This window comes from Silene latifolia, chromosome 5 (genome assembly GCF_048544455.1).
Source record: "Silene latifolia isolate original U9 population chromosome 5, ASM4854445v1, whole genome shotgun sequence".
Taxonomy (NCBI): domain Eukaryota; kingdom Viridiplantae; phylum Streptophyta; class Magnoliopsida; order Caryophyllales; family Caryophyllaceae; genus Silene; species Silene latifolia.
Genome location: NC_133530.1, coordinates 86,443,944 through 86,516,032, shown reverse-complemented (window position 1 = coordinate 86,516,032; position 72,089 = coordinate 86,443,944). Strand labels below are relative to the sequence as shown.

Genomic DNA, 72,089 nt, shown 5'->3' with positions numbered 1-72,089 from the left:
TGGGTACAGGGGGTGGTTCTGGTGGAGTGGCAGAGGAAGAAGGGGGAGTTTGAGCATATTTCGGAATTGGTTTAATTATATTGTGGGATAGCCGGGTACCGTGGCGAGATGGAGGAGGCGGGGGTGGTGGAGTAGGCTGGTTAGGGGAGGCAGTGGAAGGCGTGGTGGTGGTAGTTGTAGGGGAGGAGACGGGTGTGTGGTGTTGAGGTGTGGAGGGTGGAGAGTCGTGTGACGGGGAGGAGGCAGGGGAGCTATTTGGTGCATCTGACGGGGTGGGAGCAGAGGTGGACAGAACAAAGAGGAGGAAGGAGGTCCACTGGGCAGTGGAGGGTGGCGAGGGTGGCGGGGATTTGAGGATAGTATTATAGGGGAAGGTAGTGTCGACGAAGCGAACATGTCGGGACGTGTATACACGAGAGGTGAGGGGATCAAGGCAAAAGTATGCTGACTGTGTGTTTGAGTAACCAAGAAAAACGCAGGAAGTGGAACGGGGTTCGAGTTTGTGCGCGGTATAAGGACGCAACCAGGGAAAACAGAGACAGCCAAAGCTATGTAGCTTTTGGTAATTTGGGTGTTGATTAAATAAGCGGAAATATGGAGATTCATTAGCTAGTGTGGGTGTAGGTAACCGGTTGATCAAGTAAGCGGCAGTGGTTAGTGCATAGGACCAAAATTTCGTGGGTAGTTGTGCTTGAGTAAGAAGGGCAAGACCCGTTTCAACAATGTGAAGATGACGTCTTTCCGCAAACCCATTGTGTTCGGGTGTATGCGGAGGAGAGGTAATATGGGTAACCCCAGTGTCGAGAAGGGACGGTGTGAGTGCAACGAATTCTCCACCATTGTCGGAGTAAAATTGCTTCATGGGGCGATTGAAAAAATTTTCTACGATTGCCCTAAAACGTTTAAAGATAATGGCAGTGTCGGATTTCTTTTTAATCGGATAAACCCAAATGTAATGTGTAAAGTGGTCGACGAATAAGACATAATATTTGTGTAATTCGTTTGAGTGAATAGGAGCGGTCCAAACGTCGGAAAAAATTAAATCAAGCGGAGCATGAGAAATAAGAGTAGAAGTTTTAAACGGAAGTTTATGACTTTTATTGATAAGGCACGGAGTACAATGCGAGTAATCGTAAATATTAAATTTAAAACGAGAATTTAAAAGCTTGAGTGTTGCGGATGACGGGTGTCCTAAGCGGTGGTGCCAGGTTGAAGATGAGACGGATGCGGTGTTAGCACTTGAGGGTGTCGGATTCCACTCATATGCTCCGTTGTTAAGAGGACCTTGAAGTAGAATTTGTCCCGTTGTGCGTGCCTTTATAAGAAAAGAAGTTTGTGAGAAAATAGCTATAGCATCATTATCACGACAAAACTGATTTACGGAAAAGAGATTTTTCGAAATTTGTGGAACACAAAGAACATTATTAAAGATTAAAGGAGAGGAAGTATTGGAAAGAGTGAAATAACCTATATGTGTTATCGGAAGAGATGAGCCATCCCCAATCACTAAATCATCGGGGCCTTCATACGGGTTATGGAGTGCGAGTGTGTTCAGGTCGTGGATAATGTGATGTGACGCTCCGGTGTCGACAGTCCAGGTATGCGGTTCGGATGTGGAAGCATGGTTGGCAGTATGAGCATGAGGTGTAGGTTGGCGGTACTGGCGGGTAGGGAAAGTTACCATTGGGAAGTCTGCTTTTAATTTTCGACAGTCAGAGGCAACATGTCCTTTGATGTCACAGTAGTGGCATCGACCCTTATAAGGAGCCGGTTTGTAGTCGGGATTGGGTGATGAATATGTGGTTTTGGGTGGATAGGTGGTGGGACGGGGTGTGTAATTAGGACGGGGTGTGTAGGTAGGACGGTTTTGGGCTACTTGAGCCGAGGGAGTGAAGGTTGTGGGACTGATGGTTTTGTTGCGAACGGTAAGTTCATGTTAAATTAGTTTTTCGTGGAGGTCTTCGAAAGAAATCGGGGTGTCTCGGGCTTTGACAGATTCAATAACGGGGCCATAGAGGTCATAGTTGAGGCCATCAAAGATAACCGTTAGAATATCTTCGATGTCCATAGGTCGATCAAGTTGGGCTATGTCATCCGTGCAAGACTTTACAGCTTGCATGAATTCGGTGATGGTTCCGTCACCAAGTTTGAGTGTTTGGAGACGGGCTTTTAGTTGGAGTTTTCTACCACGAGATTTGTTGGCGAAAGTACGGGATAGGGTGGTCCATGCCTCATGAGAGGTGGTGGCATGGACAATGAGAGGAGCCACGGTGGAGGAGAGAGTGCCTGTTAGAGCACCCAAAATAAATTGGTCTTGGCGATACCAAGTCGTATAGGCCGGGTTTGGTTTGGTTTCGGGTTTGTCAGTCTCCTTGAGAGGAGCCGTGGTGATAGTTTGAGCGGGTGCTGGTAAGGAACCATCGAGGTAAGGGAACAAGCAGTGGCCGTTCATGGTGGCGCGGATTTGGAAACTCCACTGTTTGTAGGTTAGGGTATCGGTAAGTTGGATGCAGTTTTGGAAGTTGATGACGGAAATCGGCTTTGTCGGTTCATCAGGGTTAGGGATTTGGATGTTATTGGAAGTCATGGTTTTTCAAATTAAGAGAACGGATGGGACGATGTTTAGAAAGGACTCTATTGATACCATGTAAGATTATGTTTGAATATGTGTTTTTATTGCAAAGAATACATCGGTTTATATACTAATACAAGATACGAGATATTATTGACAAAGTAGGCCACTGAGACCCAAAAGAACCTGTTTATTGGTAGGGACAAATTGTGCTCTTTGATTGTTTTTTGCCAGGAATTTTAATACTCCCTCCGTTTTTTTATATATATGATGTTCTGCATTTTCGAGACAATCCTTTAACTTTAATATTTACAAAAATATATTTGTTTAAAAATTATAAAAATGTTACCAATAAATTCTTTAAGGAAAGCTTTTTCATATGAGTATACATATCATAATATTTAGTCTTATATTTTAAGGGAGATTGAAGAAAAAAAAACAGAGGGAGTAGCAACCTTTATCTCCTTTGAACTTACTTTATTTCCTTCCCACTTCAACTTAACCCTATGTTTATTTTCCGCTAAGTTTTAAATTTTTGGGTCCAAAATGTTTGTGTCGTGTGGCGTCGAATCATCTAGTGTTGGGCACACTAGCAAAGTGGAGTGTTGCATAGACTTAACTTGTATATAACCCGATCTACCATCCAAACCCCATCCTTAACCCTACAGACCCTGCCTACCTAATTGTACATTTGCCATGAAACTTGTCTACTTTTTTGATTGTTTATTTTAAGGTAAATTCCCATGGTACCACCGACTTGATTAAGGCATAACAATTTATTTAAAAAGATAAAAAGTTTATGAAACTATTTAGTTTTATAACTTCTCAAGTACTGTATAAAATTCGACTAAAAACCAAAATAGTTTTTTAAACTTTGGGAAATTTTAAGCATTTGTACAATCAGAATGGTTTTTTCTAGTTAGGGCCTAGGGCTAGACTATCTATTTTCAATTTAATCCTGACGAACATATCGGGTCGTGTCAGGTCGTGTCGGATGTAAACAGGTCATGAACCCTTCAACCCAAACTCGTGTCGACCTACTTTCGTAAATGGGTCATCAAGCCCTAACCCTAATCCGTTAATTCCGTTTAGGATTCGTGTCGTGTCAATATTTGGAAATTGGAAGTATATTTATGTGATGGAGGATTAAAAATATAGAATTAATTTAGTAAATAGGTCATTCATGTAGGGTTTGTGTTTATAGAGCTCAACACGAACTTAACCCAATTGAATCCAATTAAATTCGTGTCGTGTTCGTGTCCCACTTACATAAAAATAGGTCATTAAGCTTCAAAGTTCAACCCAAACACTTTAATTTCGTGTCGAGTTCGTGTCATTTTTTGGGTCGTGTCATTGTTTGCCGCCTCAAATATAATCCCGATGGTACACTTAAGCAACATAAGGCACGCCTAGTTGCAAAAAGTGTTCATCAAAGACCTGGAATTGACTACACTGAAATATTTAGTCTTGTCGTAAAACCAACCACCGTTCGTCTCATCTTATCTCTAGCTGTCACGCAGTCATGGTCTTTGCGCCAATTAGACGTGAACAATGCATTTCTTCAGGGAAAATTAACTGACGATGTTTTTATGATACAACCACCCGGCTTTGTTGACCAAGCAAAGTCTGATTATGTTTGTAAATTACACAAAGCGATATATGGCCTAAAACAAGCTCCTCGAGCTTGGTACACTGAACTGACATCTTATCTGGTTACATACGGATTCAAACAGTCCGTTTCCGACTCATCTTTATTTATTTTACATATTCCCACCGCTTGCATATATATGCTTATTTATGTCGACGATATAATCATCACTGGACCACATCCCTTGCACCTGCAACGATTTATTGACAAACTATCCCAACGCTTCTCGCTCAAAGACCTCGGACCATTATCATATTTTCTCGCAATAGAAGTTACTCCAACTGCACTCGGTTTACATTTAAACCAATCGAAATATATTCATGACCTTCTCACCAAATATAAAATGATTGATGCTAAACCCAACTCCACTCCCATGGCTACATCTCCACCACTCACTCGAGAAGACCATCTACCTGTGCATGATCATTCTACTTATCGTGCCATTGTTGGAAGCCTCCAATACCTCTCCCTAACGAGGCCTGACATCGCCTTTGCCATAAACCGTCTGGCCCAATTCCTACACCATCCTACTCATACGCATTGGACCGCTCTGAAACGTCTACTTCACTACTTGCAAGGAACTCAAACCATTGGCTTACAGCTATATCGTGACTCACCTTCTCGTCTTCATGCCTTTTGTGATGCAGACCACGCAGGAGATAAAGATTCTTACGTCTCTACAACGGGCTATATCGTCTACCTTGGTCGCAATGCTATTTCCTGGTCGTCCAAGAAGCAACAAGGACTTGCTCTATCAACAACTGAAGCTGAATTTCGCGCCATTGCCTCCGTCACAACCGAAACTATCTGGCTTCGAAACCTCCTCACCGAGCTCCACATTACTATCACCACACCTCCGGCAATTTTCTGTGACAACATTTCTGCAACACTCTACGCCAAAAACCCCGTCTTCCACTCTCGCATGAAGCACATGGTTCTCTCATTTCACTTCGTCAAATAACAGTTGCTTCATGGCCAAGTTCGCATTCAACATGTCGCAAGCAAGGATCAACTCGCTGACATCCTAACTAAACCACTGCATAAAACGTGTTATCTCGAGTTACGAAACAAGATTGGACTTACTTATCGGACGTCCATCTTGCGGGGGCGTATTAATCAAATAAAATCAATATCAAAACCATATTATTCTCATATAACTTAGAATTATTTGATTGTTTGAATATTGTACAATTAGGAAACTATTCTTGTAATTACCTTATTTCCTCTACCTTGTACACCTATAAATACATGTACTCCTTCTCATAAATATATACAATTCATTCTTACATAAACCCTATTCTTATACTTAATCACACTCCCCTTTCATGGAGGGCACGAGAATTAAGAGAGGAGAGTATTATATGGTAAAGTATTGTAGTGGGGTAGGAGATTGGAGAGAGGGAAGGTATTGTGTGATTAAAATAAGTATTATTGTGGGGTAAGGTGATTAAAATAAGATAAAGTATGAGTATTATGGGGTATTTTTGTGGGGTGGGTGATTAAAATAAGTATAAAAGTTTGCCAAATAAGGAAATAGGGAGAGTATTGTGAATAGACGAAAAAAGAAATAGAGAGAGTTATTTAGAATAGAAGGGAGTACTATTCAAGGGAAACTAGAACCTGGAAATTACTACCATGCTTATTAGGTTTAACCGTTTAACCATGCTTATGCTCGTTAGAAAAGAGTCTTTATTTCTGTTTATTTATTACTCCCTCCATCTCAGACTCCCAGTCATTTGTTGTCCTATTTTATTTTGGGTGTGTCAGTCAATTGTTGTCCTTTCTATTTTAGGAATACATTTGATGAACAATTTGGTCATTCACACTCAATTTGGTCATTCACACTCAATTTGGTCCACATGTCATTTAGTAATTGGCTTTCTCCTCTATCCTTGGTTTTCGTGTCAAAACCAAAGGACAACAAACGATCGGGGCGAAGGGAGTAGTATGGTTTCAGATCATTTTGTTTTTTTGTAGTTGCTAGATATCCTTGTTTGTTTCCTCAAATGTCAACTAATGAGATACAACAGTTTTTGTTGTAACTGCTAGCAACCTTGACGTATTTTGGCTTTTTGTAACTGTGGCTTCTATGCGATGCTTAAAGAATCACTTGTGTCGGAAATTTGTGTGCAAGTATTGACTATCCAGGGTTTGAGAGTTATTTGCTCTATGCTAGATACAACATACACCTGTGATATATTGAAGTTTGATTATGAAAGTATACGCTACATGTCCTATAAAATTTACTTGTTGATAAAGTTAAGAGAATGCACTAACAATCTCTAAGAAGGAATTGTCCCATTTCAAGGAGTTTAATAGTTGTAGACGATACGGGACTTTTGCTGCTAAACTATGTTCATGGACAATCAATTTTGGTGCAATCATCGTAAACGAGTGGTATACTTAGCTATATGGTCTTTTGGGCAGGGGCAAGGGCATTGGCTCCCAACACTATGCAAATGCATGCATGCGTGGTGTCGGAGCAGAAAATTCCACTTCTACGGCTCTTTGCCAGGTACAACTATGTGTACTGATTTTTACTTATGATTCCGTGTAGACAACTAGTTGTGGTGCTAGTTTACCCCCTTTATCTGTACATTTTATCCAACCCACCCAAACTTGTCATAGAATTTCTTCCTTATTGACCACTATGTCAGAAAGCAGCAGGTTTGGTCCCTTGATGAGGCAGTCAACCTGGCATTGAGAATTGAAAAAATGGGAAAGGCTAAGGTTACTGCTTCCAAACCCATTACCAGACCTACTTTCAAACCTTTTTCTGGGGTTAGGATTGGAGAGAACCCAAAGCCATCAACCCAACCAACACCAGACAAGGGAAAGAGTCATATGAATCCTAAAACCAACCCACCTGTGACTGATGGGAAAATTAAATGCTTCCAGTGCCAAGGATATGGCCATTTTAGAAAGGACTATCCTTCTAAGAGAACCCTGGCAGCAATGGAGATAGAACAATGGGATAGGGAAGGTTTGAATCAGTATAAGGAAGATGAGACCCTGATGTTGGAGGAAGGGGAGACTGAGGAGGAACCAGAACAGGAGAAAGTTGTGGCCCACTCTGACACAGGTCACAGCTTGGTCTTATGGAGAGTCATGCATTCCCAACATACACCTTTGGAAGCTGATCAAAGGTCCCTGATATTCAGAACCACATGCACAGTTCAGGGAAGGGTTTGTAACCTGATCATAGATGGGGGAAGTTGTACAAATGTGGCATCAAATGCCATGGTTAGTGATGTGAAACCCTCAAGAATCGAAATTTGACCGAAACTGACTCGATTTGGACAGTGTTTTGGACTGTTTAATCGTGATAAAAATGACTAAAAACTCAACAGAAACTCTGAGGACTGCAATCGAACAGTCGACAGAACTGTTTAAACCACGGTTCCAGAACTCTACAATCGAATAGAGTAAAGGATGTGAATGGGATATGACTTAACCCAAGCACAAAGCCACTAGATTAAGCCTAAGGATAATTTCAAGCACACAGCAAAGAAATACTCGACTCCTGCTCATAAATATATACAATTCATTCTTACATAAACCCTATTCTTATATGGTATCCAAGGGCCTTCGATCTGCCACCAATCTTCGACCTCGCCGCAACACCTTCAAACGACAACCAACCTCCCTTTCATCCTTCACAATGTCGGCCAACACCACCCAAGACACCGTGGTTCCCAACCCCCACGACAACACCAAACCACTAACCTCCTTGAATCTTAACCATTGTGTGAAATTGAATGTGCTAAACTATACGGCTTTGCGTTTCCAACTAACAAACATACTATTCGGCCTTAGCCTTCTCAGTTTCATTGATGGAACCGAGACACCACCATCACCAACCATCTCTGATGAGACTAAAACCGACAAACCCAACCCGGCTTATTTGAGTTGGCTCAAACAAGACGGATTAATTCTTGGTGCTCTCATGGGCACTCTCACCGCGGCCCTACAACCAATGATAGTACGGGCCAAATCTGCGAAAGAAGCATGGGATATCCTTGCTCACACCTACGCAAACCCATCCCGAGCACATATTATGCAATTAAAAGAACGATTTGATTCCATCGTAAAAACCACGGATCAAACCATCTCCGACTACATGAACTCAATCAAAGTTTGTGTCGATCAACTAGCCCTTATGGGCAAAATAGTCGACCTCGAGGACGTCATAGCTCAAGTTCTCAAAGCCCTTGACTATGAAACCTACAAACCCGTCATCACCACCGTTCGGGCTCGAGATACACCCATAACCTTTGAGGCTCTCCATGAGAAGTTGTTTCAACATGACCTCCTCATGAAACATGACACCACCACGAATCACTTTGCTCCTTCGACCAATGTTGCCTACCGTCACAATCACCAATACCGTGGCAATTCCAGACCAAACAACACCCCTGCCTACCCTCAAAACCCACTGCCAAACACTGCTGCTCCTCGGCCTTTCAAAGGCCGCTGCCAATGGTGTAGGGAAACCGGGCATGTCATTGCTAATTGCCCTCTTTTCAGGAAGCTTTACCCAAACATAGTCTTCCCTGCACCTGTCTATCAACAACAACAAGGAAACCCGCAAGCCAATCTCGCTAATTATGGCAACCCGCAACCAAACACCAACTTTCTCCTCGACAGTGGTGCATCGCATCACTTGACCCACGATTTGGACACCCTTGCATATCACTCCCCTTATGACGGTCTCGATGATTTAATTATCGGTGATGGTTCCGGCCTCCCTTTCGCTAATACAGGTTCCTTCACTAAACATAATCTTCATTTTACTAATGTACTTCATGTCCCCAAAATTTCTCGTAATATTATCTCGATTTCACAATTATGCCGTGATAATAATGTATATGTAATTTTCTCAGGTGACTCGTTTTTTGTTAAGGATATACGAACGGGGAACAACCTACTCCAGGGCCGAGCAACCAAGGGGATTTTCGAATGGACGCCACCTAAACCTATTTCACTCGCAGCCGTCAAAGAAAAAGGAACCACGTCGATCTCGTGGCACCACAAATTAGGACATCCGACGTATGATGTACTAAAAATTATCAATAAAAGTTTAGCTTATTCTATTAAAGACTATGAAAATTGTCATGCCTGTTGTGTGTCTAAAAGCAAAAAACTTCCATTTTCCGCATCATCGTTTGAATCTCACGCACCACTCGACCTTCTATTCTCTGACTTATGGACCAGTCCGGTTCCATCTCGTGACCATTACAAGTATTATGTTATTTTTGTAGACCATTTCAGTAAATATATATGGCTATATCCGCTAAAACGCAAGTCCGAAACAATACAAGTATTTACGCAATTTAAAGCATTAGTTGAAAAATATTTTAACAAACCAATACGTCGCTTCTTTTCTGATAATGGTGGCGAATATATTAAATTAAATCAATATCTTCTCACCGATGGAATTTCACACTTCACCACCCCACCACACACTCCGGAACAAAATGGATACGCCGAAAGCAGACACCGTCACATTGTAGAAACCGGCCTAGCCTTACTTACCCATGCCGGCATGCCAACCTCTTTTTGGCCATTTGCATTTAGCACGGCAACCTATCTAATAAATCGACTACCTACAAAAACATTACACAATGAATCGCCATTTTCTATACTTCATAAAACACAACCCAACTCACTAAATTACATAATTTCGGGTGCCTTTGTTATCCATGGCTTAGACCTTATACAAAGCACAAATTAGAAGATCGTTCCATTGCTTGCGTTTTCATAGGCTATTCAAATACGCAAAGTGCCTATCACTGTTTAGACCTGAAACCCCTTAAAATATACACATCTCGACACGTGAAATTTGTCGAGAATGAATACCCATTTCGACGAAATGCATCGATTAATTCAGCTCCCTCATCTCCCGATGATTGGTGTTCCTTAAGCATTAACCTACTTCCTCATCTCACCACTCCCACGCCTTCTCCAACAACCGTCCCTAACACCTCCCCTGCTCCTCGTCCACCCAAGCCTATCACCATTGTCTACTCTCGATGCTGCCCCGCATCGACTGACCCACCAACCACGGCTGTCTCTACACCCTCTGTCGACTCCACTCCTTCCAACAGTATCCCTTCTGCTGCGGCACATCCTGAACGCACCCCCTCTTCCACTGACTCACCAAACCCGGACCATATCACGCGTCCCAATCGCACCAAAACCATTGTACCACCTCCAAATAAAACTGTCACTACCCGTCTCGACAATAAGATTAGAAAATCCAATCCTCGTTATGCCAATAATCTCGCCCATGTCTCTCCAACCAACGACAACTTACCAAATACCGTCAAACAAGCTCTCATTATTCCACACTGGCCCAATGCTATGCAAGAAGAATTCCAAGCACTAGAACGAAACCACACATGGTCTCTCGTACCTCGATCGTCCTCTCAAAACATTATCGGCTGCAAATGGGTTTTTAGAAACAAATATAATCCTGATGGTACACTTAAGCAACATAAGGCACGCCTAGTTGCAAAAGGTGTTCATCAAAGACCTGGAATTGACTACACTGAAACATTTAGTCTTGTCATAAAACCAACCACCGTTTGTCTCATCTTATCTCTAGCTGTCACGCAGTCATGGTCTTTGCGCCAATTAGACGTGAACAATGCATTTCTTCAGGGAAAATTAACTGACGATGTTTTTATGATACAACCACCCGACTTTGTTGACCAAGCAAAGTCTGATTATGTTTGTAAATTACACAAAGCGATATATGGCCTAAAACAAGCTCCTCGAGCTTGGTACACTGAACTGACATCTTATCTGGTTACATACGGATTCAAACAGTCCGTTTCTGACTCATCTTTATTTATTTTACATATTCCCACCGCTTGCATATATATGCTTATTTATGTCGACAATATAATCATCACTGGACCACATCCCTTGCACCTGCAACGATTTATTGACAAACTATCCCAACGCTTCTCGCTCAAAGACCTCGTACCATTATCATATTTTCTCGCAATAGAAGTTACTCCAACTGCACTCGGTTTACATTTAAACCAATCGAAATATATTCATGACCTTCTCACCAAATATAAAATGATTGATGCTAAACCCAACTCCACTCCCATGGCTACATCTCCACCACTCACTCGAGAAGACCATCTACCTGTGCATGATCATTCTACTTATCGTGCCATTGTTGGAAGCCTCCAATACCTCTCCCTGACGAGGCCTAACATCGCCTTTGCCATAAACCGTCTGGCCCAATTCCTACACCATCCTACTCATACGCATTGGACCGCTCTGAAACGTCTACTTCACTACTTGCAAGGAACTCAAACCATTGGCTTACAGCTATATCGTGACTCACCTTCTCGTCTTCATGCCTTTTGTGATGCAGACCACGCAGGAGATAAAGATTCTTACGTCTCTATAACGGGCTATATCGTCTACCTTGGTCGCAATGCTATTTCCTGGTCGTCCAAGAAGCAACAAGGACTTGCTCTATCAACAACTGAAGCTGAATTTCGCGCCATTGTCTCCGTCACAACCGAAACTATCTGGCTTCGAAACCTCCTCACCGAGCTCCACATTACTATCACCACACCTCCGGCAATTTTCTGTGACAACATTTCTGCAACACTCTACGCCAAAAACCCCGTCTTCCACTCTCGCATGAAGCACATGGCTCTCTCATTTCACTTCGTCAAATAACAGTTGCTTCATGGCCAAGTTCGCATTCAACATGTCGCAAGCAAGGATCAACTCGCTGACATCCTCACTAAACCACTGCATAAAACGTGTTATCTCGAGTTAAGAAACAAGATTGGACTTACTTATCGGACGTCCATCTTGCGGGGGCGTATTAATCAAATAAACTCAATATCAAAACCATATTATTCTCATATAACTTAGAATTATTTGATTGTTTGAATATTGTACAATTAGGAAACTATTCTTGTAATTACCTTATTTCCTCTACCTTGTACACCTATAAATACATGTACTCCTTCTCATAAATATATACAATTCATTCTTACATAAACCCTATTCTTATACTTAATCACACTCCCCTTTCATGGAGGGCACGAGAATTAAGAGAGGAGAGTATTATATGGTAAAGTATTGTAGTGGGGTAGGAGATTGGAGAGAGGGAAGGTATTGTGTGATTAAAATAAGTATTATTGTGGGGTAAGGTGATTAAAATAAGATAAAGTATGAGTATTATGGGGTATTTTTGTGGGGTGGGTGATTAAAATAAGTATAAAAGTTTGCCAAATAAGGAAATAGGGAGAGTATTGTGAATAGACGAAAAAAGAAATAGGGAGAGTTATTTAGAATAGAAGGGAGTACTATTCAAGGGAAACTAGAACCTGGAAATTACTACCATGCTTATTAGGTTTAACCGTTTAACCATGCTTATGCTCGTTAGAAAAGAGTCTTTATTTCTGTTTATTTATTACTCCCTCCATCTCAGACTCCCAGTCATTTGTTGTCCTATTCTATTTTGGGTGTGTCAGTCAATTGTTGTCCTTTCTATTTTAGGAATACATTTGATGGACAATTTGGTCATTCACACTCAATTTGGTCCACATGTCATTTAGTAATTGGCTTTCTCCTCTATCCTTGGTTTTCGTGTCAAAACCAAAGGACAACAAACGATCGGGGCGAAGGGAGTAGTATGGTTTCAGATCATTTTGTTTTTTTTGTAGTTGCTAGATATCCTTGTTTGTTTCCTCAAATGTCAACTAATGAGATACAACAGTTTTTGTTGTAACTGCTAGCAACCTTGACGTATTTTGGCTTTTTTGTAACTGTGGCTTCTATGCGATGCTTAAAGAATCACTTGTGTCGGAAATTTGTGTGCAAGTATTGACTATCCAGGGTTTGAGAGTTATTTGCTCTATGCTAGATACAACATACACCTGTGATATATTGAAGTTTGATTATGAAAGTATACGCTACATGTCCTATAAAATTTACTTGTTGATAAAGTTAAGAGAATGCACTAACAATCTCTAAGAAGGAATTGTCCCATTTCAAGGAGTTTAATAGTTGTAGACGATACGGGACTTTTGCTGCTAAACTATGTTCATGGACAATCAATTTTGGAGCAATCATCGTAAACGAGTGGTATACTTAGCTATATGGTCTTTTGGGCAGGGGCAAGGGCATTGGCTCCCAACACTATGCAAATGCATGCATGCGTGGTGTCGGAGCAGAAAATTCCACTTCTACAGCTCTTTGCCAGGTACAACTATGTGTACTGATTTTTACTTATGATTCTGTGTAGACAACTGGTTGTGGTGCTAGTTTACCCCCTTTATCTGTACATTTTATCCAGCCCACCCAAACTTGTCATAGAATTTCTTCCTTATTGACCACTATGTCAGAAAGCAGCAGGTTTGGTCCCTTGATGAGGCAGTCAACCTGGCATTGAGAATTGAAAAAATGGGAAAGGCTAAGGTTACTGCTTCCAAACCCATTACCAGACCTACTTTCAAACCTTTTTCTGGGGTTAGGATTGGAGAGAACCCAAAGCCATCAACCCAACCAACACCAGACAAGGGAAAGAGTCATATGAATCCTAAAACCAACCCACCTGTGACTGATGGGAAAATTAAATGCTTCCAGTGCCAAGGATATGGCCATTTTAGGAAGGACTATCCTTCTAAGAGAACCCTGGCAGCAATGGAGATAGAACAATGGGATAGGGAAGGTTTGAATCAGTATAAGGAAGATGAGACCCTGATGTTGGAGGAAGGGGAGGCGAGGAGGAACCGAACGGGGAGAAAGTTGTGGCCCACTCGACACAGTCACGACTTGGTCTTATGGAGAGTCATGCATTCCCAACATACACCTTTGGAAGCTGATCAAAGGTCCCACGATATTCGAACCACATGCACAGTTCAGGGAAGGGTTTGTAACCTGATCATAGATGGGGGAAGTTGTACAAATGTGGCATCAAATGCCATGGTTAGTGATGTGAAACCCTCAAGACTCGAAATTTGACCAAAACTGACTCAATTTGGACAGTGTTTTGGACTGTTTAATCGTGATAAAAATGACTAAAAACTCAACAGAAACTCTGAGGACTGCAATCGAACAAATGGCTTAATCGTTTAAACCACGGTTCCAGAACTCTACAATCGAATAGAGTAAAGGATGTGAATGGGATATGACTTAACCCAAGCACAAAGCCACTAGATTAAGCCTAAGGATAATTTCAAGCACACAGCAAAGAAAATACCCGACTCTAAGTACTAAGCCAAAGAGGATTTCCCAGCACTAAGCAAAGGAGATTAGTAGAAATCAATGTTTCTAACTTGTGTTTGTTCATTCATCAAATTCTGATTTTTACACTAAGGAATGCCTTGCTTTTATAGGCCAAGCAAAACAATCCTATCCATACATCCAACCTAGCAATCTAACGGTCCAAAAGACCCTAGGAAACCGGTTTCAAAAGGTGGCCCTAAGCCTTACACAATTTCTTACACAAGTTAAAAATCTTAAAGGAAAAACAAGAAAAGTAAACTAATGAGGACAATGATAATTAGGACTCCTTGGAGGCTTCAAAAGGTCCGGCCATTTAAGGATATAAGAGCTAGAACATGTAAGAGAGGCTTAAGAGGGTTGTCTTTGACGAAATGGGAAACTTGAAAGCGACCCTTATCCTTGGTGTTGCAAACCGTGTAAAAGGGACCACCCGGTTTGTTCCTTAGCCTTGCTCTATGACAACCACCTTCCCAAGACACCAATCCTTAGACAAAAATGCTCTTGACTCTTCATAGAAGACTTCTAAGCCGAAAAAGCTCCATTATTCTTAGACGGATTTCTTATTTGGACCCTATTTCGGTCAAGGGACCAAAACCGGGTACAAACATGTCTAATGTGATTTGTTTTGCTTCAGTTAGCAAGCTCAACTTGACAACCCAAGAGCACCCAAATCCTTACAAGTTGAGATGGTTGAACAAGGGAGCAGAAGTGAGGGTGGACAAACAATGTTTGGTTCCATTTTCTATTGGGAAGGTGTATAGAGATAAAGTTTTGTGTGACATTGTCCTAATGGATGCCTGCCACTTGCTCTTAGGGAGACCATGGGAGTATGACAGGAACACCACTCACCATGGGAAGGATAACATCTATAGTTTCAGACATGAAGGCAAGAAGGTCACGTTGACCCCATTGCCACCTAACCAGAGGAACTATGGAAGTCCAAGTATGCCAGAGGTGTAACACCCCCATACTCCAAGTGCCTTACCAGGACCACTCGGGTATGAAGATATCACCATCTCGATCGCTTGAGGTATGATAATCAAATAGACAAAACAGAAACAACGTTTATTATAAATAGTTTAATGAATAAATACAATCCTCGAAACCAAACTGAAAGTACGATACATTATTCCAAACTGTCTATTCTAACTGAAATGTAAATAAACTAAGGCTACAGCGGAAGACTCCTATCATCTGTCGTGGCTCCCCAGCTATCCCAATACTCATCTCAATACCGCTCAATATCCGCTCACCATCCCCGAATGGATCACCGCAGTTTACAAAACAACACCGGGTCGTACTAATCACACAATCAATATAGATAACAATAATAAAGTAAAATGACAAACCTGAACCGCCACACACACACGCACACACACACCACCAACTCCCATCATCTCAATACCGATCGTCCACTGGACCGCCCGATGGGGGACCGCACTGCCGTTCCCACCTAAGCCCCGCTCATCGTACGAGCGATAACCCTGTCCATTAATGTGCACATCCCCTTCCGTGGCGGGTTCCACGAAGGGCGAAACTAGGGCGTGAAGTCACTCCCGCAAGTGACCCCACTCAGCCGAGAACGCATCTCGAGAAGCACAGACAACCAATCACAATCACAATCACAATCACAATCATCATATCAAACAACTAACTACAGCACATCACCAATATCCCATTATGGGACTAATACCGAGTAGAAATCCTACCCGGAAAGCACAACAAGCGAGACGGTATCTACAAATTTGTATCAAAACGCCTCTTCTACGAATCCTCCTCCTATCATATAGCACATAAAGACTATACATCACAAACTACTCATAAAAACCCCCAAACCCTAAATTAGGGTTTAATCAAACTTAGCAAAACATTATAAAAATTGTATTAAAAGCTTACCCTCGACGCAAGGAACTCAACGATACGAACTATGACATGAACTGACCGTCTGAACTCCGGGAATTGCTAAGGATGCGATTAGGAAGGTGAACTGACTGCTTTCTCTCTTAAACAGGTTTTAGGTTTTGGTAAAAGTGTTTTAAAACAACGACGATTATGTTTAAATACCTTAATCGCATAATTAACAAAACCCGAGAAAAACTCCCCGTAAACCGGACACTCGATCGAGTACCCAAGGTACTCGATCGAGTACCCCAGCTACTCGATCGAGTACCCAACAGGTCAGAAACTATTTTATTTCGCCACTTGCCCTTACTCGACAGAGTAAGGGCTACTCGATAGAGTACCCCAAGACATATAAATACGGAGTATTACAGTCTTCCCTCCTTAAAAGGAACTTCATCCCCGAAGTTCAAACCACCACTAAACAAAGGTACTCCCATAAGCCTCCCGACTCGAAGGTCAAACAAAACACACCGTAAAGCATGATACTAACCCAACTTATCCCGACAAACATACCGACACAACATATAAAAGGTGTATAAAACTCTTAAAAACTCTCGCGATCATCTCCTACCCCCCTAAAAGAAACAAGGTTACGTCCCCGTAACCATATATATCTGATCAAAAAGGAAAGGGTAACGCTCTTTCATGATATCCTCTGCCTCCCATGTAGCTTCCTCAGTCTCGTGGTTAGACCAAAGGATCTTAAGCAAAACTGTCTCACCACTCCTGGTCTTTCTAACCTTTCGGTCTAGGATCTGCTTAGGCACCTCAAGATATGATAAAGACTCATCCAGCTCTAAGCTCTCTGCCTCCAACACATGTGACGGGTCACTCACATACTTCCGCAGCTGCGATACATGAAACACATTATGCACTCTCTCTAACGCAGCTGGTAAAGCCAGACGATAAGCAACTTCTCCAACTCGCTCTAAGATCTCATAAGGCCCTATAAACTTCTGACTTAACTTGCCTTTCTTCCCAAATCTCATAACTCCACGCATCGGAGACACTTTCAGAAGAACCTTGTCCCCAATCTGAAACTCTATGTCCCGACGATGTAGATCTGCATAACTCTTTTGTCGATCCTGGGCTGCTCTCATCCGTTCCCTGATCATCTTAATCTGTTCCACCATCTCATGCACCATCTCTCGGTCCTAAAACCCCGCCTCGGCACTATCGTCCCAACAGATTGGACTCCCGCATCTCCTCCCATACAAAGCCTCAAACGGTGCCATACCAATACCGGTGTGATAGCTGTTGTTGTAAGAAAACTCTATCAAGTCCAACCTCTCGCTCCCGGCCTACCACCAAAATCCATCACACAAGCTCGCAACATATCCTCAAGGGTCTTGATTGTTCTCTCGATCCGCCCATCCGTCGCAGGATGAAATGTCTGTACTCATCTTCAAAGTTGTTCCCAACGATTCCTGCAACTCCTTCCAAAACCTCGATATAAACCTCGCATCTCTGTCAGACACTATGTCCTTAGGGACTCCATGTAACTTAAGCACGTTCTTTCGATAGGCCATAGCCAGTTGTGCCTTAGTCCATGTATCTTTCATTGGAACAAAGTGAGCCGACTTGGTCGGGACGATCCACTATCACCCAAATCATGTTGTTACCTTGTTGACTCTTAGGCAAACCCACAATGAAATCCATGGAAATGGATTCCCACTTCCACTCGGGCACCTCTAAGGACTGAATCTTACCTTGTGGTCTTCTCTGTTCCCCTTTTACTCTTTTTGCCTGTCAAACAACGGGACACAAACTCAGCTGTCTCTTTCTTCATCCCAGGCCACCAAAACGTTTTCTTCAAATCCTTGTATAGCTTATCTCCACCTGGATGAACTGAATATGGTGCGTAATGCGCCTCTGTCATGATTGTCTTTTTCAACTCCTCATCATTAGGAACACACCACCTACCATCAAACCTCAAACTACCATCTGTATGAATAGAAAACCGGGACACTGTCCCTTTCTCTACTCCAGCTCTCCACTCCACTATCTTAGGATCCAAAGCCTGCTTATCCCGAAGGTCATCATAAAACTCCATATGTACTGTCATATCACCCATGGCATCTCCTTTCTGCATCATATGTATCCCAAAGCTCGCTACCTCATCCCTCAGCCTCATTAAAGATAGAGCTGTACACAGAGAATGTACACTCTTTCTGCTCAAAGCGTCAGCAACTACATTGGCCTTCCCTTCATGGTAGATGATTTCCATGTCATAATCGCCAATCAACTCCATCCACCTCCTCTGTCTCATGTTCAACTCCTTCTGCGTGAAGATGTACTTGAGACTCTTGTGATCATAAAATACCTTAAAGATTGCTCCATAAAGGTAATGTCTCCAAATCTTGAGAGCAAACACCACTGCACCCAACTCCAGATCATGAGTAGGGTAGTTCTCCTCATAAGGCTTCAACTGCCTAGAAACATAGGCAATCACTTTACCATTCTGCATCAACACACATCCCAACCCATTCTTCGAGGCATCTGTATAAACCTCGAAATTCTCGCTCCCTTCAGGCAATGCGAGGACAGGAGCTGTGGTCAAACGCTCCTTTAATGTCTAGAACGCCGTCTCACAGCCCTCATCCCAACGAAACCTGTTCTCTTTCCTCATCAACGCTGTCATCGGTCTAGCTATCTTGGAGAAATCTTTCACGAACCGTCTGTAGTACCCAGCTAGACCCAAGAAACTCCTAACCTCAGCAACATTCTTTGGTGCTTCCCACTTTGTCACTGCCTCAATCTTCGCCGGATCCACAGCTACCCCATCCTTAGAGATTACATGCCCCAGAAAGGCAACTTTCTCTAACCAGAACTCACACTTGGACATCTTAGCATACAACTCATGATCCCTCAAAGTCTGCAACACGATCCTCAGATGCTCCTCATGCTCCTCCTTAGTCTTAGGGTAGACTAAGATATCATCGATAAACACTACTACAAACTGATCCAAGAACTGTCTGAAGATTCTATTCATCAAATCCATAAACACTGCCGGCGCATTAGACAACCCAAACGGCATCACCACATACTCATAATGGCCATACCTCGACGTGAAAGCTGTCTTCGGTATGTCCACCTCTCTAATCTTCACCTGATGGTACCCCGACCTCAAATCAATCTTAGAAAAGACTGTTGCACCGCTCAGCTGATCAAACAGGTCGTCTATCCTTGGCAAAGGATACTTGTTCTTTATCGTCACACGGTTCAGCTCCCTGTAATCTATGCACAGCCTCAAACTCCCATCTTTCTTCTTCACGAAAAGAACTGGTGCTCCCCAAGGCGATACACTTGGTCTAATGTATCCCTTCTCTATCAAATCATCCAACTGCTTCCTAAGTTCCTCCATCTCCTTAGGACCCATACGGTACGGTGCCTTAGAGATTGGCCCCGTCCCTGGCTTCAAATCTACGGTGAAATCTATCTCCCTCTTCGGTGGCAACCCCGGAATCTCCTCTGGAAAAACATCTGCAAACTCTCCCACCACTGGTATCTCATCAACTGCCGAGTTCTCTAACCGGTCATCTCTCACATGGCACAAAATCAGAGGACATCCCTTCCTCAGATACGACTTCAAGGTGACAGCTGCAATCAACTTAACTTTGGGTTTGACTAGAAACCCACGATAAGATACACTAACTCCCTTAGGACCTCTTAAAGACACTTTCTTTTGATGACAGTCTATCTTAGCTTTATACTTTCCTAACCAATCCATCCCAACTATCATCTCAAAACCGTTAAAAGGAAACTCTAGCAAGTCTACAGGGAAATCAACTTGCCCAACTATCAAAGATACATCTCTAAACAACCTCCCACACGATACAGACTCACTCGAAGGTATGAAACTTGCTCCCTAACAGACTCATATAATCTCAAACCCAACTGTTTTGCATGACTCGAAGACGCAAACGACTGAGAAGCCCCCGAATCAAACAAAACAAACGTAGGAATACCATTAACAAGGAATGTACCGGTGATAACGTGCGCATCCTCCTCAGCTGCCTTCTTCTCCATCATGAACAACTTGCCACTAGTCTTCTGCCCACCTCCCCGGGACAAGATTGGGCGATGCGGTCGGCTTAGCACCCGACCCTTGATTGTTGTTGTTGTTCGTCGGTGTCTTCTGATAAGAATTACCGCCGTTGCGGTTGCCTCCACTCTGGTAGCTCTGACTTCCCCGGTTTGGCCATGACCCAGCTGGTCTATTGCTCGCGAAGCTCTGTGCAGGTCTCTGAAAAGATCCCGGTGCACTCGTGCACTCATGCCTCTTGTGGCCTACGCCACCACAACCAAAGCAGGTCACTCCCCAACTATCACTCACACTCCCACGACCACGCCCAAAGGAAGCCCCAACACTAAACCCAGATCCAGAAGAAAATCCTTTAGACTGATTGTGGTTGCCTTTCTTGTAGTTAGATTGGCCACCACCCTCGCTCTCAGACTTCCTCTTCTCACCACCAGACCTCTCCTGAGCCATCTGCACCAACCTCTCAGCTCTCCCAGCCCTCTCATAAGCTTCCTTAACATCAGTAAGGATTCCCACGGGTAACTTATCCATAATCTTGGTAGTCAACCCTCTCTCAAACCTCAATGCCAGGTTCTCCTCACTCAAACCCATATCCTCAAAGATACCCTGGACTTCTCATTGAACTGTCTCGTAGTACTCGGCTACCGACATGTCGCCGGTCATCTTAAACTTATCAAACTCCTCCCTCAACTTACTCCTCACATGCTCGGGTACAAACTCCTTCCTCACAAAAGCCCCCTACGAAACTCCTCCCAAGGTATAGCGGGTAAGCCTTGGTTGGTGTATATCTCCTTAGCACTCACCTTCACTGAATCCCACCACTTGCCTGCTGCCTCCCTCAGATAGAACGCAGCCTGCTCCACGCTCATCTCATCAGGGCAATGAACCAAGTCTAAGATGTTCTCCATCTCTCTCAGCCAACTATCAAGCAGATTAGGTTCCCCAACCCCCTTGTATTCTTTCGGGTTAAACCTCGCAATGTAGAGGCTGATTTTTGAATGATCAACCTCCTTCTCCTTACTCTTATCCTTGTCCTCATTCACTCTCTTCAGGGTCTCAGTAAGAGCATCATGGTGCTCTAACATCTTAACGATGTCATCCGTGGTCATAAGCTCTGCTCTCGCGTACAAAACATTTCTCTTGGGCGGCATCTTGAAACTATACATATATAAGAAAAGGGGTAGATATGAACATACGTACTAAACCTCAAAACACGAAAACGCGATACCCAGAACCCACTCGATCGAGTTCCCAAACACACTCGATCGAGTAACGGGCTACTCGATCGAGTGCCCCACGTACTCGATCGAGTACCCAAACTCCAGAACCAAACAGACCTTCTGATCTCTTACCTACTCGATCGAGTATCCAGGCTACTCGATCGAGTGACCCCCTACTCGATCGAGTACCCCTAGTTACTCGATCGAGTGCCCCAAAGCACGATTCTGGACTCAAAATCGTCAAAAGCCCACCCGATCGAGTCAGTCTCACTCGATCAAGTATCACTAATACGCAAAAGCTACCCGCATGTTACGTCATATGCTAACATGCTAAACTTTATAAAACCACATGATATCATAATAAATATACGCATCTATTCTACTATCAACAAGATCAATTCATCATGCCATTAAAGCCACATTGTAAACATCCAACATGTTATTCCAACATCAAGTCTACACATATATATATCTTTCTTTCACATTCTCAACTTCTCCTTCAACATCCAACAATCACACACTTCATCACATTGTTAACAAGTTAACCAAGCACACATATACTCGACAAACACTTTCCCCCGTGACCGGTTCAAAGTTGTAGGGCGACCCCCGCGACTTTAGGACGTCTCCCAAGCCTTTGCACTAGCTCCTACAACTTTTACCCCGGGTTCATTTTAATTGACTCCCTATGTTCATTAAGTTCATTGGTTACAGGTTTCAGGATCGTCGCTCTGATACCATTTGTAACACCCCCATACTCCAAGTGCCTTACCAGGACCACTCGGGTATGAAGATATCACCATCTCGGTCGCCCGAGGTATGATAATCAAATAGACAAAACAGAAACAACGTTTATTATAAATAGTTTAATGAATAAATACAATCCTCGAAACCAAACTGAAAGTACGATACATTATTCCAAACTGTCTATTCTAACTGAAATGTAAATAAACTAAGGCTACAGCGGAAGACTCCTATCATCTGTCGTGGCTCCCCAGCTATCCCAGTACTCATCTCAATACCTGCTCAATATCTGCTCACCATCCCCGAATGGATCACCGCAGGTTTACAAAACAACACCGGGGTCAGTACTAATCACACAATCAATATAGATAACAATAATAAAGTAAACAGACAGCTGAACTGCCACACACACACGCACACACACACCACCAACTCCCATCATCTCAATACTGACTGTCCACTTTGGACCGACCCGCCGATGGGGGACCGCAGCCGTTCCCACCTAAGCCCCGCTCATCGTACGAGCGATAACCCTGTCCATTAATGTGCACATCCCCTTCCGTGGCGGGTTCCACGAAGGGCGAAACTAGGGCGTGAAGTCACTCCCGCAAGTGACCCCACTCAGCGGAGAACGCATCTCGAGAACCACACACAACCAATCACAATCACAATCACAATCACAATCACAATCATCATATCAAACAACTAACTACAGCACATCACCAATATCCCATTATGGGACTAATACTGAGTAGGAAATCCTACCTGGAAAGCACAACAAGCAGACGGTATCTACAGCTGTATCAAAACGCCTCTTCTACGAATCCTCCTCCTATCATATAGCACATAAAGACTATACATCACAAACTACTCATAAAAACCCCCAAACCCTAAATTAGGGTTTAATCAAACTTAGCAAAACATTATAAAAATTGTATTAAAAGCTTACCCTCGACGCAAGGAACTCAACGATACGAACTATGACACGAACTGACCGTCTGAACTCCGGGAATTGCTAAGGATGCGATTAGGAAGGTGAACTGACTGCTTTCTCTCTTAAACAGGTTTTAGGTTTTGGTAAAAGTGTTTTAAAACAACGACGATTATGTTTAAATACCTTAATCGCATAATTAACAAAACCCGAGAAAAACTCCCCGTAAACCGGACACTCGATCGAGCACCCAAGGTACTCGATCGAGTACCCCCTTACTCGATCGAGTACCCCAGCTACTCGATCGAGTACCCAACAGGTCAGAAACTATTTTATTTCGCCACTTGCCCTTACTCGACAGAGTAAGGGCTACTCGATAGAGTACCCCAAGACATATAAATACGGAGTATTACAAGAGGAGGTCAATGGTGTGCTATTCCTTTCTAAAGCAGCCATGATCAAAGAAATAAAGCAAGAACAGCCTATCTGGGTATTATTGTCTAAAGAAATAAGCAAGGAAGAGAGCTCTGAAATGCCTGCTGAAGTCAAACCCTTAATTCAGAAATATATGGAGGTGTTCCCAAGGGAGCTGCCGAGTGGGTTGCCACCATTGAGAGGCATTGAGCACCACATAGACCTTGTTCCAGGCTCAGTGCTTCCTAATAGGCCAGCTTATAGATGTGATCCAGCTGCTACCAAAGAATTACAAGGTCAAATTGAGGAGCTTATGAGCAAAGGATTTGTCAGGAAATCCCTCAGTCCTTGTGCAGTCCCTGCTCTACTTGTTCCAAAGAAAGATGGGACATGGAGAATGTGTACTGACAGCAGGGCCATCAACAACATTACTGTCAAGTACAGGTTCCCAATCCCAAGGTTGGATGACATGTTAGATGAGCTTAGTGGTGCTATGGTCTTTTCTAAGATTGATCTCAGGCAAGGGTACCACCAAGTCAGGATAAGAGAAGAAGATGAGTGGAAAATTGCCTTCAAAACTAAACATGGACTATATGATTGTCTTGTGATGCCATTTGGTCTTTCTAATGCACCAAGAACCTTTATGAGATTAATGACTGAGGTGCTACGGCCATGTTTAGGCAAATTTGCAATGGTTTACTTTGATGACATCTTGGTTTACAGCAGCAGCAAAAGTGAACACCTGAAACACCTTGAAGTTGTGTTCAGGATCCTCAGGGAACAAAAACTGTTTGGCAAGCTGGAAAAATGCATTTTTATGGTTGAAGAAGTGGCATTCCTAGGGTATATTGTCTCTGGGAGGGGCATTACAGTTGATCAGGAGAAAGTTGCAGCCATTCAATCATGGCCAACTCCTAAAACAATTACTGAGGTGAGGGGGTTTCATGGATTTGCTTCATTTTATAGGAGATTTATTAAGAACTTCAGCTCAGTTGTTGGTCCAATCACTGAGTGTATGAAGAAGGGAGAGTTCCATTGGACTGAGAGTGCTCAGCAGTCCTTTGAGAAGATTAAGAAATTGATGTGTGAGACTTATATTATGAAATTACCAGACTTTGATCAACTCTTTGAAGTGGAGTGTGATGCCAGTGGTGTAGGCATTGGTGCAGTCCTAATCCAAGCTCAGAAGCCTGTAGCTTATTTCAGTGAGAAATTGAATGGAGCTAAATTGAAATAATCTACCTATGACAAAGAATTTTATGCAATTATCAGGGCAGTCATGCATTGGTGTCATTATTTGAAACCAAAACCATTTGTGTTGCATTCTGACCATGAAGCTTTGAAGTATATAAATGGCCAACACAAATTGAGTCACAGGCATGCCAAGTGGGTGGAATATTTGCAATCATTCACTTTTTCCAGCAAGTATAAGGAAGGGAAATAAAATATAGTTGCAGATGCTCTATCAAGGAGGCACTCCTTGCTGTCAACTATGGAAAGCAAGGTTCTTGGCTTTGAATTCATGAAAGAAATGTACAAGGAGGACCCTGACTTCTCTGAAGAGTGGATCACACAAGTTGAGGGGCATAGGGTTCCAGGGAACAAGTATCTGCTACAAAATGGGTTTCTATTCCAAGGCAACAAGCTCTGTGTGCCAAGGGGTTCCTACAGAGATCTCCTGATCAGGAAAGTCCACTAAGGAGGCTTGGGGGGACATTTTGGTATTCAAAAGACACTGGACATATTGCAGGAACAATTCTATTGGCCAAAGATTTTAGGAGATGTCCAAAGTGTTCTCAGAAGATGTTCAGCATGTCAAATGGCTAAGAGTTCCTTCCAGACTGGTCCATATACTCCATTGCCAGTACCAAATAAACCCTGAGAAGATGTGAGCATGGATTTTATTGTTGCATTACCAAGGACACAAAAGGGAAGGAAAGGATTCAATCATGGTTGTTGTTGACAGGTTCAGTAAAATGGCCCATTTTATAGCTTGCAAGAAAACAGAAGATGCTGCAAGTGTTGCTGAACTATACTTGAAAGAAATTGTGAGGCTTCATGGAGTTCCAAAAACAATTATTTCAGATAGAGATACAAAATTCATGAGTTACTTTTGGAAAACTCTATGGAAGCTGTTCAAAACCAAACTGTTGTTACATCTCACCACCCTCAAACAGATGGCCAAACTGAGGTCACTAACAAAACATTGGGTAGGATTTTGAGATGTCTTGTCAACAAGAGTCTAAAAGATTGGGACATCAAGTTAGAAGCAGCAGAATTTGCCTTCAACAGATCATCACCATCAACTGCTACTGGTCACAGTCCTTTTGAGGTTGTCTATGGGATTAATCCTCTGATGCCTATAGAGTTGTCCTCTGTGCCAAGGAATGAGATGAATCTTGATGCTAAGGCCAGGGCAGAACAACTACTGAAACTCCATGTAACCGTGAAAAGAGAAATTGAGAAAGCCAATGAGAAATACATGAAACAGTCCAAGGTGCCTCAAAAGAGGAAAGAATTTGTTCCAGGAGATTTGGTCTGGGTTCACTTAAGAAAAGAGAAGTTTCCAGCAAAGAGAAAGAACAAGTTAATGCCAAGAGCTGATGGCCCCTTTGAAATTATTGAGAAAATTGGCCCAAATGCCTACAAAGTGGATCTACCAGGAGAGTATCAGGTGCATGGTACTTTCAGTGTGGGTGATCTCAGTCCATATTATGATGATGCTGAAGGGGATGAGCCACCAGGCTTGAGGACAAGCCCTGTTCAACCAGGGGAGGTTGCAACAGGAGCCACAGGCCAGGTCACCTCACATCCACAAGCAAGCCAGGGCAACAACACACCAGTTTCAGGAACCATTCAAGCTGAGCCAAGTTTAGTGGTCAATAAGTATGTGTATAAGCCCAACCACAAGCTGCCACCATGGCCACCTGGTTGGCCACTGAATTAGGCTCAGAAAAGTCCTGAGGGGTCCAAGGGTAAATCACAATGCTAGTCCCAGAAATACAAGCTGGACAGGGTTGCAGCAAATGACAAAGAGTAAAAGTAGTCTTTCCGTTTTTGGCTAAACAATGAGGAAAAAGCAATCAAAGAACTTTTGGCTTGTCTCACCATTTACCAGGTGCAACCTAGAGCCAATTTTAATGCCAAGGACCCAATCATTTCGTCCTCAAGTGCCTACATTCAACAGAAAAGCCAGCAATGCAGCAAAGGACCACAACCTGTCACTGTCATCTGCATTTCTCTTTTCTTTTTTTTTCATTCCAGTTTACAATTAAGAGCTTTTAAACCGTTGTAATATTGTATTTGGACTCTTATCAGCATGTGAGAAAAGATCCTGACCCTTAGATGTAATTTCCTTTCAAATTTGTAACCTAAAAAGGCCTATATAAGGACCTTAACTCAGACTGTTATTGTAACAGAGCTGATTTATGAATGAAACCTGAGAATCCTCTTAATTTTAAACCTCTTAATCTTGTGCTTAGTCTGTAGATTAGAGTCAGGCTTAATAACAACCTGTGCTTAGACTGTGGTTGTTGATTAAGTACCTGTTAGTAGAGTCTAAACTTTCATGTGCTGAGTCTGTGGTTTGTTTGGCTTTACTGTTTGCTTCAGTTGAGAGTTGAGCTTTTCCTGTGTTAATCTGTGGAAATTCTCAGCTTAAGTCCTCCAAATTATTAACTTAACTCCCTGTGAGTATTCTGTGGGTTTTCAGTTGATAATTATATCCAAGATCCTTTTTTTAGTCACTCTTTCATAACTGCTTCATTCAAAATCTCTGGTGTCTGTTAGGCAGTTCAGTTGAGTCTTAAAAATACTTTGAGTCCCTCAAAAATCCTGGAATTTAGCTTAGAGTTAGATCTTATATTAAAGTCAATTACTGCCAATTTTCATGATTTTTGAAGGTCATTTGATAATTTTAACAAATAGCACAAGTTTATTGCATTCATGAGAAACTGTCTTTAGTTTGCTGGTTTGTTGCTGTATTTGTCTAATCCCTTGGACATTACACTGTGGAAGGCACATACTGTGATACTCATTACTCATCCCACTGATTTATAGTAGAGAAAATTCGTATCCAACTAAAACACAGTTTTCTAGCTTATGATAGACTACTAGTTGCCACGACATCAGGCGCCGCCTCAGTTTGCAGAATGGGGGCCAGAGCAAGGACTAGGGCTCATCTGGAAAGAAGAAAAGAGATAAGTAGAAACTAGAAATTTTTTGTTTTAGGGTTTTCTACGAAATAATTTATTGCTTTAGCGCTCGTTTCAAACTATTTATCGTCAATGGGTTTAGGTCCTTTTTTTTTCCAGTAAAGCCGCTACTTGACCAAAGGGTAAAGCAACTACTTTCAAGTAGTGGTTTTACTTGGACTTGAAAATGAAGACATGGATCCATTGGTGTGAAATATCAAACGAGCGCTAAAACGATAATTAGTTTATTAAATGACATTAAAAGAAAAAAAGATCAAAAAAATAACGTAACTAATACTCATTGAAGGATAGAGATGATACACAATAATTTTGCTGGATCTGGGTACGACTCTCGGTTCCTTTCCTACTTTCCGTCCTCTTGTTTGTTGGGGTTCTGGTGATTTATCTTATCATTTTTCCTTTTTTGTCGTTTTGGTTCTCTTGGTTTTTATAATGCTTTTTTCTTAACCTTATCTATGATCTTACCATTTTCATTAAGAGTATAAAAAAAGTTTCTATAAACTAACTTAAATATTAACTTTGTCAAGGTCGTTTCCATTCAAATAACCAAGGAAAATTGTCATTTAAAAAAAAAAACACTTGTAAGCTGTAACTTTCAGCGAGTTTACTATCAATGATACACTTACATTACTTCTTTTTTCCCACTTAGTCTTACTTATCAAATTTTCTCTTGCAAATAATGGTACATGGCCGAGCTAAATGGAAAATTGGTGTATCGCTTCTGAATCGACCAAGGCTTTTACCAACACAAATTCTCATTTAAAAATGGTCACATCTGACTATAAAAATGGTCGCATAAGGCCCATCTGAAGCTTTCACACGGAATAAGTCTAGTCGTCTAAAGTGAGACACTAAATATTATGGGTATATTGTGATAAAATAGCACTCAAGTAGATGTTTACTTCGTTGTTTTTACCAACCTTCACATCTATCATTAGGCAGCAACTGGCCACTGTTTGAGTGTAAGTTACACTTACACACACGCTATGAGAATCTCTCTGTACAAATCATTTCTTCTACAGAAACTCGCATCTTTCTTTCATGTAGCTTCTCCCAATACCACCGTTTCACATATTCTTGTAGCGATGAAACGAGTAGCGGTCGGCTTTTGCACACGGAATCACCAACCAGTGCCTATTTTCTTTTCACAAATTCTCATTACAGACCGGCACTATCATCCATCTATAGCTATAGACGGATAATGTCTCTCTCACAAATTAAAGTGGGTAGTGCAAATGGGTGGGCTACCCACTTTAATTTGTGAGATGGATGGACACTATCCGTCTATAATGAGACAAACTGTTCTGTTTTCTTTTTGTCTTATGCTTGCCAAATGACATTAGATGTTTATAATCTGATGTCAGTGTCGTGGAGATTTATTCAGAGATTGACATGTATTTTGGGTACGCGTGTTCATAGTTTAGTAACCCATTTTACCACTTCTAACCAAATAGATTGGTTCCCGATTAGTATACAACCACCAATTACCGATTTACCTCATCGAACCAAATAGCGAAACCAATTGTTGATCGAGTAGGATAACATGACCACGAAAGGAACAAGTACATTTCACCATTTTATGGGTTTGCTACTCCGATGTCTAAAGCTCTACGTGAATTTGTTTTTTTGAAATTATGTGTGCCTTCAAGCGTACGTACAAGCTGTGATAAATTATGTGTGACTTCCAATCCACTGATAATATGTAGCGTTATGAGCCACTCGTGTTTGCTCGTATTATTTGGTTTTATACTTTAGCGCAAATTCGTGTTTAAAACGAGTCAAATAGATATCAAATAGTAAAACAATTTTGTCTAAGAAATGTCAAAATTTTAGTCTCTATTACCATGTGATAGTAAATTAGTAATTGATCCACATCTTAAGCGGGACCTACTGATACTTTTATCTATAAAATATATTAAAAACCTACCCTAAAATGACAAATAAATGTCACATAGACAAAGCCATGTAGGATTCAAAATCCACCTAAATTAAAATTTAATGTGATGTGGCATATTTAAATGTGATGTTGCATATTTTTAATGTGACATGGCGAATTAATGTGACATGGATTAACAATTTATTATTATATGACATTAATTTAAATCATTTATCTATAAATTAATTTAATTCACTTATATCTATAATATGAAAGGATATTATCATTATTCTTAAATTAATTTTGTATATTTAATATATTGTCTTCCAAAATTTATATAGCCCTTATAAATTTACATTAAATTTCATAATTTATAATTAATATTGACATTTTAATTGAAATTTTTGTAATAAACATGTTAACAAATTTCATAATTTATAATTAAAATTGAAATTTTAGTTGAAATTTTTGTAATAAAACGTGTTAAATAATTAATTAAACCTCTTCATATTACTAAACACTCACCATTATTAACATTTTCCTATTTAATTCATTGTTTTTAATTTTTTTGTAATAAAACCTGTTAATAAATTAATTAAACTTCTTCATATTACTGAACACCCACCATTATTAACATTTTCCTATTTATTTATTTTTTAATTAAACATGGTAATAAAGTGATTAAAACTCTTCATAATACTTAACACACACCAAATTAATTAAAATTTTTTCCTATTTAATTAATTTTTATAACATAATATGTTAATAATTTTATTAAAACTTCTTATATTACTCAACACCCATAATTTTCATAACATTTTGTCCTATTTAATTCATCTTTTGAGGTCCTCGGCAATCAATTATCTAATTTAATAATACCACAAAATAAACTAAAAATTAAATTAAAATATGGGAATTTATGGTTGTGTAATTACTATAAAACCTACAATAGCTATAATAGTTTCTATTCACTTTATTTATTTAAAATATGTTCATTTGTCATGAGTTTCTAAGTTACTCAACACCCATAATTTTCATTAACATTTTGTCCTATTTAATTCATCTCTTGAGATCCTCGGCAATTAATTATCTAATTTAATAAGACCACAAAATAAATTATAAATTAAATTAAAATATGGGAATCTATGGTTGTATAATGACTATAAACCTGCAATACCTATAATAGTTTATATTCACTTTATTTATTTAAAATATGCCCATTTGTCATGAGTTTCTAAGTTGTAGATTGTATTTTATGGTTTAATTTGATTATATTGATTATATTGAGTATTATTGTCGAGTATTATTGTTGTTGTTGTTGTTGTTGTTGTTGTTGTTGTTGTTGTTGTTGTTGTTGTTGTTGTTGTTATTGTGTCCAATAAAGTATATTTTAATTTGTTATGTTATTGGTTTTATGAATCGTTTGCTTTATACTTGAATTCATGTTTTCCAATTGGTTTAATTTAAGTGACTTACATGTGACAATGTTTTGATTCGTTTGTCAAGTTTTTGCCTGGTTGATGTTTTATCTTTTGATCAATGTATTTTTTATATATAACTTTAAAGCACCATGAAACGTATGTGAATGCAGATAAGGCAAACCATCACGTGGGTAATCTGAAGAGGGAAGAAATACAAAAGGCATGAAATTGAGGTAAAATTAAAGGTAAAAAAACGTAAGGTAGAAACTGATAAGTAATGGATGATTGTTGATCTCAAAATAGAAGTCTTATAATAATTCTTTTAATTTGTTATTAAACGTATATTGTGGTGTAATTTTACTATTATACTTTTCTGATCAACCTATTTGAATTTGTATTTTTGTATTCACGAGTATAATCATCTCAAGCATATATTTTTCTTTTTCATTTTATATGAACTATTGTCAACGCATGGAATAAAAGGAAGCGAAAGTGAACATTCGGCTAAATATTAAATAGTATAATTTTTAAATTGTACTTCGTATGTTTTTAAGTTTATGTATTGTTTTTGTCAAAATAGGAATAATACATAAAACTTACTCTCATAATTTCCTAAAAAAAGCCTACTCTCATAATTAATGGTAAATAAATAAGTACAAATAATTGAATGAAAAGTCTTTAAAATTTCACAATTTACTTTTTGAACCATCATGACAATAATTAATCATTTTAATTATATCATTTCATCTTCCAATTTAAGTTTTCTCTAACTCTCACCTTTTGATTGTTTTTCTATAAAATTTACTTCTTTTTTAAGTGGTTTATGCTTTTTTAATCATTATAAGATGATCGTTGATCTAAAAATGAAGATCTTATAATATTTCTTTAAATTTGTTATTAAGCGTATATTGTTGTGAAATTTTACTATTATGCTTTTCCGATCAACCTATTTGAATTTGTATTTTTGTATTCACGAGTATAATCATCTCTAACATATATTTTTCTTTTTCATTTCATATAAACTATTATCAAGGCATGTACTAAAAGGAAGCGTACTAAAAGGAAGCGAAAGTGAACCTTCAGATAAATATTAAATATTATGTTTTCTAAATTCTAATCCTTATATTTTTAGTTTATGTTTTTTTTCATAACCGGAATAGATTATTTTATAGTCTTTAATACTATTTTTATTTTTATATAGGATCGTGCTCATAAGTATAACAAGAGATGGATCAAATTCTTGAAATAGTAATAAGGAACTTAAAAAAATTTGTGAACCTTTTGGAATTCGAATTTAGGGAATATAGTTTGTAGATTATTGAGCAATTGAAATGAAAATTTAATTCATAATACATGGAGTAGATACCGACCATACCGTTGAATCGTATCTAATATTTTTCTATCGATATAATAAATGTTTTTCGGATGTAAATAATATTTGAAGCATGCACGTGGTGATAAGACTTCAAAGATATTTATATGGGAGAGTTGATAGAGAGGTATGGAAATAATTTGGAGATGACTATACCGAGGTATTGAGTTTACAACCTTATAAGGCGTCATTGAAGATTTATCCATACGGAATTTATTATATACGGATGGTTTCATGTTTTAATATTCTAAAAACCCACTTTATTATATTGCGGAGTAAAACACACGTATATATAATGAGTCGTCTTTGTCATTGGTCAAGTTTCTCAAAATTAGTAGCTACCACATTGTCACTTGCAGGATTCGATTTAAAAAAAAAAACCAAAGCTGTCAAATAAATAAGGTATTAACTAACTAATTTCTATGTATTAAAAGACTGTATATTTTAAAATAGATCAACAACTAATTGTTCAAACAAATATTAACAATACGATAAAAATATCAAAATTAAAACAAATAAACTCGTGAATTTCAAGAGTCACAAACCTAGTTTATTTATGAATAACAAAGGGATGTGATATATTGTACTCCCTCCCTTTTTTAATATATGACGTTTTACATTTACGAGGTTAACTTTTGACTTTAATATTTAGAGAAATATATTTGTTCAAAAATTATAAAAATGTTGCCATTAAATTCTTTACGAAAAGCTCTTTCATATGAGTATACATATCATATTATTTAGTCTTATATTTTAAGAGATATTAAAGAGAGAAGTGAGTGTCTCGAAATGTGAGAAAGTCATATATAAAAAAACAGATGGAGTATTATGGAGTAATTACTAACCCCTATTCAATTTCTTTGACAGAAAAGAAATGGTGGTCCCAGTTGATGATAGAGAATTATAGCACCATAGCGCTTCTACTTGGAGATTTTGGTACGTAGAATCAAAATGATGATAATTTTGGCTTTGCATTGCACTTTTCTTTGCAGCTTTTAACTTTTAACAGTCAATTTTTTTTGGTCATTGATTTCTCATTGATTCCTTGTGTGATATCTACCAAGTATTTGATTTCACTTAGATGATGATTCTTGGTGATATATCTACCAAGTATTTGATTTCACTTAGATGATGATTCTTGGTGATATCTTTAAAGATATAGAGGTGGTCCTCTATATTTTTATATTGATAATATGATTGAACTTGCGAAGTTGATAATATTCTTGACTTATACGTAACATATATCCTCTTTATCCTGGTGAAAAATTATTTATTAAAAATATTCCCTTTTTCCCAATCTTTTGTTTGCCTTTTCAATTCTTTATGATGAGTATTTTAATCAAAGTCAAACAAATGATGGGTATGGAGGGAGTATTATTTTGGTGTTTATTATTCAATATATAATTATCCATTTTATTTTTGGTATATATTTCAATAGGCCATATTCCACATTACTTATTTGGCTTACCTTGATCTTTGTGTTAAAATTTGTGTTAATAGATCACTTTGGGGGAAAGTATTATGCTAACTCTATCTAATGAAGTTCAGTTTATTCTTATTGAGTTCAATCTAGGTTAGATTAGGTAGAAGATTATATTAATCTTGAAATCTTTTAGTACAAATTAATACCCTAAGAACTAAAAAATTTATATGCAGAATTAATTTAATTTAGAAACGCAAAATATATTAACTCGTTCTTAAACTCAATTCCCTTATATTAAACACAAGATTGGTCATTTGCCCATCTAGTATGTCACTCACCAGTTACTCTTTCTTAGGACGGAGGTACCCACGTTATTATTAAAACCGGTCAAATATAATCCCACGAGAATATTTAAGACAAATCATGAATTATGCTTTTGTCTTATTCATATCATTTTACCCGTTTTAAACTTAAGACGAATACACTTATTTCAAACAAGAATTTGTCGTCACCAAATAGATTTGATCTCTTTTAGAATATATACCGTGGGTTGTGGGACTTGTGTCCAACTTTTTATCTCATAAGGTTCATTTCCTTTCATCTCAACATCTCTGCTATGCCTCAAACGGGAGAGAAAAAGTTTGGGCGTCACAGCAATTTTCTTGAAGAAGTTTTTTCTTTTGTTCTCTGATCTGATAAAGGAAAAAATTTAGGTTTATTCTCTAAAACAAAGATCAATCTATCTCATTTTTTAAGATGAGGGAGGATGGTGAAAACTGTTATTGTGTAATCCCCTAAATTGGGTGATTAGCCAATGCTTCATATATATACTAGTCAATATACAATTTTGTGTAATCTACGTTAGTTACCTAATTACAAGGCTAAAGATACTACGGAATATACGATATAAATATTTACATATTTACACTAATACGCCCTCACAGTTGGAGCGGGAGGAGGGCGGACGCTCAAGCTGGATCGAAACCGATTAAAGAGATACCGGGGAAGTCCCTTTGTAAAAATATCAGCATATTGATGTTCAGACGGGACATGAAGGACACGAACAGAACCAACTTGAACTTTTTCACGCACAAAATGAATATCAATCTCAATGTGTTTAGTGCGTTGATGTTGAACGGGGTTGCCGGCCAAATATACAGCAGAGATGTTGTCACAGTAGACTAGAGTAGCACGTAATATAGGAATATGAAGTTCACACAATAAATTTCGGAGCCAACTAGTATCAGCAACGGCATTAGCAACACCACGATACTCGGCCTCCGCACTGGACCGGGAGACAGTCGGTTGTCGTTTAGAGGACCATGAAACAATATTGTCTCCCAGAAAAACACAATAGCCAGATGTCGATCGACGGGAATTAGGGCACCCACTCCAATCGGCATCAGAGTATGCTGTAATAGATAAATATTTAGACTTGGAAATAGTGAGACCATAAGCAAGTGTACCTTTCACATATCGGAGTAAGCGTTTTAGAAATTGAAGATGCGGCTCACGCGGGGCATGCATAAATAAACACACTTGTTGAACAGCATAGGCAATATCAGGCCGAGTAATGGTCAAGTATTGTAAGGCGCCAGCCAAGCTGCGATAAAGAGATGGGTCAGAAATTAAAGGACCGGCAGTGGCGTCGAGTTTAGAACCAACATCGACAGGCGTGGTTGTAGGGTTACACGAGGTCATTGAGGCGCGGTTAAGGATCGTTTCAGCATATTTAGCCTGAGAGAGAAACAAACCATTACGAGATCGTGTAACCGTAATACCCAAAAAATGGTTGAGAACCCCCAAATCAGTCATAGCAAATTCCTGCGACAAAGAAGCAATAATGCGCTGCAACAGGGTCGTACTAGAAGCAGTGAGAATAATGTCGTCCACATACAATAAGATGTAAGCAGTTCCAGTACCGGAACGATATATAAATAGAGAAGTGTCACACACAATAAGATGTAATCTACGTTAGTTACCTAATTACAAGGCTAAAGATACTACGGAATATACGATATAAATATTTACATATTTACACTAATAAAAACTAATGTCAAACACAACTCGAGTTAGGACACAAATGCCTCAAATTAGCTATAAGGTCCTACTTTAATAAACTCACGGATATTTGTGGTTTAATAATTACATGGGACATTTTGGCTGGTTCATTAATATCGGTGACCATTTGAAATAATTCGTCGATGACGAATAACAATTGGGTATAGAATACCCTGAAGCTGTGTTACCCTGACTTGTCTTGAAGGGTCGGACACGAGTGCGTATCTAAGTGTTTCAGATCCGGTTATTTTATGAAAAATTGGCAAGTTTTTGGTCTAAAATGAAGTGTCGAAGTATCATATCAATGTCCTAAAATTGAGTGTCGGACACGGATACATGAGCTCACGTGAAGTGTCGAAATAACATAGCCCTCAAGCGTGACTTGGCAAATTTGTTACCCAACAGTGATAAGGTAAGTGATGACAGGGAATATGAATTAGGAAGTGGAAAGAGTGGTGTGGCCTATGGACCAAGAGGCAAGAAGATACCTTGCTAGGCAACGCTTTTCAGTTTGCGCTTTTCTAATTGGGTTACACCAATAACTATGGGTTTATTTTAGAGGTGATCAAATGGCCCAAGCCCATTGGCCCGGCCCAGCCCAGCCCGCTTTTTTGAAGGGCTTGGGCCTTTTATTTTGGCCCAAAAAAGCCCATGGGCCGACACAAAAAAGCCCAATGTACTTTTGGGCCGGGTTTAGGCCAAGCGTTTGGCCCAAATTTTGGCCCGGCCCGGCCCATATTTATTAATTAAGGAATATTTTTCTTATAAAATTTGTTTAAGTAGCGTAAATTTTATATATAATTCCCTATAAACTCATGTATATATTTATTGAGATTTAAAAGTGATGTTCACATAACATAAATCATATCTACTAGATATAATTAAGCATTATAATGTGTCGATGATTGTCTTTTATTCTATTTTTGGAGATTAATTCATATGTATTTCATCATACTTTGTACGATTTTTTATACTAAGTGCACATTTAAAGTACAAGTTGAAGGTATTATACTACTTATCTCGTTTGGTAAGTCGTAAATTTTAGGGCCCGAAAAGCCCATATAGGCCCAAAAGCCCAATTTAACCCATAAGGGTCGGGCTTGGGCTCGCTAAATAGGCCCTCTCATTTGGCCCGGTCCAGCCCAACCCGCACATGTGGGCCATTTTTACCATCCCGGCCCGGCCCAAGCCCGCATAGGCCCGGCCCATGATCAGCTCTAGTTTATTTGTCACCATAGATTCTTCTTTCATTCAGATAATTGACAACACTAAATCATCTAGAGTTTCCTTCAAATATTCTTCTCAATGCAATCCCATAAGTCAACATTACGTGGGTATGGGGTGCATGCAATTTAGATCATCTATATTTTTTCGACTCTCTGTTTCCTTCCACTTTCTTTCAATGGTCTGGATTATATTTTATGATTAAACTGTGCAAGTGGTTAATGAGATAAATAAGAAATAATACTAATGTAATATAGGAATGTGAGAGTAAATGAACAAGAGAGAAGAAAATGGAGAGAATTCTTGCTCGGGATGCATGGTAATAAATATGGGATGCATATTAAAAAGAAACAACTTTGTAAAGATTTCTTAAGTTACTAGCAATATCATATATTTAACATAAAAAGCACCACATTAGGTTATAAATAATTGGTTTAGCAAGTGTGATTAACAGCTTTAATTGATTTTTTTTGTTAGTGTAACATTATAGAGTTTTGAAACCGTCGTACCCGATTAAACAAATTTACTCAACTAATATAGTAGGGTAGTCGAGGTCGAACCACAAGGAACATGGGTGATTATTAATTGTCTAGATTTTATGCTTAGCTAAGTCGGATAAAACAAGGATGAATGATTATATAAAGGACTAAACTAAATAACAAGAAATAAATTAAACTAATTAAACTATAGAATGAGAAAGCAAGCTATTAAATACGATTTACTCAAGTTAATTAAGGCCTAGGGAACGACTAAACCACCGACATTCGTAATGAATCATGAGTTCCTTCAACTAGTTGTAAAGGGGGAAGTGTATTGGGTGGAGACGCCTCTCATTCGCCCACCAACTCCCTCCCGGGCTCATGGTGAGACACTAGTGATACCGAATCAACTCCCTCCCGGGCTCATGACTCGATTTCCCCCGACTCAAGGTTCACTAGAGTGGGCCCACTCCGCTCACCTCTCATCAAGATCAAGGGCTTAAGCCCGCGATAAACTCCCGGTCATCCCTACCCTTCTCCCGAATGTGAACTTCAAACCGAAAAACAAAGGCACCCCACTTGGGCTCTCCCTCCCGGGCTCAACCCAAGTCGGCACACGACCAAAAAGGGGTAATGTAATCAATCCCAAATTCCTAACCTAACCAACTCCCGTTGGTGGACAAGGATCAAAACCGACAATTACTCCCAAATAGACATAACAATTCAATTCCTTTGGTTAAACCCAACAACCCCTCCTCAACAACTAATTTAATGAAACTCAATTAGATAAATTACTCATGTTAGGGTCTAATCGCACCCTAGTAAGGATACTACTCACTAATCATGGTTATTAAGACAAAATAATTGATAAAGATGAATTTTTTAACCATAGACCTGATATGAATTTGAATACTACAATTAAACATGCAATAAATCAACAAAACTATGAGAAGAGACAAATTAAACTAAGATGGAGAAGGATTAATGCAAAAAAGAATAAACTTTGACACTACTAATCAAAGGTTCAAACAACTAATAAGAGAGATTCAAAGGCAAACAATTAATATAAAACTTAAGAGAAAATAAATGTAAACAAATGAACATAAATGAAAAAATTAAGAAGAAGAATTATACCAACAACAAATAAAGATGGAAACTTGAATTGATAAAATGGAAGAAGAATCTCTTCTCCCTTCCAATTTGCAACCCACTAAATGTAAACTATTGAGAATTGTAGAACTTGAATAAACTATCGGGTCAGCATACCCTTTCGGGTCGAGTTCAGGTCGTTATCGGGTCGGGTCATTTCCGGTTGAATGGTGTATCGGGTCGGGTCGGGTTTGGGTCGAGTCCTTATCACGTCCGGTAACTTAATCGCATTACTATAATTTTTTACCATTAAATTTATTTTTTAACCTATTATTTGATTTAATTAATTCATTACTAAGTCAAATATATCAATCTAAACACAAAATCACTTTCATTTTGATCAATATTAAGCTTAATAATTATCGGGTCATCAATTTAATTGGGTCAGTATCGGGTCGGGTCTGGGTCGGGTTCGGATCACTGATAATCGGGTCGTGTCGGGTTACGGGTCGTGTCGGTTTCGGGTCACAATATTTTCGGGTTTGGATCAGGTTGGGTTTGCTCGGGTTCGGGTCAGGTCACTCGCGTCGGGTCAGACTTGCCAGCTCTAGATGTATGGTTGATGATGGTATGTATGGTGATGTATGATAGATGATGTATAATTGTAAAAGAAGGGTGAACAAATGTGTGGCAATTATTTTGGAAATGGATCCTCTCCAATTCTTTCTCTCCATTTTCTCTTCATTTACTCTTTTAAACTCATTTAATAGTATTTTTTCCACCAAATATCATTATCCTTTTATTTTTACCCATAATTTTTGAGTGGTTCGATAATGCCAGAATATGATCTGGACTACCGAAAGAAAATGACCTCTCCATTTCTTTTTAGGAAATGGAGAGAAACTCTCCTCAACTATTTTGATGAATTAATCTTGGCATTTGGTATTGAATTCAACGCAGTTGCAGTACAACTTTTGAGGATGAACAAAAATGCTACTGTAGGAATTTGCCACTTGAATTAATTGGGAATGGCAATTATTGTTTGACACCGTCTTATTCACCCGCTCTCACTTGTTCGGTACCTACAAATACGAAAATATGAGAGGAGTTATCATATACTTGAGATAAAACAATTATTCCCGATAAATAAATGTAATAAAACTAATTACTTTTAATTAATTAACAAAATGAGCTTTTTAACATTTAAAACACACAAAATCGAGTCAAACACAAGATAAAAGCATGGGTATAATGACGCTAAATTACTACTTATCAATATGGAATAATAAAACTAAATGATTTCAGCAGATAATGTGTTGGAAAACATATGCAAAATATTCTTTCTATTGTCTGTTTTTATTTCTTTTGTTTTTGAGCACCATATTACGTCAAAGTAGTTCAAAATTTTATATAGGCGCATTTTTGCTTACGTCTGAAAGATGACCTATCTCTTCCATTCATACAAAACAAAAGGGGAAAAAAAAAACACTTGTGCTCAACAACTTTGTATTATGCGTGTCGAAATGGGGATTGAAAAGATTGTGCTTGATGCGGAGTGTTTTAGACTTGTAGTTCACCCAGTATACAGTGGGAGATCACCTTGAGACAATGGGTCAATGTTATTTGTATTGACTTTTTTTCACTTCTACCTTGTTCTCTCCTATAATCCCCCTTCTTAAGCACCAAGTATCTCTATATATATTTGCATTGGTTGAATTATCTTCAGGGGCCCACTGATATTCCCTGGGCCACGTGACAGTTAAGAAAGTAAGTGGGACACTTGACTGTTTTTTTTTTTATCGTCCTTGTTTTTTTTTTTTTTTTTTTTTTTTTAAAAAAGCTGAGACTAAGAGAGGAGGTTTACACTGAAAATAAGGAGGAACATCAGATGCTATTGATGCAACATGAGATGCCAAAGAAGATGTTGTTGCATTCTGAAGCTCAGACCTATTTCTATATAAAGCAATCACTAGGGTCTCCACATTTATCATTTCCGCTTCCTTTCTATATTTAGTCTTTCTCATATACGTATCCAATAAACAAACTTGTCCTCAACTTGTCCTCATGCCTAGGGTTGCTAGAGATCCACTAGTTGTAGGTCGAGTCGTTGGGGATGTCTTAGATCCCTTTAATAGGAGTGTTCCCTTAAGAGCTACCTACAATGGTAGGGATGTTAGTAATGCTTGTGAATTTAGTCCCTCCCAAGTTGTCACCCAACCTAGGGTTCAGGTTGGAGGTGATGACTTCAGGACTTGCTATACTTTGGTAACTCCAACTCCTCCATCCCTCTCGTCTACGTTGTCGGCTGTTATTATTGTTTTTTTTTTTTTTTTTTATGGACGGGTAAAACAAAATGACTTATGTCCCGGATTCGACTACCAGTTGGGACGATGATCACTTGGCCACTGCAGCCCCCAAAGGGGTGGCTTACATGGTTCATGTGGTGGTGCGGGAATGCATGGGCCCGGGGGGATTCAACCCCCTCGTCATCAAAAAAAAAAACAAATGACTTATTAAAACTGTTTTCGTTTTCTTTTCCATTACAAAGAGGCCTTATTACAATGTAATTGTCGGCTCAATTTTGATTTATGGGTCGTTCCGAAATACTCTCTTTATTATATATGAAACATGGGGTAAGACTGCGTACACCTAAAAAATAAGCTAAAGTAAGTCCTCTTGTATAATTTAGGTGATGGTGGATCCTGATGCTCCTAGCCCAAGTGATCCGAATCTTAGGGAATGCTTGCACTGGTAAGCTTCTGATTGTATCACAGGGCACTGCAAAAGCTCAAACCCTCCTGATTTTTTTATTTATCTTTCATCTTCTCTTTGGTTTCCCGCGTCTATTCCATATATGCTTCGTTACACAGAAGCATATATAAGCATATTTTGAGTTGGTATTCGACGCTTTTTAGCGCAACAACTGAGATCAGGGAACGACAACTGATTTTTGGATCAAGAAACCGATAGTATACCATGTTTGTAATGACGCGAACCATTAAATAGGTACCTCGAGTATTTGATATTTGCTTATTAGGAATTTCCCCCTTTTTTCCACCTATAATTTCTCCAGTACTAAGGTGTGTGATAAAGACGAACTTTTTTTTAGATCTCTAGCTCAAAAAGATTTTGATCAACTTATCAATTTTTTTTCTTATTGTTTATTGAGCAAGAATTGGTTCCTGAATCCTTTAGCTTTTAATTTGTTCAATTCTAGGCCCGCTTGCTAACTTATATTGACGTGCATGTACGAGGAATAATAACAAGTAGGTATACCTTTTCCCATGATATCTACGGTGAGTTTTATTTTATTTCCAAAGACCCAAGTTTTTTCCTTTACTTCTCTAATCCTCTTGCAAGATCGAATCTCCACTTTATATGCCACTTTGAATGTTTGCTTGACTAAATTTTGCGGACCTACTAACTAAAATCATTACAACAATTATTTAATGTTTTGAAAATTCAGTAAGTCTTGCTTAAGGCGGAATATTCGTCTTTAATCTTAAAACGGTTCAAATACAACCACGTAATGGTAATAAAAACAAATTTTTTGACATTTACTAGTCAACTTGTCATGTGATTTGATATGTATTTGACATGTCTTAAGGTTTAAGCGAGTCACTATATATTAATGTGGTACTAAACGTGTTTATACGCCATGACCAAAATCAAGGTGTAGTTATGCTCGACAATAACAATTGGAAACGGCATTTGATACTGTTAGTAGAATTGTATTAACTTTGTGATGTATTAAGGGTACCCATATTTCCACGGGGAGTAAGAACTAATCCACGGGAAATATGGGTGACATACACAAAGCATCCTTTTTTTTTGTGCAGTGGAAAAGTCTTCTTGTGTTTTAACTGTGTGGCTGGCTGGCTGGAGTTTATAATTCTCTTTGTATATTTGTCTATTGTTAAAAATTGATGAATTTGTATTTTGTCGGCTGAAGGTTGGTGGTTGATATTCCTGGGACCACGGATGCAACCTTCGGTAAGTCCTCCCTTTCACTTTCTTCTTCCATACTAGGTTGCTCGGACTTGTTTATAAGTATCCGATACGGGTGTGTGTTCAAGTGTCGGTCTCGATCGTTTTAATAAAAAATATGAAAATATGCATAACTTGGCTTAAAATGAGTGTCATGCCCTTGTCCGAGTGTCGAGTATCGGACACAAGTACATAGGGAATCAGAAGAGTTGGAATAACATACCTTCCATATATACATGCGCATTAAGCCGCACGTTTTTACAGAGTTTTCCCAGATCTCTTCAAATCCAAGTCCTCTGATCCCTCTGTTTCTGTGAGTTTTTTTTTTGGTTTTTTGTTAAACACAACCTTTAAAAAAAAATTCTTCCAAACACCACCTTTAAAAAAAAAAGTTTGTAAAACACCTTTAATAATTTTTTTTTTGTCAAACACCACTTTTTGGCCGAAGGACTCAACATTTTACAATGGGGTAACTTTCAGTCGATATTTGACATAGCAAACGATGTCGGATTGAGGTGTTCTTGGAGTCGTTGGAAAGGTGGATATACAAGCTTTCCAGGGGTTATCAACACGATGGTCAAAGGTGGCCTTATGTAGGATCTATTGATGTGTAAAATAAGGCTAATCAGAGAGAATAGCGAGTGGTCGAGGGTTTTTAAGGGGTCTTTTAATGAGGTTATGATACTTTGTTTGGTCTGAAATTTGGTATGTAGGTAGAGGAGAGTGCAAGGTAGGTCTTAGTTGTGTTGTTTGTGGTGGTTGTTGGTTGCAAGTGGTGGTTTAAAGGGAGTTAAATTGAAGGTAAAAAACAATTAGAATAATGTCAAAGTGGAATTTTTTTCGTGGGTCAATTCACTCACCTCAAACTACCATTTGCAACCAACAACCATCAAAAGCAACACAACTACGACCTATGTTGCACTCCTCTCTAACTCCATACGAAATTTCAGGCCAAACAAAACAACATAACCCCATTTAAAGACCCACGAAAAACCTTATGACCACTTGCTTTACATCTAGCCTCTTCGACAAGCCTTACTTTACACTACAGGGATGTAGCAAATTACCTCCATAACTTATGTACTATGTGTAATTCAACCCCCTAAGTTTTACTTGTAGCAAATTACCCCCATAAGTTTTCAAAATGTGCAATTAAGCTCCAATCAATTTTTCTACCATTGTTTTTCACTAAAACTTATTATTTTCTATTCTAAAAATCATTTTAAATATATCTATTAAAAATTAAATGGAATATTTACATATTCACCAAAAAATGTGAACCAAATTTAAGATCAAAAAAATTTTGGGCATGTAACTTTTCATTGGAACTTCACTAAAAAATAAAAATTCTCATATTATGAATATTTTTTCACCAAAATAAATAAAAAAAAATATTTGATTATGCTATCTAATAATTAAGAATTTTAGGATTAATATTTGATCAATAATTTTGACTTTTAATAATAGTAAATATATTTAATTTAGTAAATTTCATTAATTTCATTATTAAAAATAAGATATGTGGTGAATTGCACATTAAGAGAAACTTATGGGGCATATTTGCTACATTTATAAGTTAAGGAGCTTAATTGCACATAGTATCAAACTTATGGGGGTGATTTGCTATATTTCCCCTTTACACATCAATAGACCCTACATAAGGCCACATTTGACCATTGTGTTGATAACTCCTGGAAAGCTTGTATTTCCACCTTTCCAACGACTACAAGAACACCTCAAACCGACATCGTTTGCTATCTCAAACATCGATTGAAAGTCACCCCATTGTAAAATATTGAATCCTTCGGCCAAAAAGTCGTGTTTGACAAAAAAAAATTTATTAAAGGTTGTGTTTTACAAACTTTTTTTTTTAAGGTGGTGTTTGGAAGATTTTTTTTTTTAAAGGTTGTGTTTGACAAATAGACATTTTTTTTAAAAAAAAATTATAGGGTGCCTGATTTTATGGAAGGGAGTAATTTATATTTTTAAAAGATTGTTTTCCCCCGGGTAGAAAGTAGAAACACAATTATTGATATTATCCATCCAAAATTAAAAATATAGATATGTCGTAGTGTCGTGTAGTGCAAAATTTTGCAAAATACATTGTCTAAGCCTGCTTTGTTAGGAGGTCCGGAGTCTAAAAGGTTGTCACGTCAATGAACAGCTTTACGTGCGAGATGTTCTAGAGCAATTTATATACCAAGGTGAGTTATAGGCAATATATATTGTCAAAAGTAAAAGAAACATTTTTAGAACTTCAAAGTTTGGGAAGTTAATTAGTTTGAACTTTGAAGGTAACCTCAACAGACTAACAGGTGTATGGTCTGTGTCGAGATAAACTAAAGGGTATGAAAAGTAATATTTTCATTGGAAAATTCACCCGATATCCCAGACATTTGACATTTGACATTTTATATAAAATACTCAATTTTTTTTATCCAAAAACATTAAGAGGTCATAACTTGTGTCCCGCGACTAGGAATTTTTGTATGTCAAAGTTTTTTTAACCAAACAAATTTTGAGTGATCGACAATTTTTTTTTACAAATTGTAGTAGTATTAAAAAAGATGTTCGATTTGGAAAAAGAATCGTTAGTTTCTAAAATCATAAATACAAGCTCTGGCCTCAAAAGTTTCTGTTGGTCCCACTGATAGTACGGAATTGGAACCTAAAGTACAAAGTCTACCGACTGATTGGTCACTACTCACTACACTCTTTTTTTTTTTTCTTTTCGTAATGATCAATTCTTTTTTTTTTCTTTACCTAGTACACTATTTGTATTTGGAAGACACTTGCTTGGTTGATATAGGTCTACTGAATACTTGGTTCACTAAAATAGACAATATATGGAATTATACTTTAGAGTGACAGATACCACTTTTCCTCACAAATGACCCAAATAGAGGAGAGAGGGAAGCACATGGGGTGCCCCCACCTTGTCCCCAATCCGTTTTATGAGTGGCATTTTACGTCGTCATTACTGCTTCTCCGACCCGTCTTGAAAAAACTAAGCGATGGATTTATCAATTAGTCTAACTATAGACGGATATATCCGTTTAAAATAAAAAACGGATTAAATATTGGTGACATTTTTTGGCATCACCATGCAACTTGTTGCTTGTCTTATGCTTAGAGTAGGGGGCTATTTAGCCCGTCTATATCTATAAAGATATCTCCCGTCTATAATAAGAATTTGTGTAGATTTATATTGAACACATTTTTTTTACGGTTTTTTCCCATGGTACCCTCGAACTTTGGCAGATTACACATGGTACCCCTATGTTTACCTTTTCCTTTCCCAGAATACCCTTTATCAATATTCCGTCATAACACCGTTAAAACTAAGACTAATGACACCTTTATTTTTTATCTAATACACTAAACCATATTTTTATCTAACAAATAAACACACCTCAAGTCTCATATCACTTATCCCCACTACCACCACACCATCACCACCAAACTCCATTGACCACCACTTGTCGCCGACACCGGAACTCCGGCAGAGGTCGTGTGTGGCCTGATATCGTTTTCCGTCATTCTCAACTAGGAGACATCACTTAACATCCTTCCTTCAACCTCCATATCTAAGACCATCATCTAAACCACATGCCCCCAATTTAAACAACTCAACAACCAAATCTCCACCATTTCATTCTCTGTTCTATACACCACACCGAATTTGAGTGATGTGAGACTATTTTTAATGATATATTCTGAAGTTTTTTTAGTTTAATTTGGACGAAATTCTGGGTTCACTGTGCTACCAATTTGGAGCGATTTTCTAGCTGTTAAGGTTTGAAATTGCATTTGAATTTCTAAGCAATTAAAGGTGCTGCTACTACTTACTTATCTCCTTGCGTTAGCCGCCGGATAAGGCCGTCTTGTGTTGAATTTGATTGTGATTTTCTGGGTTGCTATAACTTGAATTTTTGCGGTTTCGAGTCTCTTTGAAAACGTCGAGCCAACTTAGTGGCTTATTTAGCTCAATCATGGAGTGAATCGATTGTTCTGCTCTGCTAATATTTGGAGTGGTCTTGAATTGGGAAAGTTCAGATTCATCCCAATTATAAAGTTAATGTTTGCAATCAAGAGTGGTCTGATGACATCTTATTGTGTTTTTTGGGGGAGGTGGAGGGATGATTATGATGGTGGCAGCTCGTATGGTGCTGGGCGGAACACAGGATGCGTGCATGACCTCTACAGGAGCTCCGGTGTCGGCGACGAGTGGTGGTCGTCGAAGGTGTGGTAGTAGTGGGGATGAGTGAGATTAAGCTTAAGGTGTGTTTATTTGCTAAATAAAATAAGGATTAACGTATTAAACAACAAAAAAGAGGTGTCATAAGTCTTAGGTTTAACGGTGTTATGACGGAATATTGCTAAAGGGTATTTTGGGAAAGAAAAAGCTAAACACAGGGGTACCATATGTAGAAAGTTAAAAAGAGGGGTACTTTTACTTGGTTGGTTAATAAACAATTTTCACCCCATGTTTTTAGTTTTGAAACAGTAATAAAATTTTTAACAGTGATTTAGAGATTATGAAAACCTTTTAATAGTCCGAAAATAATTTTCACTCTGTGTTTTTACTTAATTGATTAATAAACAAACTTTGTTAAATTCACTTATTTATACTTCTAGTTATATACTTATATGTCCCACGAAAACTGAAAACTATTTTATTCATAATTTAGGTTGTTTATATATTTCAGATTTTCAGGGATCTAGATTTATTGCGAGGGTCTATGAGGCTCAATAGTCAATAAGTAATCAATGATAAGACAAGGCCAATTATCGAGTCAAACTTCATTATCCATCAATAAGTAGATTAATTGAATGAATTATGTATTTTTGCTCCATTATGAAGATGTACAAATTTACCAGTATATTATGGAGTCGGATGCTATACTGTTGGTTATTTGAACTCATAAAAACAAAGTAGAAAACGTTAGAGAGAGGAGGATAAAAGGTGACGGAGAGATTTAAATGAGGGAGAAACGGTTAGTAATGAAGTAAATTAATTAAGAGAAGAAATTAAAGTGTCAAGTAACATTACCTATTTTAATGGATCATGTTTTTTGAGGGATTGCTTAAAAGAGATGAGATTAAAAGGTGGGATTAAGACCTGTAATTGTTATGGGGATAAATTACCACTTTTCCGATTTTTTTTATCCCCACTTTTCTTTCTATTTTAGGATGTTTTTTTTTTTAACAAAATCATCCTTATAATTTCTCTAAATTTACAAATTATGTCATTGATTAGGAAAAAAACACCAAACAATCCTACTTTATGCCTCATTTGCCAACTTTTTATTTTTTATTATATTATTTATGATCTTTCTTAAATGTTGCGTAAAAAAAATGGGAAAAAATAAATAAATTAGAGGGAATATTATGAGTCACCTGAGGTTATATGACAACACAAATCATGAAATGTCCATTTGGGTCCCACATTCCAGGTAATAATATTCTATTTTTAGTATTTTAGTTGTGAGAGTCAAACTATTACTAAAAATGAGCAAACCACAAGTAGCGGCAAACAATAGATGATGTCATATTTATCGTCCTGTCTTTTACTTGTATATTTATTTGCTGTAAATGTCATGAGTAGTGTCAGGGCGGAGCCAGGATTTTAAGGTAGCGGGACGAAAATTTTCAACGGAGGTGAAAGGGAAATATTATAAAGGGGTCTCGAAAAATCGAAAATTTTAACTAAAAATTTCGAAATTTTCAAACTTCAGCTGGGACGACAGCCGAGTAGTGTATAGATTTGATTGATTATATAGGGACTAAACCTCTTGTTACTTTGTTGTTGTTATGACTACGTCATTGTATAGGCCAGGAGGTGGTTTGCTATGAAAGCCCTCGGCCATCGATCGGGATACACCGATTCATACTTGTATTGTTCCGGCAATTGGGTAGGCAAACTGTGTACGCCCCGGGCTGGCGTCAGAACTTCAACACTAGAGACTTTGCTGAGCTCTACAATCTTGGTTTGCCTGTTGCTGCTGTCTACTACAATTGCCAACGTGAGGGTGGTTCCGGTGGTAGGAGGTTGTGCTAATTCTCTTCCCTTTGCTTTTATAATATAGATATACACTTGTTTAATGTTCAATTATGTACTTAATTTATGCTGGTAACAATAATTACTCTCTCTATTTCGGTTATTTCAAACAATGATAACTACAGATAGGGAAGGGGAGGTACTTAAGTAGGATATGACTGAACTTATCCTTCTCATACTGTGGCATTAAGATTAGCTCTATTTGTTGGTATGAAACAAACTTTATAACTTTGGTATTTTGACTGAACCAATTGTTTTATGCGTTCCCTTTAAAAATGTGTAACTTTTCTCAAAAATCTAGAAAAAAAATACTATTTTTGGATATAGACTTTTGTCCTTGACCATAACGGCATAACATGTAAGATATAAGGACGCTGTTATTGTTGTTGTTGGCAAACAATTTTATTATTGTTTGTTGCCTTATTTGTTATATTTGATGTTGTGTCAGATTGCGTGACTAAGTATTGTCATTGGAAAAATGGAGCGCCTCACAAATTCTGCCTCATTTATAGTCGCAAATGTATAACATAAGCTTTATAGCCTATATGGATTGTAATTCCCTAATATTGATATGAATTGTACTTCTCTTATAATATATATATATATATATATATATATATATATATATATATATATAATTTGAATAAAGCAAACCACCTTTTTCTTTTGTAGGACTTGTATAGTTGTATCTAATCATTTGAAGGTTGTGGAAAAATATGAAAATGTGACGAAGATATTTTATAATCCATTTTTTGTAGGAGGCCTTTGGACAATGATGCATTGTTCCTCGCTAACTCAATTGGGCCATTGGCCCAAAACTATCCCAAAAGGAGTAGATGAAGCTTCCTCTCACAGATTAGCCCATTGGGCCAATCCTCCTTGTGTCACAATTCACAAGTCACAAGGGTAGCTTGATTCTCATGGTCAACGATTCCAACGGAAAAGCCACCTTATTTAAAGGAGTATTTTCTAATAATAATAATAATAATAATAATAATAATAATAAATTATTATTATTACTAGTTTGTGGTGAAAACTGAGTCCTAAATATCGTGTATTATTAGGCTTATTATGTGGCTTTTAAATTTTAATGAATTAAGAATAAAATTGTTGTATTTGCTTGCTACAAAAGGATTCTGTTTTTTTTTCCCGCTCTTCAGTAGACAAATTCTGTTTAATAAACTTAGATGACTAGTGCTTAAAATAGTGTTGTTCAAATGCGGGCTTGGCCGGGCCGTGAAGAAAAAAGTTGTCCTTTAAGACTAGTGTGGGTGGGCGGACGGGGTCAGAATTATGAGCCAATTATCCTTGCCCTTACCCGCCCTTTAGTCAAAACTCGGGCGGCCCGTGGGCTAATGGGCCGTAATACTAAACTTTAACTGTTAAATACATGTTCGGTATAGAATGACTTCAATTTAAACTACTATTTATATCTCATACCTTGATTTGAAATTTGAGGTTCGGTAGAGGTAAAGATTGTATGTATACATTATTGTAACTTGTAATACATGATAATTAGTTATATTTTGAATATATTGGTGTCTTGTAAAGACAATCAAATTTTAATTAGTATGAGATATTTGAAAAGACAACTGTTAGGTTCGACTTTATTAAATAAAAATATGCTTTTATTTTCTGTCATTAAAAAAATCTATATATAATAATATTAAAAGGAGAGTTGAGCAACTATTTAGATGACACCTATGCAATCTTATAAGTGACATGTGGCAAGTCTAATACATCCTCATACAACAAACTATTGAAGAGAATATAGTACGCTAATAAGCAAATCCTTTGACCTCCCCAATACTTCAATACGCCTCCCATTCATCTTCTGTTATTTAAGAAATAAAACGCCAGCCTTAATTGTCATTATGTGTGGCAATTTGATAGTCATTACTCCGTATATAGCCAATATAGGATCGACGGTTTCTAACCATTGAAATTAAATGACTATTTTCTACTATAAAAGATGGTGCATGGTGTACATAGATTCTAACCTTCACACTTTCATCCAAACATAGAACTGATTTTTTTTTTTTTTTTTGGCAGCAAACATAGAACTGATGAGTGAGCCGATATAGTCGAAAATTGCGCAAAAGCTTAAAATTTTTGCTCTCATATAAGTGTAGATGTTCTCATTATTCTCTTCCTCAATGGTATTTTATTGTAATTTGTTTACATTTGTTCTTATTTGTGTTCTTGTGTAGGAGCTCCTATAATTGTTCAACATTGTTGTAAGCGTGATTTTCATATAGTTTAGCCTTTAGATGATATTCAATCCGAAGTCAGTATTCTCAGCTTTAAGGTCGAAAATTGCGCAAAAACTTTCATTAAGGTGTGTTGTGATTGCCTCTCTTAAGTTTGTTTGAGAGTATTAAAAAAATGGCACTTGCCATGAATGGGCTGGAGGGCACAAATTGGTGTCGCACTGGTTATTTTGCGAGGGTGCATGGTGGCTAATGTTACGAGTTTGAGGACGATAGGACTAAGACGATAGGTGCTACATTAACAATAGCTTGGAAAGTAATTGACCAAGTTTAACTTTCAAGTTAAATTTAAAGTTTATGAGTTTTCATCTAACTCATAAAAAGATGCTTAATGATAAATTAGTGTATCCTCTTACATGTCCACTTGTACACATTAATTGTATACTTACCTATTTATGTAAACCTTAACGATTGACCGAGACCGAGGGATTATGGTCGAAGGAATTCTCTTCACATCTATATACAGAATTTCATATGGTTAACTAAGTTAAGTATTGTGTGGTTTTATTATATATATGTGAAATTGTAATATAGTACATCTACCCAACTGCAACAAAATAGAATCATGGGATTTAGACAGTTACCTCTAGGAGATCCGTGCATTGCACGGGGCACAAAACTAGTTATTATTTAAAACAATAAATATACACAAATAAATTGAAAATTTATTATCTTATACTACCTCCGATCCAATCCAAACTATACATTTGACTTTTTACGGTCTACGAGACGATACTTTGACTACGTTTTTCTTCATTTATATATTATGTTTTTTGGTCGAAATTATAATTTTCCGAAACCTCTTTTTATAACAAACGCAAATACGTAAATTTTAGGTAAAAAAATTTAAAATTTGGCTTTTATAATTGAGGTCAATATTTAACAAAGTTGACTTTAAAAAGTGAATGGTGTCGCGGAATCGTCCTTAACTCTGCCGTTGCGCTCCAAGTCATGGCTATCGCGGTGATATTTATGTTACTAGCTTTTGTAGTTACTAGTTTTTTTGCCCGTGCGTTGCACGGATATTAAAATAATGTGTGATAAATTTCACAATAAAATGGAATATAGACATATAGCACATCATTCATGTCTAAGATTTTATGTATGCCGCATGACCAACAAATAATTGTCGTTAACATAATATTGACATAAGAATAAAAGAGTATTTGATTAATAAAATACTTTTTTTTAGGAAAATAAAACCAATATAAAGTTTATATATATGATACTTGGACTGATAGTTTTTAGAATTTACCTGTTTGTTTTTCAATTGATAAGGAAAACAATAATATCTACTCTGCATAATCAACTCAATTATTCAACAAATCTCCTTCATTCGAATAACAACTATAATTTAATCATTCCTGGATCAAATTGTAATTACATGAAAATATTTAGAGGTAGTTAGAATGTTATATCTCCCGATCAAACTATTGAAGTATGTTTGAATGTGAACCAAATTCCGCCACAATCCTTGTCTCCGAAACTTATCTCAAATTTATCCAACCAAGTGAAAAACTAAACCCCTACTTCTAGAAAAATCCACCATCCAATGGAAACTAACCTTTGCTCTCGACAATGTTTTTTTAGGAAAATAAATAGTATGAAATTTATATATATGATACTTGTTATTATTCATGTTACCTATATGTTTTAATGCAAGCGATATTTTGCTGATAAATAACCTTATTTATTATCACTATCCTCGTTAAACTCATCACCCTCCACAAATGCACCCTCCCTCCACTCCACTAATTTACCCACAAAATAAAACATCAGTCACTGTGATTAGTTCTTACTACTTGAAACAACCTTCAATCCACTACCACTATCACTACCTTTCAGCCACGTTTTACATCTAAGAAGTCATAAATCGCATTTACCTCCATAAAACACTAATCTTTACTCCAGATGATATGGATCCTCATCACCGTTATCGAAGACAATTTATTTCTCCTTCAACAAAGAAAGTTTTAAGAAGCAATTTTCCTTCTTATCTCTCTCCCTTTCCCTTCCTAGTCTTTTTCCCGTCCCCTCCCCTACCTCCATTCCAGATACTCAAACAAAGTGTTTGGATACTATATTTGTAAACTGAATAAGTTTGAATATTATATATATACATGAACTTTGCTATTTATTTCATTTTGCATAAATAAATCTTACTACCTCCATCTCATTTTTATTGTCCTTTTTTCTTCAAATTTTATTATCTCATAATTATTATCCCCTTTCTAGATCTAGTAAGGAAAAACTTTAGTCAACCAACTCGTCACAATCAACCTCATTCCCACTCGAAACAACCTTTAGCTCACTACTTAATCCCTTCTGTTCACACATAAAACGGTCTAAAATGCAAAGCTTTCATCTCTCTTGAAAGGTCCATCTAAATAACAGAAAACTAACCGCTCCTTTCTGAACTTCATCATTTTTACATCTCGTAAAGATTAAGTTGAACACGACAAAAAAAATGCAGAAAATTAGGTTTTGTTTTATAACGACAGATTGAACATTTTTTTTAGCATTTTGAGAGTTTTTACACTATTTAAATAACAAATGTGCTATTTTGAGTGTTGATCATTGACATATTGAAATAATAGATTGTGGTGTAATTTCTTGTTTTACATTATGACCTTTAATTAGTATATTTGATAAGCGGGGTTTGTCGCACTCCCCCGATCAAACAAATAACTCAACTAATGTAGTAGGGTAGTCGAGGTCGAATCCACAGGGAGCATGGGTGATTACTAATTGTCTAAATTCTCGTGCTTAGCTAAGTCGGAAATATTTGGATGAGGTTTAAAACTAAACAACTAAACTAAATAAAATGCAAATTAACAAAAGATGATAAATGAATAAGAGAGGATTAAAGTTGTAAATCAAATGTATAAAAAGGCCTAGAACTCGGTTCTCCCACAACAATTCGTAATTCCACATACGAATTCCCTAGGCTAATCACTCGGGTAGACAAGCAAGGAGGAGATGGCTCTAATTCGCCTAAGACCCCCCTCTCGGGTTCGAAGTAGGACACTAGCACTACCCACCAACCCCCCTCTCGGGTTCGAAGGTCGGAATCCCTAACTCAACACCCGACTACCCCAAAAACATGCATTTTCCCAAGGTAGTCTAATATTTGCTAAGGTCATTAAGCCCCCATCAATTTCCGGGTCATCCCACTCCTCCTCTCGGAGGTCGATTTCAAACGCTAATTTAGAGGTGCCCTACCCGGTTCTCCCTATCGGTCTCAACCTAGGTTAGCAATAGGGTCGAATTCCGGGTATCCAAATCACAACCTAACCAACTCTCGTTGGTGGACAAGGGTCATAAATCGACACTACCCAAAAATCAATCCATAAACCCAAATCAATCCTCTAAACTACCCTCACCAATTTCCCCAAATAATTAGCCTTTATGAGATTCAATTAGTGAAATTACTCATGTTGGGTCAAACCGAGTCCAAGTAAAAGACTACTCACTAATCATGTTTTTAAAGGCAATAGAGACAATAAAGATGGAATCTTTATGCATAATCATAATGGAAGAACAAATTCTATTACTAATCATGCAACAATCCAACTTAAATTATAAGGAAAGACAATTTAATTCAAGAAACAATGAAGATTAAACTAAAGGCACAAACTTTAACTCAATAAACACAAAGACTCAATCTTTAACATGAGAAATCAAAGATTCAATCTTGTAAACAACAATGGTGAGAAGAGAAAAGATGAACAAGAGAGAGAATAACAACAATCTAACATAAACAATTAAGATTAAACTTGAAAGAAAAATAAATGTAAACAAATGAAATTAGGAAGAGAAATTATACCCACTCAATAGCAAAGAAAGGAACTTGGATTAAAATATGGAAGGATTCTTCAATTCTCCAAATACAACCCAAAATTACTAATTGTAAACTAATGAAAAGGGAAGAACTTGAATGAACAAAAGAAGAATTAAACTAATAATTAAAGAAAGATAATAACTTTTTATTGAATCAAAAGAAGGGAGGAAATATGAGGGTTTTACAATATTGAGAGAATAAGATGAACTAGTCTAATTTCTAAGGTAAAGTAATGGGTTGTGTCTAATGTGGGTTAAGTAAATGTGTAAGTAGTGTCTTTTATACTCCTCATCTAATTACTACTACTAATAATGACACTAATAATAATAATAATAATAATAATAATCCTAACACCCAGCCAAAACCCAATCCACGCATTCCCCAAATAATTGAACAAAAAGTAGACAAAAAAGAACAAAAAACAGGAAAAAGGACGATCGGTGTTCTTTTTCACAAGACGCGCGGCGGCCAGGGCTTGTCTTGCGGCAGCGAGGTCAATGAAGCAAAGGGAAGAAATAAGCATGAAGTGTGTTGTGCCACCGGGCACCGGCATGGAGCACAAAAATGATGCGAGGGAGTTGAATTGGTGCGTTTTTTTTGGATGATGGCTGCCGGTCCCTATACCGTAGCGAGGTCTTCACAAAAAGAACAAATTGGGTGTGTTTCGCGGTAGAGGATGTCGAATGCCGGGCACCGGCATGGAGTAGCATCCATTTCCAAATAACTCGGTTTCGACTTCGAGGTCGAAATTGATGAAGCTTTGATTGCGGTGATTCTTTGGTGTCCGAGGACGAGATTCAGGGTCGCTCCGGTGGCGGGTGAATGGCGAGGATGAAGGTGGTGAAGTTGTTGATGGTGTTTGGGGTCGCCGACGAGATGGAGTGGTTGAAGTCTTTGTCGGTTATTGAGGGATGTCGGGTTAAATGGTATTAAATGGTTGTTAATGGAGGTGGTGATTAATGGCGATGGGGTAGTATGGTGAAATGGTGGTTTATACGGATGGTAATGGATGTTGGAGGTGATGAAGGTTGAATGGAGGATGGTGATGGCGGGTTTGGTGGTGAATTGTGCGGGGTCCGATGATGATGATGTGAATGATGGAGGATCTTTGTTGTTGCGTGTTGTTGATGATGATACGAGGAAGGTGATGCTTGGCAAGGGTGATGAAAGCAAGTCATTGGTTGAATTTGTCAACCTTTGACTTTGCTACTTTTGTTTAATACTAGATCTCGCATTGACCCGTCTCGCTCCTCGATTTCCGTTCTCTTTTATTCTAACTCGAATCTCCACTTTATTATACCGCCTCGCCTACAAATTATAATGAAACGATATTAATGTTAATATTAAATAAAAATCCAAATAATTAATAAATATAACCAATACGATTAATTATTATAAATTAGTAATTAAATGAGCTAATTAAACCATTAAGCACGCAAAATCGATTCGTAATAAGATATAAATGCGGGGTAAAAACTGACTAAAATACTATTTATCAAACCTCCCCACACTTAAATCTTACTCGTCCTCGAGTAAGCTCATTTAAACTAAACCGAGACCCATAATATAAAAGAATAGCTAAACTAATAATATCCGACGAAAGGCAATTAACGGGCCTTCTCCGTCCCTTCAACTCACAACGAAACACAATGAGGTATGTGCTCCCTTGCAAGGCAAGTGGGGGCTTGCGGAAAATTTCGACACATCCAACATTTAAGCACGAATCAACATATAAGATGCATCACAAAAAGTCAAACCACTTTCCTCATCTAAGCGGCCGTTTTGTTTCAAAAATGAACAAAGAGAGTCATTAGTGGAGGATGTCGTCTCCGGGTCCTACCAAGGTGTCAATTCCCTAATTCTAGCTCAAGCAACCTACATAGACAACACGGAGTGCCTAAGAAACAAATTCTAGGCGGGAAAGAGGAAGTACTTCGCTATACTCCCAAGAATGACACGACACACGCAAGATTCAACTCCATATCAAACCTTTGACCAAAAGGAGACCAAAGACCGACTCTCACGGGTTTCACTAGTCACTCAAATGAAAGAACGGGGTGATTTTTGTGACAAAAAGTAACCAAAATCACTCTCCTAAACTCGACTTGCGAAGCATGCCCGCAATCTAATATGGTACTAAATCCAATATCCGCAAGAGAAATGTTAAACGATGCACATACAAGAGAGACAACCGGGTTGTAATGGGGCTTGGGTTCGGTGAAAAGGGGTTGGTGCAAGCACCATTTTTAGGAAATGTGAGGCTAAAGATCGAGTAGTCGCCACATCTAACCAATTCACTAAACTCAACCAATGCAAATGAATTCCTTCACAAAATATGACAAGATTGTCATTTTCAAAAATTATTCAATACTCTTCAAAACAAACTCAATTTGCAAATTACCAACCCTTTATTTGAGACAAAAATGTACATTCTTTTCTTTTTGCTTTTTCATTTCATTTTTCTCTTTTTCTATTTGTTTTTCTTCTTCATTTTTTTTCTTTTCTCTTTGATTTTCTTTCTTGCATTTTTCACGACTTGTTCACCTCTTATTAGCCAAAAGTAGCCAAAGTTGCATTTCACTCATGTGGCATTGCGATCATACACCTCAAGGTGAGTCAAAATTTCAACCCAAATATACTCCACAAAAGAACCACAACGACGAACTACTCAACCAAGGTGAGTTGTTTATGGGATGTAGTTAATTTGTTGGCAATATAAATGATAAGGCTTAGGCTCAAAATGGGTTAACAAAAGGAAATGATTGACTCAAGGGCATAACAAAAGCTTATTTGGCTATTGTGAGGTTACTTTATTGAACAAAATTGTCTCAATATGCACATCTACACTTCTACGGTAAGGAATGAGCACCATACTTGTGCGTTTTGACATGACATACCACGTAAGGAGAACTACTCTCATAACCTAAACAGGACCGGTTTGATGGACCGGCCATAAAGAGGCTCTATCCTCACATTTTAGTAGCTATGTCGGTCTAAGGTCAAGTCTCGGGCCTAATACGGTCTCACAAGGTGGTCGCAACTTGGTTGTTAAGCTAGACTTCCGGGTTTTTGCAAGGAAAAACCCTAACATGTGTCATCAAAAGGCACGAGCTATCAAGAGGGAAATGACACGGACAAAACAATTATCATCATTGACGACATATACCCTCCACATTTAGACCATCTATGCAACTATTTACATACGAGATGCAACGTGTATGAAATGCAACTAAACATATGAACAATCTACGTGAATGCAAGAGTGAACAAATATATACATTTCTAATCTAAATGCATACAAGTTCTAGACCTAACAACACATCAACAACACACGCATATCCAAAACGGTTCCCAAAAGGAACACCCACATCATATATCCCGTCCTCCTCCATGCTTATATACAAAAAGTAAAGGAAGGATAAAGGAGAAAGAATTGGAAGAATTTTACCAAACGTCTTCTCCGATGATTCATGTGTTGCCTATCAAAATGGTTAGGACAAATGCAATATATATAATATAAACAATGCAATATTTTTGAAATTTTTGAAATTTTTCAATTTTTAGGCATTTTTGTGATTTTCTCAAATTAACAAGCAAATATATACAAATATAAACAATATGCACAAAGTGGATATTTCCCTCCCCACACTTGAAATTTAAATTGTCCTCAATGGAACAAAGTATAGGGGGAGAATAGGAAGAATAAATAACATATTTTTGTTGATTTTTTGAATTTTCTAAAATGTAAGAACATGTTTTTGATTTTTTTTTTTGAATATTTGAAAATAAATAACATGTTTTTGGTATTTTTGAATGATGGAATTTCCTCCCCACACTTATTTATTTACATATTTCAAATGGAAATAAATGTGTGGAGGAAATTTCGAAATAAAATACATGTTTTTTGAAGATTTTTTGATTTTTCAAATTTTTAGTGGTTTTTGGTTAATGAATGTAATGCATGAACTATTCTATATGCTAAATTTAAATGACAATGCAAACTACACTACATGAATGCAAAGAGAGCTAATTTAGATTAACTCCTAATCGGTTGAGTAAACTAAATGCAAATGCAAGCAAAACATAAATAAAGCAAGGGAAGAGAATACTAACAATGTGGTGGTTCTTAAGGGACTCCACTAAACCTTTCATTCAAAATTTTGTTTCTTGAATTTCCAAGTAGCGTGATCCATGTCACTCAAGGCACGGAGTAATCGGTCAAAAGCTTTAGCAAAACCCTCAAACAAGCATAGGTAGCTCCAAGCTATAACAAACCGCACCCGAGTTCTCTTCCAACGCTTCTTCCCATGGTTCCTCTTACTCTCCTTGGTTCCCTTTTTTGGGCCCTCTTGATAGTTAGAACCCTTAAACTTGAAATGGTAGCTAGGTGGTAAGAGGAACGGAATCTCATAAGTTTCACTTGTTGGACAACTCTCTTCTTGGTCACCAAGGTAAGGAAATTGGTAAGGAATAGTAGGTGGAGGAGTCAACTTCTCAACATTGAGGTTCATGGTGTTGTCATTTTTATCCCAATTTTCTTGACTCTCCTTTTTACTCGAACTATTTCCATTGAGAGCGGCCTCCAAAGCATCAATTTGAGCTTCCCAATCACTTGAGGAATTATCCGACCAAGTTGCACCTTCAAAAGAGCTTAGAACAAATGAATCCGGAGAGTTCAAGAATGATTCAATCTCATCATTAATTTGGCCTTCAAATTCATCTTCTCTTGAGTTATCTTCACCCAAGTCTTCCTTCACATCAACTCCCAACACATCATCAACTCCTCCATTTCCCTTCTTGTTTGTTGGACAAACTTCCAATGGATCCAAACGTGAAGGCTCAAGATTATGCTCATTCAAGCAATCCTCCAACACATCCACTCTACAACAAGAGTCACTCATAGAAGGAGATTTCATGGAATTTTCCAACGAGAATTCTATCTTGTCATCACCAACTTGAAGAGATAGTTTGCCATTTTTCACATCAATCAAGACACCCCCCGTAGCAAGGCAAGGGCGTCCTAGGATGATTGGAATTTTGGAATCCTCGGGAATATCCATCACATAGAAGTCGCAAGGTATCACAAGCTTTCCCACTTTGAGTGGTACATCTTCCACAAGGCCAATTGGATACCTCACCGATCTATCCGCAAGTTGCAAAGATACTCTTGTAGGCGAAAGTTCAAAACCCTTCAATTTCTTGAAGATATTGAGAGGCATGAGGCTAATGCTTGCCCCCAAGTCACACAAGGCTCTCTCAATATGAACGGTCCCAATTGTGCATGGTATGGAAAAACTACCCGGATCTTCAAGCTTTGGTGGCATCTTGTGCAATAGGATAGCACTACATTCTTGTGATAAGTTTACCATGGTACTTGGACCCAATGAATTTTTGTTGGAAATCAACTCCTTCAAGAATTTTCCATATGCGGGTATCTCCTTGATGGCATCAATAAAAGGCATGGTGATGTTCACACCTTTCATCATGTGCATGAATTTCCCATATTTTTGCTCAAGTTTTGCCCGTGCCAACCTTTGGGGAAAAGGAATTGGTGGCACATATGCTCTCACAACTTGTTCCTTGGGTTTTTCAACAATTTTGGTAGGTTCATCAACTACCATGGGAGTTTCCACAACAACCTCTACAAGATCATCTTCAACCACTTTTGGTGGCTCAACCACAACTTCCTGTTTGCGACTCTTTTTCCTCTTTACGAACACTCGGTCTTCCAACTCTCTACCACTCCTCAAATGTATAGCATTAATGGTCTTTGGGTTCTCCTCGGTTTTACCCGGAAACTTTCTATTTGAGGTTTGAAATTGGCTTATTTGAGAAGCCAATTGAGAGATTTGATTATCCGTCACTCTTTGGGAGGCTTGCATTTGAGTCCTTAGTTGGTTGATAGAGGATGTTGTCTCCTCTTGTTTTTGGTTGGAATGAGTGATGAATTGGGTTTGAGTGTTGACGAGTTGGTTTTGAGAATTCATCAATTGCTCCATCATGAGCTCCATGTTTGATTTGGGTTGGGTTGATTGTGGAAAGGGTTGAGAGTTTTGTTGAAATGGTTGAGAATTTTTTTGAAATGGTGGTCTTGGTTGAAAGGTGGGATTTTGCTTTTGGGCTTGGAAATTTGGTGTAAATTGTGGATTTTGTTGAAAAGTGGGGTTTTGGGCATTTTGTGAGCCATTGGAAAAATTTGGATGGGCTCTCATTCCGGGATGGTATTGATTGTTGTTCAAGGCTTGTCTAGCCGGAATTGATTCCCACACTCCATTCACTTGCTCCATACAATTTGCCTCTCCCATCATCAAAGGACATTCATTTGGTGAATGCCCTTGATCTCCACAAATCTCACAACAATACACTTGAGACTTACTTGATGAAGAGTTTCTCGAGGTGTTACTAGAGTTCAACAAAGCAATTTGTTGCTTGAATTCTTCTATCAACCCTTTAACCTCAACATTGTTTGTTGATTCCACATTGGACTTCCCTTTCCTCTTGTGGCGATCATTATTCCAATGAAAAGTACGGGATGCCATCTCTTGTATAAGCTCCTTAGCCGTCTTGTGATCAATTTTGTCTAATGCCCCCTTTCCCGAGCCGGAATCTAGGTTCATTTTCATTTCATTGCTCAACCCCTCATAAAAGTTGTTGATCAACTCATCATCTCCGATCCTGTGGTGAGGACACAACCTTTGGAGTCCCTTATACCTTTCCCATGCCTCGTAAAGGGTCTCATCATCATGTTGGGTGAAGCCTTGGAGCTCACTCTTAATTCTTGCGGTCCTTTGTGGTGGAAAGTACTTGTTCAAGAAGGCCTTGCAGACATCATTCCAAGTTCTAAATGAATCGGGCTCACAACTCTTCAACCATTCCTTAGCACTCCCCCTCAAGGAATAAGGAAAGAGTCTAAGGCGGATGGCATCCTCCGACACTCCATTTGCTTTGAACATGTCACAACTATCCAAGAATTCATTAAGATGTTCATTGGGGTTTTCGGTGGCTCCCCCTCCGAATTGGTTTCCTTGGACTAGTTGCAACAAAGTAGCCTTCACATCAAAGTTATTGGCTTGAATAGGTGGCTTGATAATACTTGGGTTCACCACCTTCTTCGGAGCCAAATTGTCCCTCATAGGAACCGCGGCCATTGTTGCTTCTTCGGGAATTCCAAATGGGACCTCAAAGAACTCAAGATTACCCGGTTCTTCTAAAACACCTTCCACTTACTCAACAAAGGGATTAGTAACAAAGAAAGACCTAGTCTAAACTAGAACAAAACAACTAATATCATGCCAATGCTCCCAAAACAGCGCCATTTTGATAGGCGGGGTTTGTCGCACTCCCCCGATCAAACAAATAACTCAACTAATGTAGTAGGGTAGTCGAGGTCGAATCCACAGGGAGCATGGGTGATTACTAATTGTCTAAATTCTCGTGCTTAGCTAAGTCGGAAATATTTGGAAGAGGTTTAAAACTAAACAACTAAACTAAATAAAATAAAATACAAATTAACAAAAGATGATAAATGAATAAGAGAGGATTAAAGTTGTAAATCAAATGTATAAAAAGGCCTAGAACTCGGTTCTCCCACAACAATTCGTAATTCCACATACGAATTCCCTAGGCTAATCACTCGGGTAAACAAGCAAGGAGGAGATGGCTCTAATTCGCCTAAGACCCCCCTCTCGGGTTCGAAGTAGGACACTAGCACTACCCACCAACCCCCCTCTCGGGTTCGAAGGTCGGAATCCCTAACTCAACACCCGACTACCCCAAAAACATGCATTTTCCCAAGGTAGTCTAATATTTGCTAAGGTCATTAAGCCCCCATCAATTTCCGGGTCATCCCACTCCTCCTCTCGGAGGTCGATTTCAAACGCTAATTTAGAGGTGCCCTACCCGGTTCTCCCTATCGGTCTCAACCTAGGTTAGCAATATGGTCGAATTCCGGGTATCCAAATCACAACCTAACTAACTCTCGTTGGTGGACAAGGGTCATAAATCGACACTACCCAAAAATCAATCCATAAACCCAAATCAATCCTCTAAACTACCCTCACCAATTTCCCCAAATAATTAGCCTTTATGAGATTCAATTAGTGAAATTACTCATGTTGGGTCAAACCGAGTCCAAGTAAAAGACTACTCACTAATCATGTTTTTAAAGGCAATAGAGACAATAAAGATGGAATCTTTATGCATAATCATAATGGAAGAACAAATTCTATTACTAATCATGCAACAATCCAACTTAAATTATAAGGAAAGACAATTTAATTCAAGAAACAATGAAGATTAAACTAAAGGAACAAACTTTAACTCAATAAACACAAAGACTCAATCTTTAACATGAGAAATCAAAGATTCAATCTTGTAAACAACAATGGTGAGAAGAGAAAAGATGAACAAGAGAGAGAATAACAACAATCTAACATAAACAATTAAGATTAAACTTGAAAGAAAAATAAATGTAAACAAATGAAATTAGGAAGAGAAATTATACCCACTCAATAGCAAAGAAAGGAACTTGGATTGAAATATGGAATGATTCTTCAATTCTCCAAATACAACCCAAAATTACTAATTGTAAACTAATGAAAAGGGAAGAACTTGAATGAACAAAAGAAGAATTAAACTAATAATTAAAGAAAGATAATAACTTTTTATTGAATCAAAAAAGGAGGGAGGAAATATGGGGTTTCAATATGAGAGAATAATTAAAACCAATTTCCCAATTTAAAAGGTAAAGTAATGGGTTGTGTCTAATGTGGGTTAAGTAAATGTGTAAGTAGTGTCTTTTATACTCCTCATCTAATTACTGCTACTAATAATGACACTAATAATAATAATAATAATAATAATAATAATCCTAACACCCAGCCAAAAACCAATCCACGCATTCCCCAAATAATTGAACAAAAAGTAGACAAAAAAGGACAAAAAATAGGAAAAAGGAATATCAGGTGTTCTTTGCCGGCACGCCGGCGGCCGGGGCTTGTGCCGGCAGCGAGGTCAATGAAGCAAAGGGAAGAAATAAGCGTGAAGTGTGTTGTGCCGGCTAGCCGGCTGCCGGGGCACCGGCATGGAGCACAAAAATGATGCGAGGGAGTTGAATTGGTGCGTTTTGCCGGTATGACGGCTGCCGGTCCCTATACCGGTAGCGAGGTCTTCACAAAAACAGAACAAATTGGGTGTGTTCTGCCGGTAGAGGATGTCGACTGCCGGGGCACCGGCATGGAGTAGCATCCATTTCCAAATAACTCGGTTTTGACTCCGAGGTCGAAATTGATGAAGCTTTGATTGCGGCTGATTGCTGGTGTCCGAGGACGAGATTCTGGGCTGCTCCAGGTGGCGGGTGAATGGCGAGGATGAAGGTGGTGAAGTTGTTGATGGTGTTTGGGGCTGCCGACGAGATGGAGTGGTTGAAGCTGCCGTCGGTTATTGAGGGATGTCGGGTTAAATGGTATTAAATGGTTGTTAATGGAGGTGGTGATTAATGGCGATGGGGTAGTATGGTGAAATGGTGGTTTATACGGATGGTAATGGATGTTGGAGGTGATGAAGGTTGAATGGAGGATGGTGATGGCGGGTTTGGTGGCTGAATTGTGCAGGGGTGCTGATGATGATGATGTGAATGATGGAGGATGCTGTTGTTGCGTGTTGTTGATGATGATACAGGGAAGGTGATGCTTGGCAAGGGTGATGAAAGCAAGTCATTGGTTGAATTTGTCAACCTTTGACTTTGCTACTTTTGTTTAATACTAGATCTCGCATTGACCCGTCTCGCTCCTCGATTTCCGTTCTCTTTTATTCTAACTCGAATCTCCACTTTATTATACCGTCTCGCCTACAAATTATAATGAAACGATATTAATGTTAATATTAAATAAAAATCCAAATAATTAATAAATATAACCAATACGATTAATTATTATAAATTAGTAATTAAATGAGCTAATTAAACCATTAAGCACGCAAAATCGAGTCGTAATAAGATATAAATGCGGGGTAAAAACTGACTAAAATACTATTTATCAATATTATAAGAAAATAGAAATTGAGTGTTTTTTATCTCGTAGGAAATTAAAGATCAAAATTTATCTTTATCATATTTATAATTAATATTCTTCACTTAAAATATATAAATTTAAGCAAGTTCAAATAAGTTAGCTAAAACTTATAAATTGTATAAATCATAAATTTAAGCAAGTTCAAAGGTTTTTTTTCCTTCTAATTTAATAAAAAGTGAACAAATACTAATAAATAATTTTTTAATATTAATAAATTGTAGATAATTAATTTATTCCTGTTTCTAATAATAAAATTATAAAATAATTAATGAATTCTCATTTCTAATAGGAAAATCATATTCCTAATTATAATAGAAAATTTTTAAATAATTATTATCTCCTAATTCTAATAGTATAATTAGGAAAAAAGCCTTAATAAATTGTTAATTTATTTCCTATTTCTAATAGAAAAATTGTAAAATAATTAATTAATTCTCATTTCTAACAGGAAAATTATATTCCTAAGTATAATAGAAAAATTGTAAATAATTAATTATCTCCTAATTCTAATGCTAATTGTATAATTAGAAAAAAAAGTCTCCTTTAGTTATATAATAGTTTTCTTGCCGTGCGTTGTACTGATATTAAAAAATATGTGATAAATTTCATAATAAAATGTAATATAAATATAGTACATCGTTCATGTCTAACATTTTATGTATGCCGTATGACCAACAAATAATTCCCGTTAACATAATATTGACATAAGAATAAAAGAATGTTTCATTAATAAAATACTTTTTTTTAGGTAAATAAAACCAAAATGAAGTTTATATATATGATACTTGGACTGATAATTTTTAAAATTTGTTTATTAATACCTGTTTGTTTTTCAATTGGTCAAGGAAAACAATAATATGTAATCTAAATAATCAACTCAATGATGCAACAAATCTCCTTCTTTCAAATAACAACTATAATTTAATCATTGTTGGATAAAATTGTAATTATGTAAAAACATTTAGAGGTAGTTAGAATGTTATATCTCCCGGACAGACTATAGAAGTACGCTTGAATGTGAACCAAATTTCGACGCAATACTACATGGATATGCCTGCTTATGCACCCCCCCCCTTTTTCTCTATAAAGAATAATCTTGGCCCCCATCTTCTCATTTGAGAAAAAATCTTTCACGCAACCCCTATTTTTCTTCCCTATTCATATACACGATCTAAAACAATCTCATCCCTTGAAAGATCGATCCTTGTCTCCAAAACTTATCTCAAATTTATCCAACCAAATCAAAAAGTAAACCCCTACTTCTAGAAAAATCCACCATCCAATGAAAACTAACCCTTGTTCTCGACAATGTTGTTTTTTTTAGGAAAATAAACCAATATGAAGTTTATATATATGATACTTGGGACTGAGAGTTTTTAGATTTTGTTCATTAATACCTGTTTGTTTTTTAATGAGTAAGAAAACAATAATATCTACTTTGCATAATCAGCTCAATGATGTAACAAATCTCCTTCATAGAATAACAACCATTATTTAACCATTGTTGGGTCAAATGGTAGTTAAGTAAAAACATTTACAGGTAGTTAAATGTTTTATCTCCCGGTCAAATTATAGACGTACCTTTGAATGTGAAAATTCCAACGCGATACTACATGGCTGAGGCTGCTTATGACACCTCCCTATAACAATAGTCTTCCCCCTCATCTTCTCATTGAAAACAAAATCCTTCACGTAGACCCCTATTTTTCTTCCCTATTCACACACATGATCTAAAACAATCCTATCCCTTGAAAGATCGATCCTTGTTTTTTAAACTTCTCTCAAATTTATCCAACCAAGTGAATAACTAAACCCGTACTTCTAGAAAAATCCACAATTCAATGAAAACTAACCCTTACTCTCGACAATGTTGTTAGAATTAAGATTTTACTTTAATTTGGATTGATGGGGTCAAGATTAAGTTTATCAGTATGTGCTTTTGAGGTTTATTGTTATTATTCATGGTATCTATATGTTTTAATGAAAGCGATATTTTGCTGATAAATAACCTTATTTATTATCACTATCCTCGTTAAACTTATCACCCTCCACAAATGCACCCTCCCTCCACCCCACTAATTTACCCGTAAAAAAAAACATGAGCCACTGTGATTAGTTCTTACTACTTGAAACAACATCCAATCCACTACCACTATCACTACCTTTCCGCTACGTTTTATATCTAAGAAGTCATAAATCACATTCACCTCCATAAAACACCAATCTTTACTACAGATGGTATGGATCCTCGTCTCCCTTATCGAAGAAAATTTATTTCTCCTTCAACAAAGAAAAGTTTAAGAAGCAATCTTCCCTCTTATCTCTCTCCCTTTCCCTTCCTAGTCTTTTTCTCGTCCCCTCCCCTACCTCCATTCCGGATACTCAAACAAAGTGTTTGGGTACTATGTTTGTAAACTGAATAAGTTTGAATATTATATATATACACAAACTTTGCTATTTATTTCATTTTGCATAAATAAATCTTACTACCTCCATCTCAATTTTATTGCCCTTTTTTCTTCAAATTTTATTATCTCATAATTATTATCACCTTTCTAGAACCAACTTCTCGCAATCAACCTCATTTCCACTCGAAACAACCTTTAGCGTACTTAGTCCCTTCGGTTCACACATAAAACGGTCTAAAATGCAAAGCTTTCATCTCTCTCTTGAAGAGTCCATCTAACTAACATAAAACTAACCGCTACTTTCTGAACTTCATCATTTTTACATCCCGTAAAGATTAAGTTGAACATGACAAAAAAATGCAGAAACTTAGATTTAGATTTTGTTTGATAACGACAGATTGAACATTTTTTTTTAGCATTTTGAGAGTTTTTACACTATTTAAATAACAAATGTGCTATTTTGAATGTTGATCATCGACATATTGAAATAGTAGATTGTGGTGTAATTTCCTATTTTACATTATGACCTTTAATTAGTATATTACAAGAAAATAATTTTTTTTTTATCTCTGAGGAAATTAAAGATCGAACTTTATCTTTATCATATTTATATTTAATATTCTTCACTTAAAATATATAAATTTAAGCAAGTTCAAATAAGTTCGATAAAAGTTATAAATCACAAATTATACGAAGCAGTATAATCATTTTTTTTATTAATATGAAATAAATGTCATAAACTTCAATTAATGCGGTAGAGAATTATAGAAGAGTTGGCAAAAAACGTGGCCCCCTTTTAGTTTTAAATTTTTTCATTTATTTTTATATTTTTACCTAAAGGTGGTCAAAGCATCGTATTATCCCCAATTCGTAGCTCTCCTCAAATTATAGTGATGATGTGCTCAATATATACAAAAAAAAAAAATTATAGCATCAACAATAATTAGTTTGATCCATATAATTGAATAGTACCGTTTTTTATGCATGTAAATTTGTCAAAAGAAAAGCTTGAGAGAGACGGTCTTCACTATGTTAGGGAAAGATGATTTTTTTTAATGTTGATCGTTGCTTGAATTGAATCTTAAATTTATATATATTTCTATGATAAGTGTATCTAATTTACCTTCAAGCCTCATTCAAATCTATTTTATTATTCGTGGTACCATTATTTACTTTAAATTGTAAAACAATCGCACAATAAAGTTTTTCAAAACATTTACTCATTTATCATCATATGATATTTCGATTCGCAAATTAGCAGCAACTTTCTTTATTTTTTAATACTCCTTGAAAAATAAATATCAAACTTTGCACTTATCAATAATTTGTGAATATCTTATTTAAATTTTGATTAATATACTTTTATATAATGACAAATGAATGTAAATAATATAATAATAAATTATCAATAGAAGTTGAAGTGTATTGTGAGGGAAATAACTTTAAAATTAGTAGGAGAAACACATATGACATTTGAAAAATAAACTTCGTATTATGTATAATTAAATATGACATTAGCAATAAGAAAAGACATAGGGGCATATTTCAACGTTCATTTTATTCTTTACATGAGTAAATTCCATGTAGTACGTATTATGCATGCACATTTGTCACAACACAGTTCGACATAAGGTCTTTTAGCCTCATAATACCTCATTTTTTTAATCGAAAGTTGTTATAAAATTGGATATTATAAATAGATCAAAGGTTTTTTTTCCTTCTAATTTAATAAAAAGTGAACAAATACTAATGAATAATTTTTTAATATTGATAAATTGTAGATAATTAATTTATTTCTTGTTTCTAATAATAAAATTGTAAAATAATTAATTAATTTTCATTTCTAATAGGAAAATCATATTCCCGATTATTATAGAAAAATTCAAATAATTATTATCTCCTAATTCTAATAGTATAGTTAGGAAAAAAAAGCCTTAATAAATTGTTAATTTATTTCCTATTTCTAATAGGAAAATTGTAAAATAATTAATTAATTCTCATTTCTAATAGGAAAATTATATTCCTAATTATAATAGAAAAATTGTAAATAATTAGTTATCTCCCAATTCTAATGCTAATAGTATAATTAAAAAAAAAAGCCTCTTTTAGTTATATATATTGATTGATTGACTAGATTTAATGCCCGTGCGATGCACGGGCCTATTTGTAGTGTCTAATTATGAATAGCGTAGTAACTAAAACATACATTTGTAGCTTAAGGAATGTCTGTTTTCATGCGGTTTCCGTAAGAACGATATTTGCGCTTTATGTCCTTTGAGCCACTGTCGAACGTCATGCTATAAAATAAACACTACAAATGTCAACATGTGTCTACAAAGAGGCTCGATGCGAACCTCAACTTCAAAATGACTAAGTTAATCATCCTAATATATTTTTAATTCATTAAAAGTAATAGCTATTACTACTCCAAAATTATCAAATTACGCACCCTAACACGTTCCACCGACAACACTCGAATAGTTAAAACTATCTTATTTTATACAGTAAAGTATCGTTTGGTTGATAAAAGGAATTCAGACTCTACGAAGACACTTGGACATGGTTCCTATTTAATATAGAATAAACTAAATCGGTATGAGATATCTTACAAATAATTATCGACAACAAAGTTTTAAAATTTGAGGTAAAAACGTGACTGCATACACTATTGTATACAACTGCATCGCGAAGTAAACCACATGCAGTACCCGATACCGGGCCATATAAAGTATAGTTTATCATACCACAACACTCGAGCAACTTGTACTAAATTGTATAGCATGTTAGACTCTTAAATTTAGTTTCTGTTAACAAAAGAAAGATAATTTTTAACTACCTTATTAGATATATATACCTTTTTAGATTTCAGTTAACTTTTTTTATTTTCAGTTAACTTTTCAAGTTTCAGTCAAACTCTTGCTATACTACCAAAGTACTACTGGCAAAGCACAAGGACTCCTTGTATATTGGCAAAGCACAAAGACTCCTCGTATTATATATATACTCCGTATGTACATCTATCATATATGGACTCTTATCATTAAAAATTATTTAATGTATCAAATCAATTAAATAAAAAAATATATAAAACCTAAATTAATAATAGAGAAAATAGAATCTTTCTAAAAGTTAGATTCTTTAATATTGCTCGAAAGTAATTAAATTTAGACTCTCTATATGACCTAAGTTTCAACAGGGATATAATTCTCTTCTTTTCTAATTAAAAAATTGTATGGTTTTTATGTAAATAATAAAAAATTGTATATAAATTACAGAAGCGTATCGAGAGAATTGCATTTTTGCCGTCTAAGTTCTAATTAGTACGCGCTAAACTTTATCTACATTGCTGATAGGGTAGAAGATACTCCGTATTCCGTAATAAGAAGTTTATATAATACTTACATTACATGCGTTAGGTAGTTCCAGTTCTAATCAAATACGGCCATCAAATTTATACTCCCTCCCATTCATCATAATCTTCCCCTTTGGTTTTGGCACAATACTTTAGGAAAAGTTTTAAAATAGGAGTAAAAGAGTTGTGTGGGGTTGGTGATAGGAGAGAGGGATGAATTATTAGTAGTTAAATAAAGAATTGTGGGGCCAAAACATAAAGGAAAGTAATAAAATAGGAGTAAAAGAGTTGTGTAGGGTTTGGTGATAGGAGAGAGAAATGAATAAAATAAGAGTAAAAGTTTCTAAAAATAGAAAGGAGAACATTAGTTGAATAATCCGTTTAGGGAAAGAGGAAACATTATAATGACTGGGAGGGAGTAAGTTTTACTGATGGAATTCAATACAAACGTTTTATTGATGGAATTCAATACAAACCTCGACGTATAGTGTACTTGTATAATCATATTTGGGACCTCATTTTTGTGTGGTGCACCAAACTTCCATTTACTTAGATTTTCTATATAATATTATGATTAAAATAAGTTCCAATCAAATTTCTATATACGTTCTATAGGAGAGTATAATATTATCATCAAAAAAGTTATGTTGTTTGAGATTGGTCGCTCAAAATCTCAACTTTTAATTAGACGGCTCGAAATTAGTTTATCAAACATAGACTTGTTGAGAGAGAAAGTTAGAGAGATAAAATTCCCTCTAAATTAGGTGGCTTTTTGATCAAGCAATGGCTAGATCCAAAAAAAAACCCAAAAAATCATCACAAAAATACGCAGAATTCATCTCATAAAAATACGCAGAATTCATCTCAAAAAAATCAAAAACACGATCCTAATGGATTAAAATCCATCAATAAGAGGAAATCTCATCAACGTCAACTTCAATTCTCCTCTCAGGAGTTTGAATCTGACTTGGAGGAGATTTTGGAGGAAGAGGAGATTCCAGTAGACGGCGCCGTTGAAAATACTGTTGAGGATGCTACGCTCGTTCAAATTACGCAGGCCGATGTTGCTGGTGAGGTTAATTTCTGGTCTACCTCTGTCTATTGTTTCGTTCTTGGAGCAAACCCTCCGAGCTCTGTTCTTACGGGGTTTGCGAAGAGGGTTTGGCAGGGACAGTGGATGGATAAGATTTCGTTCTTAC

General features: G+C 37.3%; 1 protein-coding gene and 1 non-coding gene across 2 annotated transcripts; both read left to right on the top strand.

Moving 5' to 3' along the window:
* The first annotated feature begins 40,965 nt into the window (after positions 1–40,965).
* On the top strand, positions 40,966–50,080 carry LOC141656212 (protein VERNALIZATION 3-like). Its single transcript, XM_074463055.1, has 5 exons — positions 40,966–41,166; positions 41,591–41,652; positions 42,854–42,894; positions 48,723–48,939; positions 49,708–50,080. Exons 1-5 carry the CDS (start codon positions 40,966–40,968, stop codon positions 49,787–49,789), a joined length of 603 nt encoding a protein of 200 aa, XP_074319156.1. The 3' UTR covers positions 49,790–50,080.
* Positions 50,081–61,732: 11,652 nt separating this feature from the next.
* Positions 61,733–61,839, top strand: LOC141658280 (small nucleolar RNA R71). The gene has a single exon (XR_012549174.1). It is a non-coding gene; the product is annotated as a small nucleolar RNA R71 (small nucleolar RNA).
* Positions 61,840–72,089: the final 10,250 nt, after the last annotated feature.

What these genes read in the sequence shown, in the direction of transcription:
- LOC141656212 (XM_074463055.1), top strand. Translation starts at nt 40,966, where the DNA reads ATGCCTAGGGTTGCTAGAGATCCACTAGTTGTAGGTCGAGTCGTTGGG. An exon ending in TCAGGACTTGCTATACTTTG is followed by an intron (nt 41,167 to 41,590) that starts GTAACTCCAACT and finishes TGTATAATTTAG; the next exon opens with GTGATGGTGGATCCTGATGC. An exon ending in GACCACGGATGCAACCTTCG is followed by an intron (nt 42,895 to 48,722) that starts GTAAGTCCTCCC and finishes GTCATTGTATAG; the next exon opens with GCCAGGAGGTGGTTTGCTAT.